General features: G+C 47.9%; 3 protein-coding genes and 1 pseudogene across 5 annotated transcripts in view; 2 read left to right on the top strand and 2 right to left on the bottom strand.

The window, feature by feature from the left end:
* The window catches only part of LOC136518428 (pseudo histidine-containing phosphotransfer protein 2-like), a 2,256-nt gene extending 642 nt beyond the window's left edge, over nucleotides 1-1,614 (top strand). The window contains exons 2-6 of the mRNA XM_066512084.1: nucleotides 557-687; nucleotides 835-903; nucleotides 1,090-1,161; nucleotides 1,247-1,319; nucleotides 1,415-1,614. Of these exons, the coding sequence (XP_066368181.1) occupies nucleotides 557-687; nucleotides 835-903; nucleotides 1,090-1,161; nucleotides 1,247-1,319; nucleotides 1,415-1,465 (396 nt within the window). The 3' untranslated portion in view covers nucleotides 1,466-1,614. The remainder of the gene's footprint in view (nucleotides 1-556; nucleotides 688-834; nucleotides 904-1,089; nucleotides 1,162-1,246; nucleotides 1,320-1,414) is intronic.
* A 17,113-nt stretch (nucleotides 1,615-18,727) lies between these two features.
* LOC136517914 (protein CHUP1, chloroplastic-like) lies at nucleotides 18,728-22,595 on the bottom strand. Its single transcript, XM_066511569.1, has 4 exons — nucleotides 21,651-22,595; nucleotides 21,472-21,536; nucleotides 20,214-20,993; nucleotides 18,728-19,977 (listed from the first exon to the last, which is right to left on the bottom strand). The coding sequence occupies exons 1-4, from the start codon at nucleotides 21,838-21,840 to the stop codon at nucleotides 19,126-19,128; spliced, it is 1,887 nt and encodes a 628-aa protein (XP_066367666.1). The 5' UTR covers nucleotides 21,841-22,595; the 3' UTR covers nucleotides 18,728-19,125.
* An 8,406-nt stretch (nucleotides 22,596-31,001) lies between these two features.
* On the bottom strand, nucleotides 31,002-64,817 carry LOC136515091 (uncharacterized). Of its 3 annotated transcripts, XM_066508783.1 has the most exons (22): nucleotides 63,827-64,817; nucleotides 62,558-62,673; nucleotides 61,716-61,924; nucleotides 60,126-60,242; nucleotides 59,897-60,025; nucleotides 59,686-59,811; nucleotides 59,119-59,174; nucleotides 58,930-59,026; nucleotides 58,265-58,382; nucleotides 55,890-56,096; nucleotides 55,491-55,803; nucleotides 47,653-47,746; nucleotides 47,096-47,204; nucleotides 40,573-40,844; nucleotides 40,358-40,485; nucleotides 40,010-40,244; nucleotides 39,574-39,762; nucleotides 39,216-39,499; nucleotides 38,958-39,135; nucleotides 38,613-38,855; nucleotides 31,731-31,813; nucleotides 31,002-31,635 (listed from the first exon to the last, which is right to left on the bottom strand). In XM_066508783.1, exons 1-22 carry the CDS (start codon nucleotides 64,678-64,680, stop codon nucleotides 31,491-31,493), a joined length of 4,302 nt encoding a protein of 1,433 aa, XP_066364880.1. In that variant the 5' UTR covers nucleotides 64,681-64,817; the 3' UTR covers nucleotides 31,002-31,490. The 3 variants fall into 3 exon arrangements, with proteins under 3 accessions (XP_066364880.1, XP_066364881.1, XP_066364882.1); XM_066508784.1 differs by lacking the exons at nucleotides 31,002-31,635; nucleotides 31,731-31,813; nucleotides 38,613-38,855 and having other exon boundaries at nucleotides 38,981-39,135; nucleotides 39,218-39,499; XM_066508785.1 differs by lacking the exons at nucleotides 31,002-31,635; nucleotides 31,731-31,813; nucleotides 38,613-38,855; nucleotides 38,958-39,135 and having other exon boundaries at nucleotides 39,247-39,499; nucleotides 39,579-39,762.
* On the top strand, nucleotides 48,480-51,243 carry LOC136518211 (uncharacterized; annotated as a pseudogene).
* Nucleotides 64,818-71,005: the final 6,188 nt, after the last annotated feature.

The raw sequence follows: 71,005 nt of genomic DNA, 5'->3' as shown, positions 1-71,005 counted from the left end.
TATATAGGCCAATGCTCAAGTAGCTCCTATCTTCCCATCTAAAAGTTACACAACATATTCTGCTACATCATGTATATATACATGCATCATGATAGTGGGGAAGGATGCCGCCGACCATACAGAATAGCGTGCCACTTTATTTCCTGCTTATATTCCTTTGAGAATATACAGAAAGGTGGGGTTTTCAAACTTTACAGAGTAATCATAGGTTAGGATCATTTTGATCTTGCATTAGTTTCTGGTAGACAAATCCTACAGTGTCCTTTATGCCTAGTTAGGTTGAAACCTAAAACCACTTGCTGGAACTCACTTGGTTCATCTTTATGTGGACAGCCCAAAAAGCAATCTTATGTGGACAGCCGAAAATTTGCCTGTCTTCATGCCCAAATGTATCATATAGATCCGTCATTTATTTGAAGATAATTGGATCCTTCATAATGTCTGATGTCTCAAACAATTGAAAGAGGTCGCTCTAAAGAGAGAAATTGCTTTTTGCCACAGAGTTCATTCTTCTGTATTTTGCTTTTCAATATATCTACCCCTTGCTTTCCTGCAGGGATACCTGGATGAACAGTTTAATCAGCTGGAAGAGCTGCAGGATGATTCAAGCCCCAATTTTGTTGACGAAGTTGTGGCTTTGTTCTTCAAGGATTCATCAAGACTGCTGACGAACATAGAGCAAGCACTGTAAGTAATATATGCCTTAACTCATTCTAAAAGAATACTCTGGTTTTCCAGTACAAATTATACACATGACTTCAGACATGATATCAATTAACAAGTAGTAGAAAGCATACAGAATAGTGTATTCACTTTGAATTTCTTGTGATGCAGTGAGAAGTACCCACAGGATTTCTACCGGTTGGATTCGCTGGTGTACCAGTTCAAAGGCAGTGGATCAAGGTATAGAGGGGATGAATATGCCCAGAAACATATACAGGGCACGCAGTTGCTTTGCATATATAACTCGGCAATGCAGAATCTTCTGGATTGGCTTTTAGAGTTGTCAGCTCACTGATACAAAATTTGATTAGTAAGATAGATAGTACTTAATTACAAGTTCACTAAAGGTAGCCTCATTTTTGGCAGCATTGGTGCACTGAGGATGAAGAATGAGTGCTCCATGTTTAAGGCCCACTGCAACGACAGGAATCTGGAAGGGTACCGTACACTTGACGACTCTTCCTCTATACCTGCATCTCATTCTTTGCTTGAGCAGCTGCATCTGATTCCATGGCTCACTCAGATGCCGCCGGTCACTCCAGAAGATGAAGAGGGAGCATGCCACTCTGAAGCAGAAGCTGGAGACATATTTTCATGTAAACACAAACACCAAATTAAAGGCCCTGTTTCTACATAGATAACGATCGATCATCTGTTCTTACCTACTATTTACTGCCTGCTGATGACACAGTTGCTGAGGCAAGTCGGTCCTCCAGAACGCGCGGTGAATTCATGGAAGTAACAAGAATAGCTAGCATGGGAGGCAGTTCCAAGGGAAATAAGAGGGTGGGCTCTCTCTGCTCCTTTGGAAGAGTATTGTATACTCCTCAAGTTTTGCTCAGTTGCTGGTGTTCCCTTTTGCTGCTCATGGGTGATGTGTCTCGGTGTCTGTCTGTGTGTGGTCTCTTTACCGTCTGGTGTCTTGCGTACACTCTGCTCGCTCCTTGGTAGTATATGGAGCGTCACAGTGCTTCTTCTCTACTCTGAAATGTAATGGTAATATATTTGGTCGGGTTTTGTCGTAAGATATACATACTGTCTCATGATTCTGTTCTGTTTCGTGAATTCTTGCTGCTAATAACAATTTCCTTCAAATCAGCTAAGTAGCATGACGCACTTTAGTTTCAAAATTAATTATTTGGAGAAAGAGCATGGAAAAATTTTACTTGGTCACGGTACTGTCCAACTTTTCCATTCATATCTCGAGTTGTTTTGTTGCATTTATTTTTTGATCCTTAGCTCATGAAATGATTTGGCCACATGGTCAAATCTAACTAGTTCAGTTCATTGCAGAGCTGTTGTTACACGGTGCCGTGCAAACGAAGATTTGCATCTCACTGGATTACAAGTTTGCAGTAATGTCATGAGAAATGTACACTAATAGGTGAACAAGATTGTTACATTCACATGTAGCCCTTTTATATTTTAAGAACTACAAGCATAACCCACGCGTTGCTTCGAGAATTGCAGATTAATAGATTCTGTGGCATGCTGACGTGGACAACAAAATGCTTGTGTCTTATTTATGTGGACATTACAATTGTATGCGCTAGTGGATTTTAATTGTATGTAGTTGTGCTTTGGTGAGGTAGACAGTTTGCATGTTGAGATAAATAGCTACTGAGGTTTAAGATTATAAGAGTTATAGATATACACTAAGGGCCTGTTCGGCTGGCGTTTTTCCATCGCAGCTGCTGCCGCTGGCTTTAGCCTCTCTCATGTGTTATTGTAGAAATATTGTAGAACTACACTATTCATTCCTCGCCCCCGCGTCGCTCCTCCTCGGGGTGGCTCGGGCGAAAGCCAGAACCCTACCACCGCAGCCCACATCCCTCCCCTCCCTTGCCTTACCGCCGCCCAAGCGGCTCGCCGGAGCTCCATGCGACCGCGAGGAAGGCGGTGGTGGGGCTTCGTTAGCCGTGTTAGGGACAACGGGTGGGTGTCGTCTGTCCTCAGAGCACACACAGCACCATCGAAGGCCGGGATGCGGTATTGATAGGATTTAGATGGCTAGAGGGATGGTGAATAGCCTATAAAAATTATCCTACAAACTTACAAACCGCTAGGGCAAAGGTTGATTAGTATAAAAGATGGCGCTAATGCAACTACTTGCTCTAGCTCTATTTCACCACAACCAAGCCTCCTACACAATTCTAGTTTCTTGGTCTCTAGGTTGATTTCACTCAAACAAGCAAGCTACTAACTACTACTACTAGCTACAACAAGCAAGAGCTACTAAACAAGAAGCTACAACTAGTTGTAACTTCTACTAGCTCTAAATATCACTAAGCTACACAAGCAACTACCACACAAGACAAGTATATGAATAAAATTGCAAGGTAATAGTGAGCAAACCACGTGGAGCAAGAGTGATGAACACAAAGATATATCCCCGACAATTCGGTTGCTTGCCGGCGACCTACGTCCTTGTTGTGGCGACTCCAAGCTAGGTGGTTCGCATGCTAATTGGCATCACACGCCAAGCCCACCACTCAGGCGCTGCAAGAACCAGACTAGAAAGGCACTCCAACTAGCCCCAATTTCACTAGAGTTGCTCTTCACGATCTCCCGCGTGACGAGCACAAGAGCCCCTTACAATCACTTGATCAGAGCCAACAACAAGCACCAAAGTCGCTCAACGACCCCGCAATCACCGAGCCGGCTAGGTGATGACAATCACCGAGAGTAACAAGAGCACCACAAGCCCAACTCGCCCTTCCTAGTGCCATAAGATGCAAGAACGTGATGCAAACGAACTAGAGGCTCTCCAATCTCACCCAAAAGAACAATCCATGGATGCAAGTGAGTGGAGTGAGTGTCTTTGCTCTCAAAGGGTGTAGCAAACTATTTGGGGGGATGCAAGAGAGTGGCCATGGCCGGCCACAAGGATATTTATAGCCCCAACAACTCAATCCCAATCCCAATGTTACCCCTTAGAGCAACTTTTTGTGGGGCACCAGACATGTACAGTGCACCACAGGTGCCCACACCGAACGACACGTCTAGTGTGCTTCCAACGGCTATATCTCATCGATAAAAAATGAGCCGTTAGCATGTCATGATCCCAAAAGGAGCCCCTCATAGCGGGCCAAGCAAGTCAGAAGAAGCCCGTGTCCCGGTAGCGGCCGAGGCCGTGGGATGTGCACGCCGCCAGGAGGAGGCACAGCAAGGGGGGCCGCGGCCCCTCCACCTCCACATCATCCCGGTATCTAGATGATTTAGGAAAATAGAGATATTTAAGAAAAACATATGGAGATTTTGTTTAGAAAAAGGAATGTAGATTTTTTTTAGGAAAAGAGAGTTTGTTTTAGGAAAGGAGAATCCAAACCTATAAGGACTCCTTACTAGATTGCTTGGTATGTAAGTCCGTTAGGGACTATAAATATAGGGGCATTATAACTATTCCAGCTCAAGAAGGAAATAGAGTCTTGCTCTTTAAACAAATCTCTCCTCTCTCTCTCTTAGTGTCACTGCCCCTCACCCTATTCCCCTCATCGCACACCGCTACCTCCCCTACCACACACCGCCAGCCACCGCCACACACCCCAAGCCACCCACCGGACGTAGCCACGCTTCCCCCAACTGGCCACCCTAGAGCAGGAGCGTGACACCCGGTATCCAGAGACTAGATCTATCCTATGGCCACCTCCACCGCCATCGTGATCGTCGGGATGAAGAAGATGATGGACATCTTCTCCGTCAACATGAGCAACCGCTTCAATGAGCTCAACATGAAGCTCATCAAGCTCGACCTCCACCTCATCGACATTGAACGCCAACGCTGTCCTAAGGCACGTGAGGCCACAGCCGAGGAGCTTAAGGAGGAGACCAAGCGCATCATGGAGGATGTCGGTCGTGCGTTCCTCAAGAGGAAGCAAGAGGCCCCGACCACCACCATGCCTCTTGATCTTGTGCATGTCATGGCAAGCAAGCTGTTCACCATAGCTTCCCCATCTATGGAGCCACAAAGGAGCACTGCCAACACCACTACTACAACACCATTGTCCTCATCACGGATCATCATCAATAGTGACAACAATGACAATGACTACACCGACATTGAGCCTCGCCTATTGATGCTCATAGGCGCCCCAAACTCAGGGGTGTGAGGAGGACATACCATGCTCTTGGTGGGAGCCATCCTTGACCAAGGAGATTGGATCCTCGTTGACATTGATGCCACCCACAATGACATTGACTCTAGCATCACCCACATCAACGGCCTCACCGAGTGTCGCATCAACACCATCGTGCTAGTTGGGAGCAATACCGAACTCGCCTATTGGGGAGCCTGCTTCATAGTCCCACTATGCATCAATTGCAAGACATTCTAGATCAATGCCTTCCTCCTCCCCATCGGCGATGACATCGACGTCATCTTGGGAGCTCCATGGCTAATAGACGTCATTAATGCCCTCTAGGATTTCACATATTTGTAAATGCAATTCTGGCTGGACAGCATATTGTCACCTTCACTAGCACCCTATACCATCGAGCATCCCTGCATCACCTCATTTTACCAGCACCACCAGCATCGACACTGGCACTTACATCACTAGCGCCAACACTAGCACCATGGGCGTTGGGCCCCATGCTGACTACTCGGGTGACAACAATAGAGCCGGCCACATGGGCGGTAACACCGGTGGCAGCAGCATGGACGGTGAACCTAGCATTAGCCGCATGGGCGACAATTGAGCCAGCCGCATGGGCAGCGACAACCAAGCCGACCGCATGGGCAGCAGCAACGCTACAACTCCCTTCCCTAACTCCAGTGATGACAACACTTGGACCAGCCATGCAATGGCCGTGGTCCTCTCCACCACCATAGGCGCTAGCACACTGCCACCTTAGCTGGGCAACACAACCTTGTGAATCCCTCTGCCTTGACAACTTCAACATGAGCACACTAGTCTTCATGGCACTGCGCTAGGCAACTTTGCAAGAGGCAGAATTTCATGACATTGCCACCAACGTCATCAATAAGACGATGGCCTAAGCCTAGATGATCAACACTGACTACATCTTCTTTGATAGGTGCCTCTACATATCAGCTGCTTTGCCACTACTTCTAGTCCTCATCGACGCACTCATCAGCAGTGAACGCGTCTAGAACCTCAACCACCCGGCGGTAGGGGTTCATACCCTCTAGACATCAGCGACACAAGCCTACAACTTGCCATCAAGTATCTTTCTCACCCGCCCATGGAAGAGGGGCACTCCACTGATGACGGTAGTCACCTTGTTCGACATGGGGTGCCGCTGCATGACCATAAACGATGTCACCATCAACATCAAAACCAGCGATGGCCTCCACTCAATCTCGCCATATGACCTCAACGATGTCGACTTCATGTTTGGTAAGATGCTCTACTTGATGGCACGCTAGCTATACACGTGTCGTCTGCCATCTGCCGCATGATCCCTAGCTTCATCCTCCCCAACGCAAACAACAAGAAAGGCATGGGGTTTTGAGAAACCTCCGTAGGCAAAGAAGCACTTCCTCTTCGATGGCAGCATCTCCAGGGTAGCACACTAGTGTGAGCACAACAGGTGCTCCATCTAGAGGTAGCCATAGGCCCGTACCACTACTGGCTCCATGGCTACATCGATAACCTCCAATACTGCTTCCAATTCAATGACAACAACGACCACCGCAACCTCATGTCTACAAGAGTCCTCCATAGGGACCTACTCGTCCACATTAAGCGAGTTAGAAGATTAGCTCCACCACCTCGAGGCCTCGATGATTGGCTAATGATTTAGCTTGGGGATGAGCCGAGTGCAGATGGGGGGAGATGTCATGATCCCAAAAGGAGCCCCTCATAGCGGGCTGGCGGGAACCCATGACCCGGCAGCGGCCAAGGCCTTAGGACGCACATGCCGCTAGGAGGAGGCATGGCAGGGGGTGGCCCCTCCACCTCCACATCATCCCGAATTCTAGATGATTTAGGAAAATAAAGATATTTAGGAAAAATAGATAGAGAATTTGTTTAGAAAAAAGGAACCTAGATTTTGTTAGAAAAGAGAGTTTGTTTTAGGAAAGGAGAATCTAAACCTATAAGGACTTCTTTCTAGATTGCTTGGTGTGCAAGTCTGCTAGGGACTATAAATATAGGGGCATTGTAACTATTCCAACAAAAGAAGGAAATAGAGCCTTGCTCTTTAAATAAATCTCTCCTCTCTCTCTTTCAGTGTCACTGCCCCTCTCCCTGTGCCCTATGCCACACACTGCCACCTCCCCTGCCACACGCCACCAGCCACCGAAACACCCCCACGCCACCTGCTGGCCCTAGCCATGCCTCCCCCCAACAGGCACCCCTAGGCAGGAGCATGACATAGCACTTGCTAGAGATTCGGTGCAACCACTAGACACGATACTGGACATGTTCATTGCATGTTAGAGCTAATAATGTTGATTTACATGCTCTATGTGTTCCCTATCCTATGCGGCATCCGGTGGCACACTGGACACGTCCGGTGAGTACAACACCTCCCGAGTGCGATTTGCAACCTCTCTTAGTGCCCTATCCGGTGCCACTTGACCGGTGCACACCGGACGTGTATGTGTTCCAGTGAAAAACTAAGTGAAGTAAAACCCCTACTACCATATCTGATGCACCGTGTTTGGTGCACACTAGACTTGTCTGGTGCATGCTGAATAGCAACACCGAGAGCACACAAATGTCTCCTTGCAAGCATGTTGAGTCCCAAATGTTTTCACAAACATGTTAAAGCAAAGTTAGCCTTTTTTAAAGTGTTTTCCATAAACATTTTCACTTGCTCTCTGTGGAGACACTAGGCCTAAATGCACATGCATAGAGTTCCAACACCTAGTGGCACTAGATGTGACCGATTTGTCTAATTAGATCTCCTCTCTTAATAGTATGTCCATCTATCCTAAATCCGATCACGTACTCTATTGCATCTTGACCAAAAAAAGAAAATGCCCTACCTTATACCTTTGCCTTGAGCCCTTGCATTTTGTTTTTGTCTTTCTTATTTTCCAAGATTTGAGTTCTTGATCACCATTGCTTCACCACCATCAACACCATGTGTGCCATCCCTGCTCAACCTTAGACATGGTCCTAACCTATCTCATTCATTACACTAGAGTAAATGTTAGTCCACTTGGTTGTCTCAATTATCCAAAACCAAACATAGGGCTTTCAGGTATTTGGTAGGAGTGGAAGAAGGTTGCCTAGGAGGGCCAGGACATAGAAGAGCACCTCCAGAAGGACACAGGGCTAGGTGACAATGATGGTGGTTGTGGTTTCCTTCTGCAGGAAGCGGTGGCGGCGACTAGATCTGGCCCCCATGGTTGAAGCTAGCGCTCCCTTTGCCGAATACAGTGTCCTCACGCCCAGATCCATTGCCTTTGTTGTGGGCTAGCACAATGCGCAGATCCATGGAGGGTGGGGAGCTGGCGTGTAGTGGAACATTAGGGGGTGCCTACATGTCGCTGTCCACATGAGTAGAATGGTGATGGTGACCGTGTGGATGTTGGTGGTGCCATGGTTGGTGAGTTTGTGTCTGATCTTTTCAGTGCCAGGAAGGGCATATTCAGGGCATCCAGTTGTCGACAAGTATGGAGGCACCCTGGCTCCATGGCGGTGGCACAATGGCAATGAGGTGGTCGTGCGAAGGCATGGTGTCTGGTGCCATGCGGAGGTTTGTCGATAGGCTGGTGGCTACAACGAAGGCTCGGATGCATGGTCTCTCAATGCTGGAGGACCATGGTGCTGCTGTAGCTGTAGGTGAGGTGGATGGAAAGATGCCAACGATGTGTGATGATGCAACTGGTGGTTGCCACTGATGGTCCAACTCGACTAGATGCCATCCTCTTTGGATTCTTTGTCGTCTCTATGTGCTACGATTGTGCTAGTAGGTGCACTACCTTGACCAACGAAGATAAGACAATTGAGGTTAGGGCGACAGCCTAGACGACAACGTCTGTAGATGCCAATTCCTCCCTAGAGGTGTTGAAATCGTCTCTGGAACCTTATTAGAAATGACCGGACTCTAGTGATGGAGCGTCCGGTCACTTTGAGCAGTGCGTCTAGTTGCAACTAAACATGTGGCGTGAAGCTGACTAGCCATTAAGATCGAGCGCTTAGCATTTGAAGTTGATGACACATGGCAAGCATCGGGTGACCGGATGCGGGGATCCTGTGTCTGGTCAACCTAATCGACGTGTCTGGTCAGCCCGGGTTTCAGAGGACTGAGGAGCCAATGGCTCTATTTCATTGGGGGCTCTATTTAAAGGCATGTGGCCGGCTCTAGCTCTCAATCTTGGCCATTTGCATTAACATAAAAACCTTATGAGCTTAGCCAAAGCCCTCCCACTCATCTTCGTCATTGATTCATCATCTTTGTGAGATTGGAAGAGAATCCAAGTGCATTGCTTGAGTGTTTGCATCTAGAGGCACTTGGTGTTCGTGTTTCACTATGGGATTCACTTGTTACTCTTGGTGGTTGCCACCACCTAGATGACTTAGAGCAGTGAGGATCATCGAGCGGAGGTTGGTGATTGTCTCCGGCTCCAATCGTGGTAATTGTGAGAGGTTCTTCACCTTTTCTCGGTGGAGAGCCAAAAGGTACTCTATTGGATTGCTCGTGGTTTGTGTGATTCTCATCTTGTGTTGGTTGTGCGGCACCCTATTTAGGGTTTAGCGTGTGATGCCAAATAGTGCGTGAACCTCCAAGTGAGTGAATCGCCACAACAAGGACTAGCTTGCCGGCAAGCAAGTAATCCTCGGTAAAAAAAAATCATTATGTCATCATTTGATTCTGAGGTGATTGGTCTTCATTGGTATTCATTCTTGTGATTGATTGGTTCATTCCTCGACTCGGTGGTATAACCATCTTGCTCTCTCTCTTTACATTACCACAAACTAGTTGTCAAGCACTTTAGTGTAGCTAGTCGTGGGAGCTTGTTAGTTTGGTTAGGGTGGCTCTTTAGTTAGCCTTTGAGAGGACACTAACTTAGTGTAGTGACATAGCCATTATGTGGATAGATAATATAGAAACTAGAATTGTGATAGGTGGCTTGCATTTTTAGTAGGCTAGCGCAACACTCGCTTCGCCTCATATTTGTCTAACTGGTTTGCTAAGTGTTGTTGTAGAAATTTTTAATAGGCTATTCACCCTTCCTCTAGCCATTAGGACCTTTCAAGTGGTATCAGAGCCGTGGTCATCGTGATTTGAGGCTTAACAACCTTCGATGTCAAAATAGCTCAAATCAACAACACTAAGAAGCCACCTAATTTGATGGCTTAAACTATCCCTATTGGAAGGCTAAGATGACAACATATATCAAGTCAATAAATAGGAAAGTTTGGAAAGTGGTGGAGACCAAGATTGAGATAGAAGATCCAGAGAATCCCACCACCGTCGAAGAATTGCTTCTCCAAAATAATGACATTGCTCTTAGTGCCATTTATGATGCCATTGATGAGAGAACATTTGAGCAAATCAAGAACATTGAGATGGCTCATAAACCATGGAAGAAGTTGGAGGAATCATTTGAGGGTACTCAAGCCATGAAGGGTGTCAAGGCATATATCCTTAAGGAGAAGTTTGCTAGTTTCAAGATGAAGGAGGATGAAAGTGTGCCGAAGATGTTCCATAGGTTATAAGTGCTTGTCAGTGATCTCAAAGCACTTGGTGAGAAGGTGTAGGACAAGGACTTCTTCCATAAGTTCTTGAGATGCTTACCCTCAAGATTTGGCATATTGGTCACTATTCTAGTGAGGAGTGGTTTGGACACCATGACACCAAATCAAGTGTTGAGAGATATAATGACCGATGATACATATAGAGATGATGATAAGAAGGAAGAAAAGAGAGAGAAGAAAGATGACAAGAAGAAGAGTGTGGCGTTCAAGGCCACATCATCCAAGGTCAAGGCAAAGCAAGAATCATCAAGTGAAGATGAAGACTTGAGCTTTGATGAGATGAATGATGAGAAAATGGCTCTCTTTGTTAATAGATTTGGCAAGTTTATGATGAAGAAGGGCTACCGTGCTAGAAGAAAGAAGTCTTCATCCAAGAACAAGGAAGAATCAAGAAGGTGCTTCAATTGTGGAAGCAAAGATCATCTTGTTGCTCAATGCCCATACAATAGCAACAATAGTGATGACAACAATAAGAACAAGAAGGACAAGAAGGAAAAGAAAGAGAAGAAGGACAAGATGACCTTTAAGAAGAAGAAGAATGGTGGTTCATATGTAGTCACTTGGGATAGTGATGCTTCCTCAAGTGATGACGATGATAGTGAAGATGACAAGACCACCAAGAAAAAGGCACTTGCAAGCATTGCTATCAATGAGAAGCCTTCTCTCTTCAACATTCCATCATGCTTTATGGCTAAGGCCACTAAGGTACAAACTTGTGATGGTGGAAGTGATGAGGAACATGATAATGAAAATGAAAATGAAAGTGATAGTGATGATGATGAACCAACTAAGGAGGAATTACTTGACATGCTAGATGATGCTAAAGAACACTTTGACATTAAGAGAAAGGAATGTAAAATCTTGCGTAAGGAGCTAAAAGCCCTTAAGCAAGCCTTTGATGAGCTCAATGCATCTCATGAGAGGCTAGAGAAAACCCATGAGAAGCTTAGCAAGGTTCACAAGAAGCTTGAAAAAGCTCATTCCTCTTTGCTTAATGAACAAAATGAGAAGAAACATGTTGAGACATGTGATGTAGGCTTAACTTGTGATATAATTGATGAATCATTCTATAAGCCTATCATTGTTGCTCCCACTAACCCTTCTTATAGCACTTCTACTTTCACCTCATCTAGTAGTGACGGTTTCACATGTGATGCCTCACTAATAGTTGAGAATGAGACCCTCAAGAAGGAGGTCAATGAGCTCACTCACACCTTGGCTAAGGTCTATGGTGGTGAGGATCGCTTGCTTATGTGCTTGGGTAGCCAAAGAGCTTCTCTCTACAAAAAGGGATTGAGCTATACCCCCAAGAAAGGTAAGGCGGCCTTTGCTCCTCACAAGACTAGTTTTGTGAAGAACAATGGTCGGTTTTGCACTAGTTGCAAGCAAGTTGGTCATAAAGAGCATGAGTGTAAGAACAAGAGCAAAAATATTAATGTATCCTCAATTAAGATTAATTCTTTCTATATGCTTACTAAGGGTACAAATGGTGTGAAAGCTAAGTTCATTGGTACCCCATGGATGGGCTCAAAGAAGAAACCATTTGGGTGCCAAAGAGCTTGGTCACTAACCTTTAAGAACCCAAGCAAGTTTGGATACCTAAAAAGAATTGATCTTCTTTTGTAGGTCAATTACAAAGCCAGAGGAGGGTATTGGGTTCTTGATAGTGGGTGCGCTCAACACATGACCGGTGATGCAAGAATGTTCAACTCAATCAATACCAATAGAAATGATGGTTATGATAGTATCATATTTGGTGACAATGGCAAATGCAAGGTCAAAAGGCTTGGTAAGATTGTAATATCCAATAACATGAGCATTTCCAATGTGTTGCTTGTTGAGAGATTGAACTTTAATTTGCTATCCGTGGCTTAATTGTGTGATCTTGGATTCAAATGCATATTTGGGGTAGATGATGTAGAGATCATAAGTGTAGATGGATCTAACTTGATCTTTAAAGGCTTTAGATATGAGAATATATACTTGGTTGATTTCAATGCTAGTGAAGCTCAACTATCTACATGTTTGTTCACTAAGTCTAGCATGGGTTGGTTATGGCATAGAAGGCTTGGTCATGTTGGAATAAAACAATTGAATAGATTGGTTAAACATGACTTGGTTAGAGGCTTGAAAGATGTTGTGTTTGAGAAGGATAAGCTTTGTAGCTCTTGTCAAGCCGATAAACAAGTTGGAAACACCCATCCTAGGAAAAGCATGATGAGCACTAGTAAAGCATTTGAGTTATTGCGCATGGATTTGTTTGGGCCAACACAATACACTAGCATCGGTGGAAACAAAAATGGCTTTGTGATAGTGGATGATTATACTAGATACACTTGGATATTCTTCCTAGTGGACAAAAATGATGTGTTTGCAACATTCAAATCATTTGTCAAGGGCATTCACAATGAGTTTGAAACAACCATCAAGAGAGTTAGAAGTGACAATGGTAGTGAGTTCAAGAACACTAGAATTGATGAGTTGTGTGATAAATTTGGAATTAGACATCAATTCTCGATCAAGTACACTCCATAATCAAATGGCCTTGTTGAGAGGAAAAATAGAATACTCATTGATATGACAAGGTCTATGCTTAGTGAATACAATGTGAGTCGATCTTTTTAGGCCAAAGCTATCAACATGGCTCGCTATTGTAGCAACCGTCTCTATTGTCACCCATTGAAAGAGAAGACACCATATGAGCTTTTGAATGGTAGAAAGCTTAACATTGCATATTTTTGGGTCTTTAGTTGCAAATGTTATATCTTGAAGAAAGGCACTAGATTGGGCAAATTTGACAAGAAATATGATGAAGGATTCCTACTTGGATACTCAACTACTAGCAAAGCATATAGAGTTTGGAATTTGGATAGTTGTACTCTTTAGGAAGTTTATGATGTTAAATTTGATGAAACCAAGGGTTCATAAGAAGAGAATGAGAACTTGGAAGATGTTAGAGGCATTCAACTTTCAAATGCCATGAAGAACATGGATGTTGATGAATTAAGGCCTAGCCAAGTGAATGATGATGAAGATGATTGAGTGCAAGTGCTCTCTAACTAAAATGTACAAGATGATACAAATCAAGCTAGTACAAGTGGCTCTCATGATAATGAACAAGATCAAGTGGCTAGTGCATCATCTCAACCCAATGATCAAGCAAGTGCAAGCAATCAAGTTCCAATCCTCCAACCAACCAATATTGCAAGGGATCATCCATTAGACACTATCATTAGTGATATTTCAAGAGATGTGTAAACTAGATCAAGATTGGCTTCATTTTGTGAGCATTTCTCATTTGTGTCATCCATTGAATCAAAGAATATAGATGAAGCATTGAAGGATATTGATTGGGTAAATGCTATGCATAAAGAATTGAATAACTTCACAAGAAATTAAGTATGGGAATTAGTAGAGAGATCAAAGGGACACAATGTGATTGACACCAAATGAGTTTTTAGAAACAAGCAAAATCAAGATGGGATAGTAGTAACGAGGACTAGCTCGCTGGCAAGCAAGTGAACCTCGGTAAAAAATCATTGTGTCATCATTTGATTCCAAGTTGATTGGTCTTCATTGGTATTCATTCTTGTGATTGATTGGTTTATTCCTCGACTCGGCGGTATAACCATCTTGCTCTCTCTCTCTTTATATTACCGCAAACTAGTTGTCAAGCTCTTTAGTGTAGCTAGTCGTGAGAGCTTGTCAGTTTGGTTAGTGTGGCTCTTTAGTTAGCCTTTGAGAGGACACTAACTTAGTGTAGTGACATAGCCATTGTGTGAATAGATAATATAGAAACTAGAATTGTGATAGGTGGCTTGCAGTTATAGTAGGCTGGCGCAACACTCGCTTTGCCTCATATTTGTCTAACCAGTTTGCTAAGTGTTGTTATAGAATTTTTTAATAGGCCATTCACCCCCTCTAGCCATTAGGACCTTTCAGGCGTCCACCCTGTCCTATATGATAATTTCCTCTGGGTGAAAACCCTACCTATTCATAGGCCAGCAACGACAACGCCTATTAGTTTCATGACCTTCCTGAAGGCGTTGTCATCGTGGAAACTAAATGTTGTGTCCAGCGCCACTTGACCGGTGATGGCAACCATTTGTGGCATATGGAAGTCAGAGCTGCTACATCGGGGTCGATGAGCTTGGCAACTTCATGCGTGTGTGTGTGCATGTGTGTGTTTGAGAGAATGAATAGCACAAATGTAGATGATCAAACCAAGCCAAGCAAGAGGGAGATAATGAATCTATATCCCCAAGGTTTGGTTGCTAGCCGTCAACCTATAGCCTCTCGTTGTGGCGAGTCTCTAGGTAAGTGATTACTGTGCTAACAAACCACTCAAGCTTGACCCACAACTTGGGCGCTGCAAGCATGAATTACTAAAGAGCACTCCAACTAGCCATGAGCATTCCACTAGAGTTGCTCTTTGTGATCTCCCAAGGGGACAAGCGCAAGAGCCCCTTACAATCAACTTGATTGGAGGTGACCAACAATTACAAACAAGCCCCTTAATGATCCTCCAATCATTGAGCCATCTAGGTGGCACCAACCAACAAGAGTAATAAGAAATCCATGGTTCAAACATTGAACTAGTGCCACTAGATGCAAATCAACTAAGCAAATGCACTAGATCTCTCCCAATCTCACGTTGGATCAAGCAACTAGAAATGAGATGAGTGGACTCAAGAGCTCACAAGAGTGTTGGATCATTTAGAGTTCCATGTGAATGCCCTAAGGGCTAGCCAACACCTATTTATAGAGCCCCCCCCCCCTCAAAAACTAGTAGTTTGAAGAGCTATAGGCTGGCTGTTTCAGGGTCACTGGAAAACTCCGGTGACCACCGAAATGCCACCACCGGAGCATGCATTAATAAGATCAACAATTCAGATTTGATTTGAGATTTTAAATCCCGAGCGCTTTCTCTGGAGTCAACTTAAATGTACCCACTAGATAAATCCAATGCAACCTTGTGCACTCAGTTTGAGGCAAACTAGCCGTTACTCCCCAACAGTCAAAAACCCTTTGCTCTATTGCCTCTCCGGTGCCCCGCACTAGACAAATATGGTGCATTCAGAACCTTACTAATGGCACACCCGAGACGTACAGGCACCCACCAGAAAACTCAAGTGATGCGTCATTGGAATTTCAGTGCTCCTGTTCAAAACTCCCACTCGGTGAACACAACACATGTTCCGGTGCTCTTAGTTGGGCAACCACTGGACTTTTCCTGTGAGTAACCCTAGGCACAACCGCTGCACATCTTCCGGTGACCTCCCCTAAGGGCACCAGACTTTTCCAATGAGGATAGAAAACTTGTCCTAAGTCCCATTTCTCGCAAGTGTCTAAAATCCACTAACTCCAATATGTTCCAACTTGAACATCTTCACCTTAGGCACTGAGTTAGCTTCTCAAAACATTTTTCACTTGCATCTCACCATGTCACTATGTCCAATGCATATGCAAAGTTAGTTCACACCTAGTGGCACTTAGATAACCATTTTGCATTAGAGTTTTCCTCTTAATAGTACGGATATCTATCCTAAATCTGACCACATAGTTTATTGCATCTCAGTCGGCAAAAGCAAAGCCCTAACAAGTATACCTTTGCCTTTGAGCACTTGATCAACTTGTGGCCATCTCCGTCTCTTCCATGGATGCCATCTAGCTCAACCTTGGTGTGGACATCATCTAGTTTAATCATTACTCAAGACAAAAGGTTAGTCCACTAGTTGTCACTCAATTACCAAAACCAAACTAGGGCTTTCACATGGCCACCGAGATCCATTTGCATCGCATTGAGCTCGCAGAGACGATCTCAACCATGGAGATTGTGGAACAGGAGAAGGGATGAAGAAGAGCGCCAAAGCAAGGGAAGAAGCGGTGTTGCGCAGTGGAGAGGCGAGCCGACATTGTCGTTGGGGAGGAGGAAGGTGGCCGAAAGCGTTAGCAGCAGGGAGGTGGGCCAGTGACGGATAGGGACGGGTTGAGGAACTATCGGCAGTGGAGGGCTGTAGAGGGGTCGTAGTGGAGGGGTGGCGTGGTTGTGGAGGGGTCAAAGAAGGGTGTCACAGTGGTGGAGGGGACGGATGACATGGCATCAGTGGAAGGAGGCAGAGAGCAGTGTGGGGAGGGAGAATACCGTCCGGGTGAGAAAGAGATTAAAGAAAAAAAGACAACTAATAGGTGGGGTCCATGCATTGGTGATGTGTATTGGTAATAATTTGTAAAAGTATCTTCCCCAATAAATCTAAAAAGCAGTATTGATGCTCACCAATACTACCTTATTTAGGATGGATTATTGGTGCTACTAGAGTTACTCTAAGAACCTAGATATGGCTTTTTGGTCAATGACTGTAATGTGCTATTAGGTGATGTAGTTACCACCAAGTTGATGGATCCTTAATGCCACAACATAACAGTGATACGGTGACGGTTGAAAAGAAAAAAAAATGTGATGCAGTAGAGGATCCATTTAATCTGGGTACCGTTTAGTTGGCAAAATTTTTGGCGAAATGCCATTGTAGCACTTTTGCTGTTATTTGGTAATTATTGTTCAATCATAGTCTAATTAGGCTTAAAAGATTCGTCTCGTGAATTTTGTCTAACCTGTGTAATTAGTTTTATTTTTTATTTATATTTAATGCTTCATGCATGCGTCCAAAGATTCGATGTGACGGGAAATCTTGAAAAATTTGGCATTTTGGAGTGGAACTAAACAGGACCCTAGTCTATCTAATGTCTGTTCAGGAGTCAGAGGAAATGCATGTGAGTCCCAGGTAAACCAGTTAGTAGTTATTAGAATTAGATGTTAGCATGCACTCATGGATCGAAGCCAGTGGTGGGGCTAGGGGGCTCTAGCCCCCCTACCCATCCTGCGTATGTGGAGCCCCTTAAGTCTTTTCTTAAAATTTTATGTATATATGTATTAGATAGAAGAGGCTAAGTTTAAAAGAAGATAAAAATGTCTCTATTCTTTTATTTCAGTCCCTCCTAAATTTTTTTCTGGCTTCGTCACTGGACTATGTGGTGATCAAAGCCCTGCGGTTCACCTTGCTTGTAGATGACTGAGTGGTGATCGCGCTCCGTGGCACTGTATATGTATCTGTAACTCAGCTAATACAAGTGCGGTTCGAACCATTCTTGTTTTTACATGGTATCCGCCATCTCTCGATCCTAATCTCTCGATTTCACGCTTCTGCTGCCCTTCTTCCTTTCACCACCACCATGGGCTCTTCTTCCTCCTCTGCCGCGTCTTCGAAAACGGAAGAAGAATCTGGCCTCCCCAACACCGCCCAACTCCGCTCTGATCCTGCTCCCTAAATGGTGGTCCAATCCATCAACATCCACAACTCCACTCTGATCCTGCTCCCTAAATGGTGGTCCAATCCATCAACATCCAATCCTGAGTCCCCATCGTCTTGGTCTTGGACCTCAATGACGAGAACTACACGGCCTGGGCACGCGCGCTCTCCGCCATGGTCGGCCAGTATGGCCTAGGTGACCACGTCGATGGCTCCCCGGCCAAGGGCGACTCCAACCGGGTGCAAAACGACTGCGCCATCGTCTCTTGGCTCTACAACCGCGTCGCTCCCTCCTCAGCATGGTCTCCGACGACGCGGACTCCGCCCTCTCTCTGTGGCGCGGGATTCGCGGCCCTGTTCGTGACAACAGGTCGTCTCGGGCCGTCTACCTCAACGCCGACTTCCGCCGCTTCTTCCAGGGCGACATGTCGGTGCTCTCCTACTGCACTTCCATGAAGACCATGGCCGATCGATCGCCTGGCCAATCTGGGCTCCCCCGTCACCGAGCCTGATCTCGTCCTCAACATTCACTCGAGGTCTCAGCCCCAGCCTCACAGCCTGCATCAAGCTGTCCCGCACATCACCATGCGCAAGCGCCTCCCCTCCTTTCTCAAGACCCAACTTGAGGAGCACCGGATCGGCAAATCCACCAAGCTGCAGGCTGCCGCGGAGCTCCTCGCTCAAGCCCGATCCATCAACCTGCCGTCCCCACTGCCGCTCGGCACCGCGGGTTCCTCTTCGTCCAGCACCGTCTACCGCCTGCCCGCACCAGCGTCACCGGCCTACCGCCCACCAGTGATGGCGTCGACACCTTCCTCCAACAAGAAGAAGAAGAAGAAGCCCCCCAGCAATGCTGCTTCTTCCTCGACTGCCCCACCTGCGGCACCGGCCGGCTTCCAGCCTGGCATCAACCCATGGACCGGGCTGAACCATTCTTGTTCTTACATTAGAGAGTTCATGGCTGACACTCATGGACAAATGTTTGATTTACCTATTCAAAACAATTTATGCGAGGAACTTTGATTGACAGAATGTATAATTTCCTGCTATGGAGCCCGAACTGCCAAACCTCTGTTTGTATTCTAGGACACAGAGGCCGGGACATTATCTAACAATGTTGTAAGTGCTGATATAAACTATAGAGAGCAATCCGACATTATGCACCCAAGAGACATAAAAGAAGTGTTGTATGTTTGCCATTGAACTGTGGCATTTTATGATACACATTACCAGCCCAAGTGGTAGGGATTGGTATTAAAGGTAAGTATAAACTACACCCTATACGTGATTGTACAAAGAATAAAGTATTCAGAACTTTATTCCAGTAACATCTCCTATAACTTCCCCATCAAGAACCGGCAGAAATATACATCCAGGCAGATGGGTCAGTAGCAGATGACTTCTAATCTATTCGTATATCAGTGTCGGAAGGATGACGACCTTCTTGACGACATGGAACCTGACCTTGATGTGATCAGCGCATCAGCAAATTTATGGATCTCAACATCCTCAGGTATGGCCTTGCTACTATCAAGGCGAGCGCTGGGACCAAATGCATTTACCTTTTCCTCTCTAGAAGATACACTCTTGACCCCAGAATGATCACTTCTTTCACCTACAATTTCTGTGCCAAGAGGACTAGATTTTGCGCTGTCCAAAGAAGAATGTGTACCAAAGCCATGATCACCATGTCGTCGACTATCAGGTATGTTTGGTTCTGCCATGAATGAAGAATAGCTATCATGTGAATCCCTTCCAGTGAAGTCATCGAATGAACAACTTGAAATAGACACTCTCCTCTCCAGAGTAGAAACTTCACGGTTCTCCTTCCCTTTTCCCAGCACCAGTTTCCGAAGCTTAGAGAAGAACTTTTTCTTTTTGGGGTTTTTATTATTATGCTTTGTCATCGAAGCAATATCAATTGATACATCATCCAGTTCACCTGACGAAGCCCGTGAGGAAGAGCACTCTGAACCAAATTCGACATGGCCCAAGTGACTGTCCTCTGCACCCGCATTGGCATATTCCATTATCAGCTGCTTGGCCTTCAGTTCAGATTTGGGGCTCAGGGTCTTGCTAAGATCTCGCGCAACAGTCTTCCCTGATGGAGCATCCTTGTTTCTCAGCTCATACCGTAGGCAGGCATTTATCCATTTCAGATATACCAATTCTTCAACATCTGCAAACCTGTGACTCTGAAGTTGTTCAACCTCTTTAGCCAACTTATCAGTTTCTTGCTTCAATCGATCAGCCTCCTCCAATGCTTTTACCTGAAACCATTATTAGTTATTCAATTCCTGATGGAACAACAAACTATCAAGAACACAATGAAGTTAAACTAACATATAAAAAATTATTTTTGTGATATAATAATGCGTTTCTTCCCATTCACAAAAGAAATGTCGAGAACACCATGTCCATTTTAGAAACGATCACTCCAAGAGATGATTAAAATTGATTTAGTAAGTGCCAGCTACAACACAGTCCAAGAACAGTAAAGAATCACCTCCATGCTATTTTTGGACTTGGGTACAGGGGGTAGGCGTGTAACCTCCAGTCGCCTAATAAGATGTGCATTCTCCTGCTGCAGCCTTGAATTTGCAGCTCTTAGCTCTGTTGCCTCCTTTTCCAGCTCCTCTAGTCTCTTCAGTTTCTTTTCAACCTCAATATGATTTTTCTCCTCATCAGTCTGTTTGTGCTGCAATGAATCGACCATTTTCTGAAGGGAAGTGATTTGCTCCTTAGCCTGTTCTGCATCTGATATCAACTTCTTCTTCAGCAACTTGCACTTTGTTCTTGTCGCCTCAAGCTCAGAGATTATCTTTGAGTTCTCTGACAACTGTGTTTGCATCCTCTGGTTTTCAGACTGTAAAGATTCAATCTTCAACAAGTACAACTTTGATTCGACATTGTTAATCTTCAGTTGATTCTCAAGCTCCCTCACTGCAGCATCTTGCTCCTGCAAACCGTAACACTCCAGAAGCTGTAGCTCCAGGGTCTTATCTCTTTCTTGCAGTGATCTCACCAAATCTCTAAGCTTGTGGACTTCATGGTCATTTGATACATCTTCCCTTACTCTCGCTGCAGGTGTGGTTGGAATGCTGTCTATATCTCGGCCAAATTCATTGAGAACCATTTCATTGAACTCTGGAAGGAGGTACCCTTCATCATCAGCAAGGCTTCTGCATTTGGGGGCCAATGGTACTAGTGCTGTGGTGGTGGTTGTCGTAGTGGTAGTGGTCGTGTGCACAGAGTTCCCACTGATAATTTTTGCCTTGGTATCCTCCTTCACAAACAAAAACCGAAGTGTATGTAAATGTCAATAGTGGAATTTTTGTATCATATTCTTTTCATTACATGGGGTAGTTCTCGGAGATGCAGTACAAAGAAGAAACTCAATGTGAAGGCAATTTGTATTTTGTCAGGGGAGAACTGGAAGATAAACTACCCATAATCTTTAAAGCAGAGGGAGAAAAACATTGATGCGTGCAGTACTGTAAAATTGAAAACTTAACCTTGCTTTGCAAGATATACTATTTAAAGAAGTGAAGAGGATCATCTACTAGCACATTTTTTATTTTTTATGGGCAATAATATTATATCACCTAGCACTAGCAGTCTAGAGAAAGATTTTAATCCCTCAAGAAGACAAACCGCCACTATTCAGAACCCAAAAAGAAATAGCACTATGAAAATGCAAAGTTTCAATCGTAGGCCACAAATAGTACGCAGGGGTATCACGAATTACTCAGCTAAATCCTTACATTTTTTAGGATCCTCAGCTCCTTGAGCCCTGTTCTGGCCTTCATGCTGCAAGCATCATCCGACTCTACAAAAACACAGGACAAACCATCACCAAATTTCATCTAGCACAGCACATAGCGAGATTGACAATCAATGCGCCATGTTGACAGGAACTTGCACATCTGCTCATTGCTGGTACCTGAGGGAGGAGGAGGAGGTGGCGGCAGCAGGAGCTGCCGGGGCGGCCGCTGGCGCCGCGAGAAGAGCAGCCCGGCGACAGAGAGCGTGACGGCCGCGCCCACCCTGAGGAATAGTTGGGGCAAGTCCTTGGAGTCCCCGGCGCTCGGCCCACCAACGCCGCTGCTGCTGCAATCACGAGGGTTGGGCATCTGACGCTGTCTACCTCCCAAGAAGAACAGAAGCCAATCGAGAGCCACGGAGGTGATGAGAATCCAACCTTGTCGGTCGGTCACAAAAAGAGCATCCTTCTGCGCCACGAGAGGTGGAGCCCGGAGCCAAATTCAAAAAATTTGGGCTCGAACGAGACCACACAAGGGTGTGGTGAAGAATCTGTTCTTGGAGGGATGAAATTTTTGCAGAAAACCAGAAAGCGCGTCAGGAAACGCGAGCTCCGGCACCTGCGAGTGGCCGGCTATACCTCCATGGCGTGGAGCCGAGCAGACTGGGGGAAGAACCCAGCCTAGCAACCAACCGGAGCTGCCCCTCGAGAAATTTGTCCCGGGGTGATCTCCGGGTGAGCTAAAATTAGGCCGGCGTGCTCCGAATTCAGCTCACAGCCAACAAAAGAAGGTCAAGGGAGAGGGAGAGAGAGAGAGAGAGAGAGAGAAAGAAGGAGAAGGAAGACGACGACGAAGAAAGGAAGCAGGACAAAATTGGGGGGCTCGTCCCTCACTTTTTCAGGTTGTTCCATTGGCTCGTTGTTTTCCTCAAACGCAGGACAGGACAACTCCAAACTACGCTGGAATCCGAAAACTAGTTGGCCCGCAGCCAGCTCCTCCTTCGGCGAGAGCAACAGGAGAGACGACGCATCGTCCGCTTGCGTTGCGCCACAGTGCCGGCCACCTCCTTTCGCCCCTTTCTTTATTTATTTGGGGTTCTTAGCATCTGCTTTGCTTGCCCTCTCCCGTCACCTTCTCGCTGATTCCACAAACGGCTCTCAGGCTGTCCGCACCGCAGACCGCTAAAGCGGCCGGTGTGGCGTACCGCGCGCCCACACCGCGCGTTTGTAAGAGCGTGTTTGATTCACTTCTCAGTCCAGCCTAGCTCGCATCAGCCAGCCAGGCCCCTTTGGCCAGGCTGAGCGCATGCAAGGGGTGGTTGTTTGGTTGGCTGGCTCCCAGCAGCCTGGTCACATGCAGCCGGTGTTTGGTTTCCTAAACCTGCATCGGATTCAAATCAAGAGGATGCAGGAACCGTGTTTGGTTGCCTGCATAGAAGTTGGTGGAGTTATCACTTTGATTTAGTGGTAAGGTTACCACCAGCAAGTCCAAAATTTGCTACAACACTTTGTTTGCAATGAATATTACATCATTTTGGAAAGCTAAATTAAAATTACTAAAGCCCGGACTAATATTATTACACCCTCCACTAAAAATTACATCATTTTGCTACAACACTTTGTTTGCAATGAATATTACATCCTTCTTTGCAATGCATACCGCATGCTCCACTACGAACACGCCATCGACTTCATTTTTTCTTCAGCTTTTAGACCATGGAATGACAAACAAAAAATTAAAGTTCATCAATGACATAAGGCATGTGCTCAGTATAATAAACTAAAACATCATTGGCATAAGGCATGTGCTCAGTATATATAAAAAAACCTCATCATTGGCACAATGCATGTGCTTAGTTTTAAAAAACGTTATCATTGGCATTAGACAAAAGCTCATATTGAAATAGTCACATCATTGGCAAACAAGATCAAATTAGTTCTCAGATCATCAAGTTCACATCAATGTCAACACAGGCAAAAAGAGATGCACCAGCTAGGTAAAGAATACAGGCTCAGGTATAAGAAAACAAGCATCACAGACAATGAACATGGGCTCAGATATAAGAAAACAAACGTAACAGACAATGGACATGTGCTCAGATATAAGAAAACAAGCATCATAGGCAATGGACATGTGCTCAAATATAAGAAAACAAACATCACAGGCAATAAGGCAAGTGCTCAGAATGAAATTGTGCAAATCACAGGCACATGCTGGTGCCCATATCAAGTTCAGAACCACAAGGTTCACACCATTGGCAATGGACTCATGGTCAGATTGCCACCACTAGGTTGATCTAGGTTGTAGGTGCAGGGTTATCTAAGACACTAACTATATGTTAGTGTTAGTAAGTAAGCTATGCAGGATCAGATCAACTGCACAAAACAGAAGGTCAACCCACTACACATCCACCAGCTGTAGTTAGGTATGCACAAAAGAGGCACTGCACAAAAGGATCAACCTCAAGCTGTGAAGCCTTCACATGTAGTAGTGCTTGGCCAAGTAGGTCCTTAGCCACAGCTCACGGTGGGAGTCAGACATCTTGACAAAAGCTGAACCCAAGGCCATGTTGTCCAGCAGATGGCCATAAGCACACATCAGTGCTTCTTCAGTGAAGCCTGGCACAAACATAACAGCACCATACAGCTCAGGGTGGGAATCCTCAACCTTGGTCGACCTAATAGCATCAGCAACATCCTTCACTGCCTCTGCCATGCCAGTGAACAAAACAACATCCTCTTCTGCCAGCATGGATCTCTTCCTCTTGTTACCAACTCCTCCCTCACTCTTGGTATCCTCAGGAGTCACAATCTTGCCACTGTTCAGGATCTCAGTCTTCAGTGAGCTCTCAGCACAGTCAGATGGTGTGCCAAGTGGCTCATTGGAGCCCATAGCCCACTTGCCTGTTGCCTGATCATTGGCAAAGATCAAGTGTAGTATCATAGAAAAAAACATCATTGCACATGCCCAAAGCCTCAGATCAAGTGTAGTATCACAGAAAAAACATCATTGCACATTGCCCAAAGTCTCAGATCAAGTGTAGTATCACAGAAAAAAAACATCATTGCTATTGCCCAAAGCCTCAGATCAAGTGTAGTATCACAGAAAAAAAAACATCATTGCTATTGCCCAAAGTCTCAAATCAAGTGTAGTATCACAGAAAAAAATATCATTGCACATGCCCAAAGCCTCAGATCAAGTGTAGTATCACAGAAAAAAACATCATTGCTATTGCCCAAAGTCTCAGATCAAGTGTAGTATCACAGAAAAAAAAACATCATTGCTATTGCCTAAAGTCTTAGATCAAGTGTAGTATCACAGCAAAAAAAACATCATTGCTATTGCCCAAAGTCTCAGATCAAGTATAGTATCACAGAAAAAAAATATCATTGCTATTGCCCAAAGTCTCAGATCAAGTGTAGAATCACAGGAAAAAAACAATATTTGTCCATGAATAAAATAAATTATAGGCAACTTAATGATACATAATAGAACTCTAGGTTCTAGAAAGACCCCTATTAGCCCACATGTGATTAGCCCATTCATCCCTCTGAAGTGCCCAGGCAGCATTGTCATCCATATGAGCAGGATGGGGCTGACTATTTGTGTCATTTGGTACCCAAGAGAACTCTTCTGGAATAACCTCATCAACCCCAAAACTAAGGATCCAGTTATGCATTATACAACATGCAAGCACAAGCTTGATTTGTGTTCTCAAGCGATGGAATGGTTTGTTGGTGTCAATGATGCGAAAACGATTCTTCAGAGCCCCAAATGCCCTTTCTACAGTTACTCTCAAACTAGAGTGCCTCAAATTATACAACTCTTTTGGGTTGGTTGGGTAGTTCCTATTCCCATATTCTTTAAGATGGTACCTACAACCTCGATAAGGAGAAAGAAATCTAGGCCGACAAGCATATCCAGCATCTACTAAGAAGAATTTGCCTAAAACAAATGTGGAGTTCAATTAGATTCATCATTTTGCAGTTATATTTGCTTCTTATTATCACAGTTGATTTAATTACCTGGTGGAACCCTCAACCCATCCTCTCTCTGTAATGCATCAGCAAGAATTGTGGCATCATGAGCTGATCCCTCCCAACCAGCCAGCACATAGGTAAATTTCAAGTCAAAGCTAACTGCTGCTAGCACATTTTGTGTGAGGGCATTCTTTCTACCACTAAATGCAGCTTGCATCTTGGCTGGAACTTTGGCAAATACATGAGTCCCATCAATGGCCCCAATGCAGTCCTACATGGTATCCAAAATTGCATCGTAAATTGACATGAGCTAATACAACAATATCCTAGCAGCTATATGATAGGTTTTTTTTACCTTAAAGTAAGGATACCATCTATGGCTGTTGCTAATCTTTACTGGTGTCTCATTGCTTGGAGGTCTAATCATCTCTTGTCTAAGCTCACCAATAGCATACAACACATCTTTAAAATGGCGATGGACTGTCTCTATAGACCTTCTCCAGTTTTGCTTTACAACTCTAAATCGTTGGTTATGACCAACAATATGGAGAAACATTACAACTTGCTCTTCAACACAAGAATTTATGTTGTCAGCAAGTAGCTTCTTCTCCCTAAGCAAGTTGCACAAACTAAAAAGGGTGCCCTTCTCATTCTAAGCATGTTCACACACTCTATATCATTGTAGTTGTAAATTAAGTTCAAGTTCCTTTGACGCTCCTCATCCCTAATGCTCATTGGACCATAACTGATCTGAGGCCGCTGACTCCGTAGCATTTTAAGTCTAGCAAACAGCAGGGCATACATAGCAGTGATAAGAGAAGCAGCACGAGCAAAAAGAATGCGTCTCTTCTCTTCCAAGTCCATCTAGAAAAAATGAATGGGATTTAAGGACAAATGCTCAGAATGACAATGTCATCATCATGGACTTGGACAAAAGCTTAGAAAAAGGATTCATCATATACTAGAACATGCTAAAAATAAGACTTTCATCATCACAGACTAGGACAATAGCTCAGAAAAAAGGCATCATCATAGACTAAGGCAATAGCTCAGGACAAAAGGAATCATCACAGACTTGGACAATAGCTCAGATAAAATGGCAACTTCATATACTTGCTCATAATCTCACAAAGTAGGACATGCATCTGAATCCAAGAACGCAGGACTCACTATCACATGGTACAGATTAGGGGGGAGGCGAGAGGGGGAGTAGATATACAAAATACCCACGTCAACAAGCAGCACCACTAGCAAAAGCCCAACCTAGCAGGTGAGGGAGCTCAGATCTGCAAGCACACAAGCAAAGAAAAGAGGATTAGCATACACAAAATAGGATTTTTACTTGAAAAAACAAGAAAACAAAATAAGACCTAAGAACAAGGATCCATACCGCAATAACAGCCAAGAAATCAGATCTGGTGTGCCTGCAGCGAGATCAACAAACAATGGTGACCTAGGGTTTCAAATCGCACAGAAAAATGGAGAAAGAGGAGAGAAAAACTCACTTGCTTCGAGAGGACGCAAATCCACGGCATCTGCAACAAATCGAGATATGGGGTAGGCATTAGGAGGCCACGAATCCATCAAGAACACCGAGGGGAGGAGGAGGAGGAGGTGGAGCTTACCGGCGGTGTAGACGGGGAGCGACAAGAAGAAGAAGAGAGGGAGACGGCGGGAGGAAAGATATATAGGCGGTGAATGGCGGGAACGGGGGAGGTAACCCTAGGATCTTTGCGCCATCTCCCCGCGCACCGAATCGCCAGGCACGCAAGCTCGCGGGAGCACGGAGCGAGCCAGGATGAAGAAAAACGGCCGATTTGGGCGTTCCTCGCGAGCCAGGCCAGGAGAGGGCTTTTGCACGAGCGGAGCCTGGGTCGGGAGGGTGACCAGGGAACCAAACATGAGCAGGCTGTATCCGGAGAGCCTAGTTTGCCCTTATGCGGGCAACCAAACACGTCCTAACGCGCGCGGTAGCGTACCGGCCGCACAGAAAAACTCCATAGACAGCGTAGGCGTAGACCCACGCTAAACTCTGTAGCAACACTATAGCGAGGAGAGAGAAAGAGAGTTGGTGAGAGAGAAAAGGAAAGAGAGGGGAATAAAATATGGAATAGTGGGTATAGAGTATGGAATAGAGATGACATGGGTGCGGAAGAAAAGAATATAGAGTAGAGAATCTCGATGACTAGGATAGAATATTCCCTTTTAGAGATGGAAATAGAGGTGGACGAGTGCGGATAGCCTTACTCGGCAACACATAATCGGCCTGTTCGCTGGTTGGTTTCTGGGCTGGTTTAGGCTGGCTGGTGTTGGCTTGTTGTGAGAGAAAAACACTGTTAGCTGATTGGTTTGGGCTGGCTGAAACCAACCAACGAACAGGCTGAATAACATGCAAAGCGAAGTGCCCCTGCTAATCTCCTCCCTCCACGGCACGGCGGCGAGACGTCGCCGTCGCCGTCGACTTCGCGTTTAATTCCGCACGCCAGTGGAACGGTGGGATTCATGGCGAGGAGGAGACGAACGCGTGAAGGCTGGTGGCCACTGGGATGATTCACGGTTGGGGTTCCACGCCACGCGATCCCGTCCGCCCGCCGGACACTGGGTGGGTTGTGAGCGCGAACGCGTGTTTTGCTTTGTTTGAGCGGACCGGCGATTGCCGGTCGATCGCTCCACGTGTTCGCATGGCGAAAAGACCTAATGCGCTTTATTTAGAGGCGTAAGCACGCTCTGCGTGTCAGACAGAATAATAGACACGTCCACGGATATAATTCAGCAGTTGGAACTAACCTGCCTATCATGTGAAGACTGCAAGTTGCGAAGTCATGATTCATGTTGTAGGCAGTTATAGCACAAACTTAAGGGGTAGGCACTTATATCAACTCCAGGACCCATAATTCGCTCTCCAGAACTAAATTTAAGAGCTTAAGAGGAAAAAAAAGTCCAGTAGGAGGACTTCTACTAAAGCTCTCAAATTTCAGGGCCTGTTTGGAACGCAGGAATTTCACAGAAATCACACAAAAATCAGTTCAATTTCACAGAAAAAACGCAGGAATGGAAAAAAATCCCGCATTCCAAACAGGCCCTCAGGGGGCCCTCAAAACCCCTCCAGTCCTCGTCATGGGGCTCTCATATGGGTGAAAATGGTACGGATATTTTCCGACCGTATTCGATACCGAATTCGTTTAGAGGGGTTTAAATCTGTCCGTATCCGAGTCCGGATATTCAACACCCGATATCATATCCGTATCCGAATCCTCAAATCACATATTTATGATGTCGATATCCAATCGTATCATATCCGGTATGGTTGACACTATCCGTATTCGAATCCGAATCCGGACAGAAATATAAAAACAAATGTAATATCAATGATATTTGTTCGTATCCGATCCGTTTTCATCCCTAGGCTCTCATCCAAGACCATAAAATAACCGTTTCAGGTGGTTACTCCTTCCGCGTGTGACTTCTTTCTGGTCTGCTCAAGCGCCGCCTTGCCTTATCCATGTGTGCCACCTTCCTCATCCACTCGAGCGCGCACCGCCCTTTCCTGTCCGTCCGCGCGTCCTTCCTTAGTTCGGTAGCCTCCCAGTAGGGATAAAAACGGATCGGATATGGACGGATATCACCGATATTACATTTGTCTTTATATTTCTGTCCGGATTCGAATATGGATAGTGTCAACTATGTCGGATAGGATACGATTGGATATCGACATCATAAATATGCGATTTGAGTATTCGGATACGGATACGGTATCGGATGTTGGATATCCGGACTCGGATACGGACAGATCTCAACCCCTCTAAACGGATTCGGTTTCGAATACAGTCGGAAAATATCCGTATCGTTTTCATCCCTACCTCCCAGTGTTGAGCCCCTCCCCTGCGCGACAGACATCTCGGAGGCACGGGCGGGCTCCCAGCCTGGCCCACATCCCCGCTGGAGCCTCCCCAGCCCTCCTCACTGGAGGCCCTTCCAGGCCACGGCTCTCCCTGTTGGAGCCCCCGGCCGCACCCCTCCTCACCGGAGCCCCTTCCCCGGTCATGCCCGTCACTGTCAAAGCCCTTCCCGTCTGCCAAGCATAGCATGGTCGTGTTTGTTAATTTGGACAAGATAGGAAAGAGGACGCAAGTGGGTCATATGTGCCATTCTCTTGTTAGAATGAATATGAGGACCTTGTTTGGAGGGCTCTTCATAGAATGCAGTCCACAAAACAGGACTCTTAAAAGTAGGGAAACCCTCAAATAAATCATTCTCTTGTTAGATTGAATTTGAGAACCTTGTTTGAGGGCTCTTCCTAGAGTGTAGTCCAGAAAACAGGACTCTCAAAAGTAGAGAAGCCCTCAAATAAAAACCAATCCTGTATTGAGGGCTATTGATGGAGTTGCTATATAGCACAAAGAACCTCATTCTGAATATAGTGATGCACCCATAATTCTGATAAAAATAACTCTACTTCTCATATTTATAAATTAACTATTAGTTTGTGTGTAATGAGACAGAAGCAACTCATCACATATCATAAACAAATAAAAAAGAGCTGAGGACGGGCAAGACAATGGACTAACACGTTCTTCAAACCAAACGCAAAAATAGCAAGTAAGAGCATCTCCAAGAGACTAGATCCATCCTAAATGCTAGGAATAGAGATCGTGGTAAAAAACTACCCTCCAACAGTTTTTCTAAATTGTCATCTTCTGTTCCGAATTTTTGGCTAGCTAAAAATAGAAGACAAGAATAACTCTCTAAATTGCGCATGAGATACGGAAAAACTGTTTAAGAGTGAAAATGTATAGAAAGCGATTTTTATGCAAATAGCTCTCCAAATGATGATTTAGAGAGTGAAATTTAGAAAGACTCTTGGAGATGCTCTAAGTGTATCGTGATTAAATCTAGATTTGTCCCGCAGTTCAATTGGATAGATCATACCAAACTGCTACCTTCAACAACATACACGCCCATTGCCCAAAAACAAAAATACACAAACTTAGACAAATACTGAAGAAATTAAGCTTTGTGAACGCCTGCATGACAACCAAAAAAAAAAAAAAAAATCAATCCTCAACAAAAACAAGCCAACCAAGTACCTGATCCATATATACAAAAAAAAAATAAAGCAGAAACAACTGCATGCGAAAAACTGGTTTTTATACATAACTAAAAACTAACATGAGACTTAAAATATATTTAAAAACTATTTTTATTATCAGACCTGAATCACTGAAACTGGGATTGGACATCTGGTCTAAAAAACTCCATCTTGTTAACTTGATGATGCCTAAATGAGAAATATTATTTCTTAAAGAATGGCCCAATTTCTTCAAAATGTAATAAAATATTTAATCTTAAACCCCAATTTAACATAATTCAAACATTACCTGCTTATTCAAAACCCCTACTAGGGGGTAACAGTAAAGTTCACAGGCCAAAAATATCCTTGCTGTCCAAATTACTATATCGTGGGCTCTTAGTAGCACAATGAATTTCGACTTGCCATAGAAATTTTTAAGCAAGAACTATAACAAAACAGAAGCAGGATCATCACGGCAACATATGGCAACTAGATCTTGAATAAACATCAGCACGTTAACATTCGTCTTAATCAACCTTAACAGGAAAAAGAGGCCCCTATTTGATGCCTCGCCCCTTTTGCAGCTCAACATCAGTGCAAAAGACAGAACACTTTAAACCAAAAAAAAAGTATAGATGTTTCCCACCAGCTCTTGGAGATTAGCTTAGGTTATCTATAATTCTATGGTGTCTAAATCCTAAACCCTACAATGAATGGATCAACTAAACCCGTTTCCTATGTACAAGGAAAACAAAGTTGGGTGAGTGACTGGACAAAAGGTTAACCATGCACTGTAAGTCATTAAGTCTATATAGGCAGGCAACTATCAGCATTCTACTTTGTACATGCTTCCCCTGACTGGGCGAACAAAGAACCAACTAACTCCCTAGCCTTCCTTTTATCAACTCCCAAAAAACTTGAGTTGCATTAAGCTCTCCTCATGAGCACTCCTGTTATCCGGAATGCTTTCACTGCCAAAATATTGTTGGGTCATTGCTATAAACTGCGCGATCCTGGATCTCCAAGATAGATACATGCCAATCAACAAGCCTTGCTTGAATGCATTTGCATAGCACAAGTCCTGTAGGGAATAGCCACCAGCTGGTTTCCTCCCTGCCAAGAGTTCCGAGGTTAAGGTTCCTAGGTAAAAGATATGGCAGACCAATGGCAATATGGCATTCAGGTACAGGGAGGAAATAAACACTTACCCGCCAAAATTCCATGGCTGCATGCTTGGATGTTTTTTGTTTGATGACTTATAATGCAGAAATCCACATACAGAAGCCACAACCTGCGAGTGATAGCACTTGTAGGTAAAAACCATAAAACATTATTCCTATTTTTCTTTAGAAAAAAGGAATATAACATTCCACCTCCAACATTCACAAGTAAATGTGTGCAGCCAATTACAACAGATTTGTAGTACTTAGATCACACTCCACCAAACATGGTACAAAACACCTATTCCTTCTTCGATACACAACTTGCTGAAGAGCTTCAACCTCATTGCCTCCATCAAGCGACTGTATTCCTCTAGTGAAAACAGCAGCACTCAGAGCATCACATCGATGCTTGATAGGAAAGAACTCCATCAAATACTTCGACATTCTCAACCGAGTTGTCATCTCGCCACTGGCCAAAACCTATAACCTCCCTCAGACCTCCAAACACCGTCTAGCGGATCAAGAAACAAGGAACGATAGATTGCTGAAAGCCGTTGATGAAAGCATCAAGACGAGTACACACCTACAACAGGCCATCCCAAGCTACCAAGAGAGATAGGAAGACTACATCCTGTACAGAAACATAACAAAGGAGCAGTGGCAAAGCCACACGGCAAGCATTGGAAGTGCCTAGCGACGCCTTCACGAAGGTAACGATGTCAAAGACACCGACAATGCTAGCTGACAATGGAAAGGTTTTCACCAGCAATCACCAACCGGATGTGTAGAAGAGGTACAAAGAGGATGCCTCCAAGGAGAATGTGGCATCCTAAGACGTCGCCGTCTGAGCTTTCACCCTGATCTCACAGAACCCACCCACCCAGGTTGCCCATCTGAAGTCCAGACGCTAGTGACATGGGCTTTCCCTGCCACTACGCCCACCACGTGCGTCCTCGCTGCGTTCTCTGCACCAGTCAGGAGACCGCTGCCGACCACAACTAGGAGATGGAGATAGGGAGTGGAGAAGCGACGGGAGCAGACGACTGTGCCAAGTGGCGTCCAGCGCTAGTGCCACCCCAGCAGAATCCATGACCTGGGCCACCGCCCTTCGGTCCACCAACGCAGACGGCACTGCAGGTGCTATGTCAGCCTCCCCTCCAGCCATCGTGCCCGCAGCATTCACGGCCTGGAAACCACAGCAGCAACCCCCAAGCCAATCTACGAGGAACAGCACTGGAACCATGGTTAGACACCAGATCCGGTCAAGGAGGCACCAGATCTGGCCACCACCGAGCCAGATGGGCTGGAAGGCTGCCACCAAACTCCACCGTTGCCATGGTTGCTGTCGAGCTTTATGGGAGGAAACAGATGGGAAGAGGGAAAAGGGCCCCGCAGCTGCCGTCCTTGCGGCCACACGGGCTTCCGGCCGCGTGCTCAAGCGACGGCAAGGCAGGCGGAGTAGGGGAGGGGTGGCCACAGAGGCAAGTACATAACACGTTCCTGTAGCTACAGTGAAGAAAATCAGTAGTCACCCTTCATGTGAAACTGTATAGCATATGCATGCAAAGTACATAAAAACAGTATGCAAATGGGAAATCAGGATTCAGGAGAAGTTCAAAACAAAACCAGCCAGCTCACACTTCTGACAGCTATAAGTCTTGTCCTTATCTACTTAGGATAATTATCTAGAGTAGTTGGTGGCTGTGTCAGCCCTTATCTTTATCCCTAGCATCTACTTTAGCATCTCTAGAATATGTTGTAGTTTTCTTAAAGCTCAAGCAAGCAATCCTATATGTATCCCCAACCTGCCATAGTTGTGGCATAGCTAATGAAATATGAAATTCGGCCCCAAACCTGTTTTTTGGTTCTAACAAATGGTATCTAGAGCCTAAGTTCATCTGGGTTCTACCCTTACCCCATCCCAATCCGTCGCCATGTCTCTCCACTACTCATCCTCTTCCTCCAACCGTTCCACCACCTCCAGCATACGTGCTGCAGCAGCCAGGCACGAGGAGGCGGTGGCCGAGCGTGCAGCAGCAGCGGAGTGGGCGGCTTGCATCGCCCAGGCCGAGCTTGCTGCGGCGCGTGCGGCTGAAGCCGCCCACCAGGCAGCAGCGGCTGCACTCCGTGCAGAGGCGGACGCGGGCGAGCAGGAGGACTACGGCGCCCGGGCGGGCGCGTCGGATGCAGGAGCGGCTGCGGCTCTGCGCCGCAGAGCAGACGCAGGGCCTGGCCCGACGCGGGCGGCCTGGGCGGACGTGGTGGACGTGAGCCTGGCGACCGCGACGGCTTCGACAACCGACGCGGGCAGCTTCGACGGGCGACGCCGCGACTTCGACCGGGACGAGCGGGCGGCACGCGACGCCAATGCCTGGCTGGAGCGGGAGGAGCGGCGCGAGGCGTGGGACCTAGGCGGACGGGACGCTGGCACGTGGAGCCCTCACAAGCAGCGCGCCTCCCCTTCCCCGGACCGGTGTCGTGGCCGGCCTGGCTCCCCTCTAGTCGTGCAAACCGTCGTCAAGGGCGCCGGCGGCGGATGGCCCATGCTCACCAAGACCAACTACGCCAAGTGGTCCATGGTGATGAAGGTGAAGATGCAAGCGCGGCGCATGTGGGATGCGGTACGGTACGGCGACGCCGACTTCGACGAGGATCGACGGGCACGGGAGGCGCTTCTTGCTGCTGTTCCGATGGAGATGCACTCCTCCCTCGCGAACAAGCGGACCGCCAAGGACGCCTAGGACGTCATCGCCGCGGCACGCATTGGCAGCACCTACGCCCGCAGGTCCACGCTTCAGAAGCCGCGTCAGGAGTGGGAGAACCTGGCTTTCAAGCCGGGTGAGGACGTCGACGACTTCGCTCTCCGCCTCAACACCCTGATGCAGCAGTTGGCGCGGTACAGCGACAACGACATCGACGAGGAGAGAGCTGTTGAGAAGTTCCTCCGCGTCGTCCCCAAGAAGTACTCATAGGTCGCCATCGTGATCGAGATGTTGCTGGACTTCTCCGAGCTATCGATCGAGGAGGTGACGGGTCGCCTCAAGGCCGTCGACAACCGTGAGCAGCTACCTCCCTCAGAGCCAGTCACCATCGGTGGCAAGCTTCTTTTCACCAAGGGGCAGTGGCTTGCCAGCCAGCGGGAGCGGAAGAAGGGGGAGGCCTCGGGTTCTTCAACTTCGGGTTCGTCGAGCAGCCGCAAGCGTCGGCCGCGCAAGCGGGATAAGGCGCGTGGTGGCGCTCCTGGCGGCGCCGACGGCGAGCGCAAGGCTACCCGCGACGACACCTGCAACAATTGCGGGAGGACCGGCCACTAGGCCAAGGACTGTAGGCAGGCGAAGCGCGGCGGTCAGGCACACGTCGCGCAAGCGCAGGAGGGTGACAAGCCGGCTCTGTTCTTCGTACACGGGAGCATCGAGCCGCACTCCTCTCCTGCGCCGGCCGCCGCCGCGCTCCTCCACCTCGACGAGCCGCGGGCTCACGTCTTCCTCGGCAACGGGTCCGGCGTCGACAAGATCGACAGGTGGTACCTCGACACCGGCGCCACCCACCACATGACCGGGCGGCGGGAGTTCATCTCCGAGCTCGACTTTGGCGTTCGAGGCTCCGTCAAGTTCGGGGACGCCTCCGCCATGGAGATCAAGGGCATCGGCTTCGTCGTCTTCACCGCCAAGACCGGCAAGCACCGACTGCTGACCGGTGTCTACTACATCCCCGCGCTGAGGAACTCCATCATCAGCCTGGGACAGCTGAATGAGAACGGCTCGCGCGTGGAGATCGAGCACGGGGTCTTGCGTATCTGGGATCGCCATCGTCGCCTTCTCGTCAAGGTGAACAAAGGCCCCAACCGCCTTTACATCCTCCACGTGCAGGTGGCGCAGCCCGTGTGTCTTGCAGCCCACCGCGACGCCGACTCCTGGCGGTGGCACGAGCGCTTTGGGCACCACAACTTCGAGGCCCTGAAGCAGCTCGACAACAAGGAGATGGAGCAGGGCATGCCGCGAGTCGAGCACGTGGAGCAATTCTACGACACCTACGTCCTCACCAAGCAGCGGCGGCTCCCCTTCCCCCGCCAGGCGAGCTTCCGCGCCAAGGAGAAGCTAGAGCTCGTGCACGGTGACCTCCGCGGCCCCATGACACCGGCCACACCTGGAGGCTGGCGCTTCTTCCTGCTCCTCGTCGACGACGTGTCCCGCTACATGTGGGCGGTCCTGCTCGACACCAAGGCGGCGGCTACAGACGCCATCAAGCTGCTGCGGAGGAGTGCGGCCGCAAGCTTCGGGTGCTACGCACCGACAACGGCGGCGAGTTCACGGTGGCTGAGTTCGCGGCGTATTGTGCCAACGAGGGGATCCAGCGCCACTTCTCCACGCTGTACACCCCGCAGCAGAACGGCGTCGTTGAGCGCCGTAACCAAACGGTGGTGGCCACCGCCCGCGCCCTCCTCAAGCAGAGAGGGATGACTGCCGTCCATCTCCTCAACCGCTAGCCCACCAAGGCCCTTGACGGCAAAACACCGTACGAGGCCTGGCACGGGCGTAAGCCGGTGGTGAGCCACCTCCGCGTCTTCGGCTGTCTTGCCTTCGCCAAGGAGCTCAACCACGTCGGCAAGCTCGACGACCGGAGCACGCCAAGGGTCTTCATCGACTACGCGGAGGGCGTCAAGGTCTACCGCATCCTTGACCCTACAACACAGCGCGTCTGCATCTCCCAGGACGTCGTGTTCGTCGTCGATGCCTACCACAACGACGAGCCTCTGCGCTACCGCACCTTGGACAACATCTTCGGTGATCAGCCCATTCCTGGACTGGCGGTGCACGACTTCGAGGCGAAGCTGCACCTGGCGCACGAGGACGGCGAGCCCCGCTCCTTTGCTGAGGCAGAGGGAGACACGGCATGGCGCGCCGCGATGCAGCAGGAGATGGACGCGGTCGAGCGGAACCGGACGTGGGAGCTGGCGGATCTTCCTGCCGACCACCGCGCCATCACCCTTAAGTGGGTCTACAAGTCAAGAAGGATGAGGCCGGGGCGGTGATCAAGCACAAGGCGCGTCTGGTGGCGCGCAGGTTCATCAAGCAAGAGGGAGTCGACTTCGACGACGCCTTCGCGCCCATTGCGTGGATAGAGTCCGTCCGTCTCCTCCTCGCACTAGCGGCCCAAGAGGGTTGGCGTGTGCACCACATGGACGTCAAGTCCGCCTTCCTCAACGGTGACCTGAAGGAGGAGGTCTATGTCCACCAGCCGTCGGGATTCGTCATCCCCGGTAAGGAGGACAAGGTTCTTCGCCTACGCAAGGCCCTCTACAGCTTGCGGCAGGCACCCCGAGCTTGGAACGCCAAGCTGGACTCCACTCTCAAGCAAATGGGGTTCCAACAAAGTCCCCACGAGGCTGCAGTCTACCGGCAGGGCAAGGGAGGCAATGCCCTGTTGGTAGGCGTCTACGTCGACGATTTGGTGATCACCGGCACCAAGGAGGCCGAGGTGGAGTCATTCAAGGAGGAGATGAAGGCGACCTTCCAGATGAGCGACTTGGGCCTTCTCTCCTTCTACCTGGGGATCGAGGTCCACCAGGACAGCTCCGGCATCTCCCTTCGCCAGACCGTCTACGCCAAGCGCATCGTCGAGTTGGGCAGGCTCACTGGCTGCAATCCTGCACACACTCCCATGGAGGAGAGGCTGAAGCTGAGCCGCGACAGCACGGCGAAGGAGGTCGACGCCACGCGGTACCGGCGCATTGTGGGCATCCTTCGCTACCTCATCCACACACGGCCAGATCTGACGTTCGCTGTTGGCTACGTCAGTCGATTCATGTAGCGACCGACGACGAAGCACGAGCAGGCCGTCAAGAGGATCCTCTGCTACGTCGCGAGCACTTTCGACTACGGCTTGCACTACCCGAGGTGTCCTGGTGCGGAGCACTTCATCGGGTACAGCGACAGCGACCTCGCTGGCGACATCGACACAAGCAAGAGCACCAGCGGGACGCTATTCTTCCTCGGCAAGTGTCTAATCAGCTGGCAGTCGGTCAAGCAGCAAGTGGTGGCTCTGTCCAGTTGCGAGGCGAAGTACATCGCTGCCACAACCGCTTTGACTCAAGCTCTCTGGTTGGCTCGGCTGCTAGGCGATCTCCTGGGCACAAACGCAGAAGCAGTAGAGCTCAGGGTGGACAGCAAGTCCGCCTTGGCCTTGGCGAAGAACCTCGTCTTCCATGAGCGCAGCAAGCATATCCGAATCAAGTACCACTTCATTGGGAGCTGCTTGGATGAAAGGAGCATCAAGGCCGGCTACATCAACACCCAGGATCAGCTCGCCGACCTTCTCACCAAGTCCCTTGGGCGGGTCAAGTTCCAGGAGCTTCGCGCCAGGATTGGGATGGTTCAAATTCCCCAGAAGGCGCCACACAAGACTTAGGGGGAGAATGACAGCTATAAATCTTGTCCTTATCTACTTAGGATAATTATCTAGAGTAGTTGGTGGCTGTGTCAGTCCTTATCTTTGTCCCTAGCATTTACTTTAGCATCTCTAGAATATGTTGTAGTTTTCTTAAGGCTCAAGCAAGCTATCCTATATGTATCCCCAACCTGCCATAGTTGTGGCATGGCTAATGAAATCTGAAATTCAGCCCCAAACCTGTGTTTTGGTTCTAACAACTTCAACCTGACAAGCCACTGGGAAAAAAAAGCACTACTGAGTTTTACATGATATAAATTTGTGGGTAGGAATAAAAGGTTCTCAGCGTTCAGGCTCTATATTTTGCTTATGCAAGTATGTGACGATGTTCATGCTAGAACTCCTAATGGCAATATGGATTCCCCAACAAATGCTCAAGAAGACAGCAATGATTAAACTCCCTATGATTCTGAACTTAGCAACCTAATGAGCTTGTTAGAGCGAAAGTCCAGGTATAGGCAAAGATGGATGAGTACTTACAACATTAACCAGTGATGTAATATTCCACAAGGCATAGACACGAGCAAGACCAGCTGACCGCCTCTGTCCATGACTAAAAAGAGCATTTATCCCAGCGGGAAATGGTGCCAGTATCCCAAGAGGAAGAATGAACAAGACTAACAAAACATCAACCATAGAATATGAATATAGTTGGAGGAAAGTAAGCAAGACTAAGCTGAAATCTGCAAGAAGCAGTATTGAGATGACTAAGCCCACGAGGTCCTGCAGTTGAAAGCAAAAGAACCATGGTGAGTTCAAAATGTAGCAAATCCCGCTATGCGCACACTGCGGCTTTGTTACTATAGTTGTGAAAATGATAGTCACCTGATGTCCAACTGGTTTTGTATTGTGCAAGATAAGAGAGAGAGGGTAAAACAAATTTCTCCTGTCATTAAGCATCCTTAGATTGTCAACATTGAGAATGGTGCCAGTTATCCTTTTACGCAGAACATCATTGGTCCTTGAGTGGCCCAGTTGAGAGTCAGCATACGTGTTTTGGTTTCTGTTAGAGGAAGTGATTAGAGAGATATGACGATCAGAGGGGCAGAATACAAATGCCCAGGCAAGCAAGAAATGACTCACACTGAATGTTGATCGGTTTTAATTGTAGAGCCATCTTGAAGTTCAGCAGTCACCGCTTCCCCCACAGCATGAAGAACAAGACCAAACTGACAGTAACCTAATGCTGTAGCTTGGAACCATGCAAGGTCAACACGCACACGGTACGTGTTCAATGCAGGATTTGCATGACTTTCAAGCCATTTGAACACAGGAAGAAATGATGTGTTTAGATTTCCATGACGAACCAAACGCAACTGGGCATTCAATCCAGCTACAAGACGATGCCATATTGATGATGGCACAGCCTATAAAAGAGAGGTGAGAGAATAATTGGTTTAATTCAGCAATTCAGTACAATCTGAAATGTTTCAGAATCAACCTGACTTTTAAGAGTTGTGACCACTCTGTCGCTATGAAGTGAAAATGGAGCCATATAACTTCCATCGCCTCCAAAGATCAGGGACATTGGAAACCTTTGATGCAGCCGAGGGGGAAGATCAGTCCTTTTCTCATCCCCACCAAGGAAGAAATCTAGATAACCCAGCATTAAATCTGGAGTAGCAGCTACCTATCAATTTGAAAACAAGAAATCATCAATCCATAATATAACGAGACAATCACATGTATAACAATTGGCAAGCCTAATGCAACCTATGCTTTCCGATACGACTAAAGTTGCAGGTAATGCGCAGCCACGTACGGTTGTCTTGCATGCTCAAGGATACTACTTACCGATTTTGCCCCAGATAATCCAACCATGAAACTGAAAGATCAGAAAAGAGCTGCAAATAAAGCAGAAAACAAAAGTTACATACCTTCAGCCCCTCATAAAGTGCACGCGAACGGCAGGACCGTAAGCATGAATGATCATATTCAGAACGAACAAATTCACGGAGTTTTTGTAATTTCTTTCTCCTACGCCACTGTTGCCACGACCATGCCAGGGGATATGAAAGTATACATAGGATGCTATAAACTGAACCTTCCCACCACTGATAGGCTGCAAGAGCATTGATCTCATCAACAAATTTGTTAAATGCATCCTCATACCTGAAAAAGGAAAGAGCCAGGAGGACATTCAACGGCTAGGAAAATTTTGGATACAAGAAGAAATTAGTAAATAATGGAAATACAAACAACAAACAAAGTATGGGAGTACATACACAATCTCTGAAATCTGCTCTGGCGGGGTGTGTGGGAGATGCCAAGGTTCACTGAAGGTGTTTGGGCCCATGAAATACATCCTGTGCACATGACAGTGTGATTCTTCTGCCCTGTTAGTTTCCAATACCTGCCACATTAGCAGAAATTTCAGTAACATTAGAAATAATCATACGACAGCTTATTAAGGGAATCAGCACAACAGAATGGATTTCACCTCGTTCAGTGATTCAATGAAGGGAAAAGAGTGATCAATTTGGGAGCTGTGCTGAGTTGGTGCTGGCCCAGGCAACTCATCAGTACCAACAAACTTCATCCGAGCAATACTCAAAACAAGAGCTAATAAAACGAGAAGGCCAGAAAGAAGCAGACCAAACAACCAAGGTCCACCAAACGTGTATATCAGCTCTTCAAGGGCAGTAAAACAGTGAGGCATGCGATATCTATCAGACACACATTTGTATGGGCATGGGGTTTCAGCAACACCACCTGTCAAAAAACATAATATTAAGTTTATAACATCAGGCAAACTGACAAACATTGCATAGTTAGCAAAAACTTTCAGAAACAGAAAAAATCGAATGGAGTTAAATAATAAAAAAGAAAACAGAAGTAACCCACATGAAAGAACAAAAAAATACACATGTGTGACCCAGACTAATGCCACTATATACTACTTCCGATTCCAAATGTAATTGTTTTAGCCTTTTTCAACTTTTCTCCAAATGAAGGTCAGTTTAGATCATATGTGTCTTTTACCTCTTCTTCCTTCCTTGCCCTACTTATAATGCTACCATTCTCACAAATGAAGTCACCTTTCCAAATACATAATAAATGACGGGAACTAAAGTCATTTTATCCGCTTCCTTAATTCTTGTTGACAAGTCTAAAATGACCAACATTTGGATCGGAGGTAGTACATTCTAATATCACTTAAGAAAGGTGGACGACACCATTCAAACGTTTCTTTGTAGACACACCTATTAGACAAAGAAGTGCATAAAAAAATCCTGTTGAGAACATGCTCCAGTGATGGGATAAGTCTCTGTGTTGGCTGGTCTTTGTAGGGCTGCAGCATATGGTCCTTGTGGCATCAAGGACAACATCCTTAACTGGCTAGGACAGCATCTTAGCATCTAGAACAGCATCTGTTTTAGGACAGCATATTAGCATCTAGCATCTTGGCATATGCTTGGCTGGCTAGCAGCCTATAAATATGTATCCCCAACCCCTCAGGTTGGCATGGCATTTGTGTGAGAAATAAACCAGAAAATTGCCCCAACTCCTAGTATCATCCTCTCTCGATGAGAGTAAGAATTCTGCTACAACCAAGAGTAAGAATTCAGCGATTAACAAGTGGTATCGGAGCCGTACTATCCTGTAGCCTGAGCATCTCCTGCTCATCTCCCTTCCCAGCCTCGCAACAGCCCCAGCTGGGAGCAGCAGCAGCAGCTCCGGCCACTCTTGCTCACTCTTCTCCCTCTGCACAGACGAGCAGCAGCTCGTCTGAAGCAGCCCCCTCCCCACGCAGCAGCCCCCCGGTAGCGCGTCATGTCCGCAAGACAGTCTCAGCGCTCGGTCGCCTCGAGCACGCAGCGTTGGCAGGAGGCCGAACTTGCCGCGGCAGAGCAACGCGAGCGAGCGACGGCAGAGACCGCTGCGGCGGCGGCAAGGGCGTCGAAGCTGGCAGCGGCGAAGCTGGCAGCAGCCAGAGCGGAGGCGGAAGCGGCGGCGGCGACGGATGCAGCGCGTGCGGCGGCAGCAGAGGTCGAGGTTCTGCGCGGCAGCATCAACAGCTCCATTTCTGCTGACGACAGCGCCGACGGGACCTCGAGCTGCTGGGGAGGGAGGCAGCGCGAGCGCGGGCGGCGCGGTGGGCAGCCGCGCACGCCCACGAGCGCAGCGACAGCCTAGACAGGCGCGGACGCGCCGGCGGCGCTCCTAGAGGAGGCGCCACGGCAACGGTGGCGGACGGGTCGATGGAGAGCGCGGCCTTCACAGGCAGCGTGGCTCTCTCTCCGGATCGGTACCATGGTTACCAAGGGCTCCAGGCTGTTGTCAGGGACGTCGGCCCCGGCGGTGGGTGGCCTACCCTCACTAAGACCAACTACGTCGAGTGGGCTGCGGTGATGAGGGTAAAGCTCCAGGTGCGGCACATGTGGGAGGCAGTCCGGTACGGCGACGGCGACTACGACCAGGATCGACGGGCGCTGGATGCCCTCACCGCTGTAGTCCTGTCCAAGATGCAGTTCTCGCTTACCAACAAGAAGACTGCCAAGAAGGCTTGGGACGCCATTGCTGCGGCACGCATCGGCAGCGACCGCGCCCGCAAGTCCACACTGCAGGCACTTCGCAAGGAGTGGGAGAACCTGGCCTTCAAGCTAGGTGAGGATGTTGATGACTTTGCTCTCCGTCTCAACACTCTGTTGCAGAAGATGGTGCAGTTCGGCGATGACACCTACGGCGAGGAGAGAGCTGTCGAAAAGCTCTTCCGCTGCGTCCCCGAGAAGTACAAGCAGATGGCTCGCTCGATCGAGTCTCTGTTGGATCTCTCCACGATGTCGTTCGAGGAGGCGATAGGTCGCCTCAAGGTCGTCGACAGCGATGAGCCACAGTCTCTCTCAAGGCCCATCACCACTGGCGGGAAGCTCCTTCTCACTCGGGAGCAGTGGGTTGCCTGCCAAGGTAACCGGACGGAAGAAGGGGGAGCCTTCTTCCGCGACAGGCGGCCGCAGGCGTGGCAAGCCGCGCAAGGCGCACAGAGACGCCCAGGTCGGGGCGCGAGGACGTGCCGAGGGTGATGCCCGCGGAGGCGCCTAGGGCGGCGCCGCCGGCAAGCACAAGCCGGCACGAGACGACACCTGTCGCAACTGCGGCCAGCTTGGCCATTGGGCCAAGGACTGTCGACAGCCACGACGCGGCTAGGCCCATGTTGCACAGGCAGAGGAGGAGCCGACTCTGTTCATGGCACATGCAAGCATCGAGCTACCACCAGCGGCACCGGCCGCAGTGGCTCTCCTCCACCTTGACGAGCCAAAAGCACACGCCCTCCTCGGCGACGGCTGCGGCAACGACAAGACTGACGGGTGGTGCCTCGACACCGGCGCCACCCATCACATGACCGGTCGACGGGAGTTCTTCACCGAGCTTGACTCCAGCATCCGAGGCTCCGTCAAGTTTGGGGATGCCTCCGGCGTGGAGATCAAGGGCGTCGGCTCCGTCACCTTCACCGCCGTGTCTGGTGAGCACAGGCTGCTCACCGGAGTCTACTACATCCCCGCGTTGAGGAACTCTATCATCAGCTTGGGACAGCTGGATGAGAACGGTTCGCGCATGGTGGTTGAGGATGGAGTCATGAGGATTTGGGATCGCCGTCGTCGCCTTCTTGCCAAGGTAACCAGAAGCGCAAATCGACTCTACGTCCTTAACGTGCAGGTGGCACAACCCCTCTGTCTCGCTGCTCGTCGGGATGACGAGGCGTGGCAGTGGCACGAGCGCTTCGGGCACCCTCACTTCGAGGCCCTGAAGCGGCTCAGTGCCATGGAGATGGTGCGAGGCCTGCCGTGCCTCGACCATGTGGAGCAGCTCTGCGACGTCTGCGTGTTGATGAAGCAGAGGCGACTCCCCTTTCCCCAGTGAGCGAGCTTTCGAGCCAAGGAGAGGCTCGAGCTTGTGCACGTGGACTTGTGTGGCCCGGTGACACCGGCCACACCGGGAGGACGACGCTACTTCCTGCTGCTCGTCGACGACCTCTCCCGCTACATGTGGGTGATGGTCCTCAGCAGCAAGGGAGAGGCTGCGGAGGCGGAGTGCGGCCGCAAGCTGCGCGTGCTGCGCACCGACAACGGCGGCGAATTCACGGCGGTTGAATTCGCGTCGTACTGCGCTGATAAGGGCATTCAGCGCGCCCCGTACAGCCCGCAGCAGAAAGGCGTCGTCGAGCGGCGCAACCAGACGGTTGTGGGGATGGCTCGGGCCCTTTTCAAGCAGAGGGGGATGCCGGCTGTCTTCTAGGGAGAGGCGGTGGTGTCGGCCGTCTATATCCTCAACCGCTCGCCTACCAAGGCATTCGACGGCAGGACGTCGTACGAGGCTTGGCATGGGCGCAAGCCGGCGGTCTCTCACTTGCGGGTCTTCGGCTGCCTCGCGGAGCTTGGCCACATCAACAAGCTCGACGACAGAAGCACTCCGGGAGTGTTCATCGGCTACGCGGAGGGCTCGAAGGCCTACCGCATCCTCGACCCAAAGACACAGCGTGTGCGCACAGCGCGCGACGTTGTGTTCAACGAAGGGCGAGGATGGGCGTGGGACAAGGCGGTGGACGATGGCTCGGCTCCGACGTACGACGACTTCACTGTCGAGTACGTTCACTTCGAGGGAGCTGGGGGAGTAGGCAGCTCTTCTTCGACGAGCGCGTCTACCCCACTCCCCGAGCCTCCACCGACCCCGGCGCCTGCTACTCCGACAGCACCACGCTCTCCAGCTAGGAACTCGGCTGCGATGAGTTCTTTGCCGGCACCGCCACGCACTCTAGCACCGACAGGCACCTCTCCAGGCACGTCTACTCCAACACCAGCTCATGTCGAGCACAGCCCGATTGAGCTCGCTACTCCGCTCTCTCACGACGAGGAGCGCATCGACGCGTACCACGACGACGAGCCGTTGCGGTACCGTATGATGGAGAACCTTCTCGGCGACCAGCCGGTGCCAAGACTGGTGCCTCACGACCTAGAGGCGTTGTTGCACCTTGCGTGTGACGACAGCGAGCCTCGGTCGTTTACTGAGGCCGAGAGACACGCGGCATGGCGCGCCGCGATGCAGTTGGAGATGGATGCGATTGAGAAGAACCGCACCTGGGAGCTTGCTGACCTTCCTCGGGGCCACAGCGTGATCACCCTTAAGTGGGTGTACAAGCTGAAGAGGGATGAAGCCGGCGCCATCGTCAAGCATAAGGCTCGCTTGGTGGCACGAGGTTTCGTGCAGCAGGAGGGGGTCGACTTCGACGACGCCTTTGCTCCCGTGGCACGGATCGAGTCCGTGCGACTCCTTGCGCTAGCTGCCCAGAAGGGCTGGCGTGTTCATCACATGGACGTCAAGTCGGCGTTCCTTAACGGCGACTTGAAGGAGGAGGTCTACGTGCACCAGCCGCCGGGATTTGCGATCCTCGGCAAGGAGGGCAAGGTGCTCCGCCTACACAAGGCCCTCTATGGCTTGCGGCAGGCACCGAGGGCGTGGAATGCCAAGTTGGATTCCACGCTAAAGGGGATGGGCTTCGAGCAAAGCCCGCACGAGGCGGCCATCTACCGACGGAGCAGTGGAGGAAATGCTCTGCTGGTGGGTGTCTACGTCGACGACTTGGTGATCACCGGCACCAAGGATGCGGAGGTGGCGACATTCAAGGAAGAGATGAAGGCCACCTTCCAGATGAGTGATCTGGGGCTTCTCTACTTCTACCTGGGAATCGAGGTGCACCAGGATGAGTCCGGGATCACGCTTCGACAGACCGCCTACGACAAGCGCGTCGTTGAGCTAGCCGGGCTCACCGACTGCAACCCAACTCTTACTCCGATGGAGGAGAGGCTGAAGCTGAGCCGCGACAGCACGACGGAGGTGGACGCTACGCAGTACCGGCGTCTTGTGGGGAGCCTTCACTACCTCGCCCACACACGGCTGGACTTGGCATTCTCCGTCGGCTACATTAGTCGGTTCATGCAGCGAGCGACGACGGAGCACCAGCAGGCTGTGAGGAGAATCATCCGCTACGTTGCGGGGACTCTCGACCACGGCCTCTACTACCTTAGGTGCCCTGGGGCGGCACACTTCGTCGGGTACAGCGACAGCGACCACGCCGGCGACATCGACACCAGCAAGAGCACGAGCGGGATCCTCTTCCTCCTCGGCAAGTGCCTCATTAGCTGGCAGTCGGTCAAGCAGCAGGTGGTGGCCCTGTCCAGCTGCGAGGCCGAGTACATAGCGGCCTCCACCGCTTCGACTCAGGCGTTCTGGCTAGCTCGACTGCTTGGTGATCTCCTCGGCGGAGACACTAGAGCGGTGGAGCTCAGGTTGGACAGCAAGTCCGCTCTGGCCCTAGCAAAGAACCTTGTTTTCCATGAACAGAATAAGCACATCCGGATGAGGTACCACTTCATCCGAGGCTGTTTGGAGGAAGGGAGCATCAAGGCAAGCTACATCAACACCAAAGACCAGCTTGCGAACCTGCTTACCAAGCCTCTTGGGAGGATCAAGTTCCTTGAGCTCTGCTCCAGGACCGGGATGGTTCAACTTTCCCACAGGACGACGCACAAGACTTAGGAGGAGAATGATGGGATAAGTCTCTGTGTTGGCTGGTCTTTATAGGGCTGCAGCATATGGTCCTTGTGGCATCAAGGACAACATCCTTGACTGACTAGGACAACATCTTAGCATCTAGGACAGCATCTGGTTTAGGACAGCATATTAGCATCTAATATCTTGGCATATGCTTGACTGGCTAGCAGCCTATAAATATGTATCTTCAACCCCTCAGGCTGGTATGACATTAGTGTGAGAAACAAACCAGAAAATTACCCTAACTCCTAGTGTCATCCTCTCTCGATGAAAGTAAGAATTCTGCTACTACCAAAAGTAAGAATTCAGCGAATAACATCCAAAAGCATATTGTTCTGGTCTGCTAATGCATGGGGTTGATCTGCAGTTTAATTAATATTTGTCACACAAGACGGGAACACAACAAGAACTACCTCGGACGCTTATATATACAGCACGGCGAGGTAACTCATTTGGAGGGCATGGTGAGCACATTGACTTAGATGATCCAGTAACATTCTTGTATGTTCCTGAAGGACATTCCTGCGTTTAGCCACAGAATGCATTGCAACATTGTAAGCACCGTACAAGTAGCAATAGCCAGTCAAACTAAAAACTAGAGGCATGCTTTAAGGTTTTTTCTAGGTTGATAAGTGTATGTTTATGTTTGTGCCATGTGATTGTACAAATAGACAGTAAACTACAATAACAAGGCCTTTTAGTCAACAAGATCATTTGGGGTAGAGATGAAACCCAACAAGAGTCACAAAGGGACAGTAAAAACAAAGAGAGGTACTAATAATAATAATAACACTAACCTATTAAGCTACCAAATAGGTTGCTGCTGGCCATTCCAAAAGTTAGCTACTACATTAAATTGCGTCCTCAATACACAACAAAATTAAAACAGGAACCAATCTTCTGAATGTAACACATTATGTGATGTGGCCCAAAAGAGTTAAGGCAGCACATCTGATGTCTCATAAGTTACCTTGCAAAATGTTCCATAAAGACCTTTTGGGCAATCCTTTCCTGTGATGGTTCCATTCTCACCAGAGAAACCTTGCCCTTCACTGACTCCTCCTCTGTAGCAGAAACAAATGTGGTTAGCTCAGCGATTTTAGCAATCTCCTACGCATTAACACCCCACCCCCACCCCCAAAAGAATAAGGTTTGAAAGCACTCAATGCATATTGCATCATCCAACAACAAATACGATAAAAGTACAGGTTCAGGTTCAAAAAGCTTGACCATTGGGAGAAGACATCTCCCTGGCTGTCTTAACATAGGGGAGAACCAAATCCTTTAGGAAGGTACTCACATGACCTACAAGCACCCCAGTTCAAGCCTGAGCAGGCAGCCTCTCAACTGGAGTTAATGAAAGCAGAGACTCAAAAAGTTCATAGAACCCAGATGTCCAAAACAGAAATGATAAAAAGGCAAATACTAAAATGTGGAAGGGGTGAAAAAGGCAGTAACGAGACCATGACTCCCGACCCCTCCTCTCCCTCCCCCACCGTCTCGCCTCCCTCCACCAGCCCCCCGCCGGAGTTCACCCCGAACCCGCCGGCCACCCCAACGGCGCCTGCGCCTCCTTCCCTCTCGGGGACGGTGGTCTCCTCCCCTGTTTCCTCCCCAGCGGCGCTGTTCCTTTCGTGCGGGCGCTCCAAACTGGAGCGCTGGTGCGCTGATAGCCCGACCTCCTCCAGTTCTAGCAGCTCTCGGCCCTCCTTCCGCGACATAGTGGCTTCTTTTTCTTCGGGCGCGTCTTGTGCGGCAACTTCGGCTCCGGGTGAAGGAGGGCCTGTTCTGGCGGGCATGGATGCTCCATCGGCGGGGCCTGTGGTGGCTGCTGCACCCCCACCAGAGTCTTCCTGGGCTCCTAGGATTACGCTCCACCAGCGGGACGTTCCTGGGCGGAGGGGCGCATCTTTCTAGACTGGCGCGGTGCGTCCTGTTTAGGGGGGTGGCAGAAGGCTGAGTCTCACGGTACTCGGCGTCGGCGTCGGCGCGCGACCCATCCTCCGCGCCGTCTAGTCCCGGCGGACCTCGTTGGCAAATGTTTCAACTGTTTCTCGCCATCCCACACGGCTGCTCTCTGTCGCCTGACTCGCTGTTTCTGCTGCCGGTCTCTAGGGCATCGCTCCTTCGAGTGCCCTGGGGTGTTCAGCGGAGGGAGCGCTAATCCCCGTGTCTCCGTGTGGCAACGGATTTCGCCGGCCCACGGGGCTACTAGTACTGCCACCCCGCAATGGCCTTCTCCGGCGGGTGTTGCTGGTGATGCTGGTGCGACACAGAACATGTATCGTCAACCTGCTACTGGTCGCGTCTCCATGTGGCGATGGATTTCCCTGGCCCACGAAGCTGCCAGTGCTGCCTCTCCACAACAGCCTTCTCCGACGGAATTGGCTGGTGACGCAAGGCCCTTTGGAGGTGCATGCCCAGGATCATGGTGCGCGGGCGCTGCAGTCGCGTCGTCGACGACGTCCGCGATTCCGGAAGCGTCCCGTGCAGGATTAGCCTGACTCCTCTCTGGCTGCTGGCCCGGTACCGGGTGCTGCCTCCTCGGAGACGTCTACTAATGCTTTGAGGCCTCCCCCATGCATAATTGACTGGAGCGATCAAGTGGCTAGAGCTGAAGAAGACCTTGCAAGAGCGGTAACGGTGAATGTGATCAGCGATGATCTGCTGGCCGCAGTGGAGTTGGTGGCAGCGGTGATTGCGGCCAGAATTGATGATGACGCCAACTCACTAGTACTTCGTAAGGCTTCGTCCTCAAGTTACCTGCTGGTCCTCCCCGAATTGGCCTTGGTTGATCGTCTGGTTGGGTTGAGGCAGCCAGTCAGTTCGTCTGGATTCAACTTCAGCCTCCTGTGTAAGCGTTGGAGCCGTCTGACTGGTGCCCAGGGTCGTGTCCTGCCGTTCCTGATCAACGTTGAGCTTCGTGGCATTCCAAACCACGTTTGGGAAACCTCTACTGTGGATCGTCTCTTGAGTCCGCACGCGTGGGTTCAGCAGGTGCATCCTGATACTCTTGGACTCGTGGATCTTTCATGTTTCCGATGCTTAGCCTCCCCTCTTCTAGGGAGCTCTGGGTGGTTGAGCCACCAACGGCCGTCGTTGAAGATCCTCCTGTCAAAAGGGTTCTAGCCTACCCTATTGAGCTGCAGTATTCCGATGTTCACCGCCCTGGGGTTTTGGTGCCAAGCCCTCCTCCCTCTGATGGAGGGGATGATGATGATAATGATCTTGCAAGGCGTCGGCGTCACGTCCGTCCTCCCTCGCCGCCGCCTAGCTCGGGACCGGCGGGTCGTGATGCTTCGTGTCATGGCGGTTCACGGCGGGGATCGATCATGAAGCAGGTGGAATCCTCTGTTCGGGGGAGATCTCATGTGGCCCACTCTCAGGCAGCGTGCTCTCAGTCGTTGGCCGCGGGTTCCAAAGAGGTCCAGGTGCGTGACATTCCAGGCGACGGTCATTCTGCCCTCAATGCTGAGACGCGCAGTCTCGAGGATGTCCCTGTGCTCGATGCGGCTGCTGCAACAAATGCAGTCATTTCGGAAACCGCAGATGTCGCGCGCATTCAGGAGACGTCCCCGTTCCCCTTGGTGGCCTCCCCAACTATTGTGCGGTTTGAAGTGGATGTTGGGCCTTTGCCTTTGGATGGCGTCCTCGTTTCTGGCCCGGCGGATGCGGCTTCTCTTGGGCTGGACTTGGGCCCTCGGCCTGTGATTGATTCCCAATTGGCGTGCACTGGATTGGGTGATGCTACGGTCTGGAGCTCCCCCGGCCGGCCGATGGTGCCGTGCTCTTCCTTGAGCCTCCCCGTTGGATTGGCAACGGTTGAAGCTTCTCCGGCCTCACCACGCTCACCTCAACGATCTCCCGCGTCCGTCTTCCCGGGGTTCTTCCCACCGGCGCCATACCCCCCTCGCCAACATTTGGCGCGGGACCTGCCACTGCGTCGGCTTCTGATGGCCAGATTGGGGAGCCCCTGGGCTTAGAGGCGCCTGCTCCGCCGGCTACGGGTGGGGATTCCGAGGGCTCGGAGGTGCCTGCTCCGCCCGGGCCTGTCCTGCCGCCCACTCAGACTCTCCAAGCACCGCAGGGTGAGGTCTTCGTCTCGCCCCCGCTCCGGGTCTATTCCAGGCAACGACGCCATGCTAGAACTCCCGCCCCGGCCGCCGTGGACAGCTCCTCCCAGTGTCCGGGGGAGGGATCCCCATCACGGAAGCTTGAGAAGGTGCGCAGGCCAATGGATATGCTCGTCCCTCTGCCCGTGATCCAGAAGCGGCGAAAGAAGGCCCCTCCTTCAGGGTCTCTGCCGCGGCGTAGCCGGCGGGTCGCTGGCGCTGCCCCCTGCCCTCCAGGCCCGATGCTCTCGGAGGCTCAGAAGAGGGTGATGCGACAACTTGGCTTTGAAGAAAGGGAGATTATTCAGCCGAATGCTCAAGACAATTATAGTAAGCTATTCAGGCCATTCCTCTCTGACTCCCATGTTTGTGCTTTAGCCGCTATTTTTGGTTGGGATGTTGGAGAAGGTGAGCAGGTGCGGGCTGCGGATGTCCTTGCAGTGATGTAAGGATTTGGTTCTTTGTCGGGGTCGTTTTATTCTTGGGTCAGATGAATAAAGGGCGTACCCAGCGCAGAGAGCTCCCGATCTATGCGGGGTCTGGGGAAGGGCGTCAGTGGCAAGCCTTACGCTCGCCTATGCAATGCGAGACCGCGACTCGAACCCGGGACCTTCCGGTCACAGGCGGTAAGACTTTACCGCTTGCACCAGGCCCGCCCTTCTTGGGTCAGATGAATCCTTCGTCTATTTTAATCTGGAACGTGCGAGGCCTGAATCAAAGGGATCGCCGGAATTCTATCAGAGAGGTTATTCTGTCCAGCAACGCTGACATTGTCTGTTTGCAAGAAACTAAGGCTGCCAACATGTCCCAGTATTTGTTTCTCTCGGTCTTTGGGTCTGTGTATGATAACTTCATCGCGCTCCCAGCCAATGGGACTAGAGGAGGGGTTACGATTGCTTGGAAAGGGTGTTCTTGCTAGGCAGTGGCTTCTAGGGTAGATACTTATTCTGCTTATGTTCTGTTTTCGGAACAAGAAGCTCGCAGTTGGTGGTTCACTGGTGTCTATGGGCCACAAGAAGATGATGAGAAGGTGATGTTTCTGCAAAAGCTAAGAAATATCAGTGCCCTGTGCAATGGAGCTTGGCTTCTAGGGGGAGATTTTAATTTAATTTATCAAGCTGCCGACAAGAACAATACTAATTTGGATAGAGCAATGATGGGAAGATTTCGGCGTTTTCTAGATGACATGGATCTCAAGGAGATCCCGCTCTTGGGCCGAAAATATACTTGGTCCAACGAGAGGAGATCGCCTACTCTGGTCAGGCTGGATTGAGCTTTCTGTTGTGGTGATTGGGACAATATTTTTCCTGATGCTGTCCTGCAAAGCACAGCAGCTGGTGTATCAGATCACTGCCCTCTCATTCTGGGTTTGAAAGTGAGCACTAGCGGCAAGCGGCGATTCCATTTTGAGAGCTTCTGGACCAAAATCCCTGGTTTTCTCGATGATGTTAAACTGAATTGGGAGGCTCTGGTATAATCTAATTGTGCTGTAGAGCGCCTATTCATTAAACTACAGTGCCTCAGTAAGGGACTACAAAAATGGGGGCAGCAAAAAATAGGGAACATTAAAGCTCAGCTTGAGCTGGCCAGGGAGATTCTTCACCGCATGGAAATAGAGAGATTCAAGGGCACTCTCTGAGCGCGAGGAATGGCTGAGAAAGAAACTCAAACTGCATTGTCTCGGTTTGGCTTCTCTACAGCGAACCATTGCACGGCTGCGCTCTAGGATACTGTATCTTCAAGAAGGAGATGCCAATACTGTTTTATTCCATCAACAAGCTAGAACAGAAAGAAGAACTTCATCCAAAAACTGCAAGTTGGTAATCAGGTGGTCGTTTCGCAGGAGGAAAAACAGAAGGCAGTGGGTGATTTTTATGAGAACATTCTTGGCAGTGCTGAAGGGACTATACTCTTAACTTAGATGAGTTAGATATGCAGCACCATGATCTTTCCAATCTTGATGCCCCATTCTCTGAGGAGGAAGTCTGGGCTACCATAAAAGACATGCACCTGGACAAGGCCCCTGGGCCGGATGGTTTCACAGGGAGGTTCTACAAATCATGTTGGAGCATTATTAAGGGGGATGTGCTGACGGCGTTGGACACCATCCATCGCGGCCATGTATTCAAATTTAGGCTATTGAATACGGCCTATGTTACCCTACTGCCTAAGAAAGTAGATGCAGTTGAAGTGAAGGATCTTCGTCCTATAAGCCTGATTCATAGCTTTGCCAAGTTGGTGACTAAGATTTTGGCTAATCGGCTAGCACCGCTGTTACCTTCCTTAATCTCTGCAAACCAAAGCGCTTTTGTGCGGGGAAGGAAGATTCATGACAACTTTATGCTGGTCCAATAGATGGTGAAATCTCTGCATAAGAAGAAGGAGGCACATATCTTTCTTAAACTAGACATCTCCAAGGCGTTTGATTCTGTCTCTTGGTCGTTTCTCCTGGAAGTCATGTGCAAGGTAGGGTTCGGTCAGTGGTGGCGAGACCTTATTTGCTTGATCCTGTCCACCTCCTCGACACAAGTACTGGTTAATGGAGTGCCTGGAGACACTATTTTGCATCACCGTGGTCTTAGACAGGGAGACCCCCTGTCACCAATGTTGTTTATCCTCGTTATGGATGTCCTCAATTCCCTGGTCAATTTTGCTACTCTGGCGGGTTTGATGCAGCTGCTAGCCAGTCAGCAAGCACGGCACAGGGTCTCCTGCTATGCTGATGATGCAGTCATATTCTTGAGACCCCACAACTTGGATCTGGTCACTGTCAGACAGCTCCTGGAATTGTTTGGACACGCCTCCGGTCTTAGAACCAACCTGTCCAAGAGTTCGGTTTCCCCTATTCATTGTACTGATGAGGAATTGGCACTCACTGCAAGCGTCCTCTCTTGTTCAATAAAGGCCTTCCCCTGTACGCACCTTGGCCTCCCACTCTCACTTGGAAAACCAACTAAGGAGGTGTTGCTGCCTTTAGTAGATAAGGTGTCAGAATATCTCCCTGGTTGGAAGGCCTCTCTAATGAACAGGGCTGGGCGGTTAGTCATGGTGAAGGTTGTGCTGACTGCTGTCCCTATATATATCTTAATAGCCCTGGACCTTCCTAAATGGGTGCTTAAGGCTATTGACAAAAAGCGGCGGGGCTTCCTTTGGAAGGGTCACCAACATGCCAATGGAGGCAATTGCCTGGTAGCCTGGGAAAAGGTACAGAGACCAGTTGAATATGGAGGCCTTGGGATCCATAATCTTGAGCTCCTTGGTTGGGCACTTAGGATTCGGTGGTTGTGGGCGCAAAAGACAAATGCTGAAAGGCCTTGGGCCGGTCTTTCTATCACTGTTCCTCACAAAGCCCGGGCCCTCTTTAATGTTGCAGTTGATGCCATAGTTGGAAATGGAGAGGAAATATTGTTTTGGACAGATAGATAGCTGGATGGGCATACCATGGCAGAAATAGCGCCTAACCTGTTCAATGCGGTTCAAAAACGAACAGCTAAAAGGACTGTGACCCAAGCTCTGCATAATAGAAGCTGGGTTCAAGATATTAGGGGAGCTCGTACAGTAGAGGTATTGCTTGATTACCTCCACATTTGGGATAGGGTGGATGGAATTATTTTGCATCCAGAGATCCCGGACAGTTATAATTGGAAGTTAACGCAGGATGGTTCCTATAGTAGCAAGTATGCCTATGCAGCCTTCTTTCTTGGATCCATCAAGTTTGGGTCGTGGAGAAGGATCTGGAAAACCTGGGCTCCCCCGCGCTGTAAGTTTTTCATTTGGTTGGTGTTTCACAACCGGGTTTGGACAGCTGATCGACTAGCAAAGAGGAATCTGCCCCATCCTGAGTCTTGCCCCTTATGTGATCAAGAGGATGAAACAATAAATCATTTGCTAGTGGGCTGTGTCTTCGCTCGACAGGTCTGGTCCCTGGTTTTGCATCAGTTTGGGCTGCTACATTTGGCACCACAGTCTCCTGTAACTCGTTTCTCAGGGTGGTGGAAGAGGTCTACTGCTGCTGTCCCCAAAGAAGCGCGTAAAGGCCTCAATTCCTTGATAATCCTGGTGGCCTAGGAGATTTGGAAGCACCGCAACACTTGTGTCTTTGATAATAAGAGGCCAAGTGTTCAGGAGGTCCTTAGGTCCATTAGCGCGGAGGGGGGGCTTTGGTGCTCGGCTGGGGCATCCAAACTCCAGGAGCTTGTTATCAGGTCGCTGTCCGCTGTAGCTTAATGCTCGGAGGCTTTTGGTCGTTCTTGATCTTTGGGTGGCGAGTCTGTATCATAGTGTCTAGGGTGTGGGGTGTGTGAGTTGGGGTGTGTGTCGGGTCTCTAACCCTTGTAACATTTCTTCTACCTTAATGAAATGACGCGCAGTTCTCCTGCGTTGTTCGAGAAAAAAAGAAAAAGGCAGTAACAGGAGAAAGCAATTGGTACTGACAAACCGAAGGTGACCGAAAGTTATGTTAAAAGTGAATAATACTAGCTCATGACCATATAAATATTGAAACCATACTAAAAGTGCCATACATATGAAAGGCGCTAGTACTGTTCCAACCTGAATATTGCCATGTAGGATTAAAACTAAACAATCATGCAGACACGAAGCACGCCAAAAACAGGCCTTTAACATAATTCAAAACTTGTAAAACAAAAGGAGAAGGGCTAACAGCCTGACAAGAAGCATTAGAATTAAAACAAACCTTGCAAGTATTGTTCCTTTAACGGTTGCAAAAGGAATATAATCATCTCCAGTGGGAATATCGGACCAGTGGAAGTGAATCCGACCCCCTCCACCTCCACCACTGCCATTGCTTCCAACTCCCCCAACACTAGAAAGTACAGAGTCCTTCTTTAGGAGTAAAGTCCGCACAAAAAGAAGAATTGTACCACCAGAACCACCACCAGGTCCTCCAATTGTGGCATGAGATATCAAACCAGTAAAATTACCACCATTTGCCTCAATTGAGCCAGAAAGGGAGAGGTTTGGCAGAGATTGTTCGTAAGAACCCATCACTAAAAATTTGCACAAGGACAATGCTGTTAAAGAGGAACAATGACTGAACAGAGGGCAACATCAATACATATGCAATATTTGATACCTATTATACCACCACCAGCAGTTGAAGATCCACTGAAATTACCACTGCCACTGCCAAGTTCACATGGTAAATCAGCATGACCATATGCAGATCCACCCTCTGCATGACCACCATTATAAATGCCATCGCCACCTTTACCACCATGCCCACCCCCACCACTAAGCCCACTGCTTAACATTTTTCCTTGCCCAATTCCACCTCGGCAACCTGCAAACAGAAGAAACTTAAAATTGTATAATAGCTAGCAAAAGTTGTGTCAATAATAAAGAAAAAGAATATCCAAAAAACAGGACATGTATGCATTAAATTCCAATAAACCAACCAGTATGATTTCAAATACATGTGATTGTTTAATCTGGATTATTTATTCATTATACCGTTTCAAATAAAATATATATTTTTCAATATACCCCTCATGGCCAACTGATAGAGAAATACCCCTCACGGCCAACTGATAGAGAATTAAGCCAGCTTGTCTCAAATCAGACAACTGCAAATCAAGGTTAGTTATTTGGAGTCAATATCAGACTGCCCTAGCCCTAATGAGTAGTGTTTGGGAGTTCACTCCTGTTGTGGTAATTTTTCTGTTTCTTGTCAAGGGTGCGCATGTAACTGTTTCTTGTCAAGGGTCATCTGCGTGTTCGAGAAAAAGAAAAAGTAAATTCACAAACCTAACAAATTCATGCCTACATGACAAATTTGGCAAATACGCCAGACTGGCCATGAATGAGGAATACTAGTCATGAAGTAGTAGTTTTGTGAGAAGCCAACCCAAAATAGAGGTGGCCTGGTGTATTTGGATTTGGAAAATGGACACAAACTGTCTTAGGTCTGTGACTATTAGCCCAAAATATTGGTAGTTTTGTTGACATTTACTATAGTTCGCAAATATATAGGTATAAAAAGCTTGGATGTGTCTTTGTCCAGCGGAAGAAAACTGAGAATTAAATGCTTTGAATGCGTGGAATGAGAGAGAAAAGCATGAACAAAGCTATTTGTATGCACCACCACCACCAAGGGCCACAAAAAATATTATTTAAATTATGTATAACAGTATAAGAAGGTACATTAGTAATAGTAGCAAAATAAGAACAATATTTATAATATTGGTGCCAAATATCCTTAATTTTTTACACTAAACATTTGGAACATTCTATAAGATATATTTTTGAAAGGCAGCCTATAAGATATATTTGTTGCTACAACATTATCGTCCCAGAGCAAAAAACAGGTCATGATTATCAGTTACAAGCGAATTTTTTTAACAGAGCAATGGTGTAAGGTAGCTATCATGGAAGATCTACTACATATTTTTTTTTACTTTGGGAATACATACATTAAGGAGTCACTTCCCCCTTCCCATTAGAGCCCTTCCCTATTCCAAGTGTCGCTATGTATTTTCCCCAGGGAGTTACCTTTCAATGCAGTCACTACTCACAACAATATAATAAGCAATAGTCTCACCAAACTCTTTAAAGCTACAAGATTAGCGAAAACGACACATTAACAAAAAGAAAAGGGAAATTTGTCTAGGTGGCACTATATTTCCGAGATTTTGTATGTACGACACAAAGAAATTTTTTCAAATGCGACTGTAGACTCTTCGTCTAAATTATCGTTTATCCCATTTTAATACCATTTAATTGGCCATTTATCCCGTTTAAATGGCCGCTCCCCCCCCCCCCCCCCCCCCCCCGGTACAATTCAATATAAGTGTTATTCATAGAAATAAATTTGTATGAATGAAAATCTTTAAAATCTTACAAGACTACAAAAAACGAACACATTAACAATGAGATCAGTGGAAATATTACAGTGCATTGCTGTAAAATTTGGATCATGCATACTTTGATACAAATTTATGAAGTATTAACCAAATAATCAATATTCCATTCAGTAAACTGAAAGCAATACAAGCAAAAAAAAGGACAGTTTCGTACAACCTTAAGAATTCTAAGATAAGTCTGAAGTTTAAAAGGCCAGCCAATGTAGTTACTCAAAGTGCCTAATATAATTAGATATAGCATAACAAAGTTCAAAGAGAATAGATATGCATCCTCCAGTTCAAGGCCCGTAGTTCAGCAGTACAGACTCAAAAGTCAAAACTAAAATAAGTAAGCAGACTGTGATACCCTGACCAAGTAACTGAAATCTGATAATGGGACTATTCCAAAACTTGTCTATAACAGAACTGCCATGTGGCTTGTGGCATTCTGCATAGTCAGTGGCCACAAAACATGATAGTAAACTTTCTTCTTTCCTCGTTTTATTTTCCTTTTTGTATGTGCTCTCCTCCCTCTTTTGGGTTATTTAAATTTATCTTATTGCTGTGAGGACCTCCCTCACAGTTCTTCCGTAAAAAGAAATGATCATACCTAGTCCAGTAGCACTTATGGTCCCAGAAGTCTGCACAGTGACACTTCTCGCTCTGTTAAAATTAATGACAGTTCCTTGCACAAGGCCAGAAATATCAATATCTTCAACGCGGCATATCTGCATTACAAAAGCCACCATGGGTTACAAGTAAAACTAAAAGGTAATCAAGCTAATAATATACAGAGCAAAATGTACCAGAAAATTAAACTTATTGCATGGTGGTGCCATCTAAGTCCCTAAACCCCCTGTTTGGCAGAGCTTCAGCTCCAACAATTATTGAAGCTGGACTAGCTTCAAGAATCCATGGAGCTTTAGCTGGGGAGCATCGAGGGTGTTTGGGCAAACCATGTTTGTTTTCATTTTAGATGAAAAAACAGAGATTTGAATCACTTTATTTTTTAGCAAATAAACTCATGATGTTATGTGAAGCTGAGATAGCTGCCAAATTAGGCTTTAAAATGCATATTTGAGTCCCTAAACTTGTTAATGAACCACTCAAGGTCAAAGTCTTCCTAATCAACATGAACTTGCCTATGTCAAGTTTAGCGACCTAGATGACATCATGAGACAAGTTTAAGCACTGCAAATGCATCTTATTTTAAAAGAAATAGATAGAACAGCACAACATGAGGAAATTTACAACTTGGGAGAATTAATAGTACACCTGTAAAGTAAAAGACAATGAAGAGTTCAAGTTGCAATCCTCAGGTGGATGAAAGATTTCCATGGGGCAACTCTCATTACAGTTCAGTTTTGGGGCCCTGGTGTTGCCACAAAATCACATTAATCATTCACCAATGAGAAAAACAATGAAAAAGAGTATTTAACACAAAATCCGAAGGTGATAAGTTACATCTCGTCACGACTTCCATTTATAAATGGGCCCCTTAGAACAGCTCCAGGTCCAACCTGAACAAAAAGAATTACTTATTAATTACTATAATGTTCTTCGAATGGCTAAAAAATATCACAGTCTAACTGCGACAATGAAATATTGAACTGGACCAGTCAAAGACCTATGACAACATATTTCCCATATTATGGCTATACTAGCACACAGCCTCCAAGGAAAGCAAGAAATAGAATTTTGATTGCTTCAGTTATGGAAAGCAACATGATCATCTCAAGAGGCTTTTAAACTTTGAACCATCTAAATTCAGCATCTTAACTTAGATAAGTAAATAGCAGAGCAAAGAATAAAAACAAAACAGCCAAATCCTGTAAAAAATGCCAACAAGTGATCGAGTTCCAAATAACAGGACTAATTTTATTTGAGAATTTAAGATATAAAAAATTGTCCAACCTGTCCACAACCAATAGGAATGTGCTAAGAAAGGCACAACAGGCATGCAATACGATACAGATAGAATAATTTCAGATAGATTGTGGACAAACAAAACAGAAAAGCATTTTGATGTACCAATATGTTGTAAAACAGTGATAAAATAAGGCGCTGTGCCTCTATTGTATCTCCTTGACCGGATAAATTTAGAACTCCTTGACCATGAATCCCTAGATTAGCATTAGAATGTATCACAGATGCTTCCTGAAAAAGCATGTGAAAAAAAATATCATGTAGAGTAAAGGCGGACAGAAAAAGGATGTAGCATGCGTTACAGTTGTCTACGTACCTTCAGAACTATCAAATTGCTACCTTCTAATAATGAAGTTCCCACGCCTATTTCTCGGCCACCATCAATAGTCATTCTTGAGTTCCACATAAGGAGCATCTTTACCGACATTCGTAAAGCACCAAAGACCTGAATTTGATTGAAAAATGGAGTGGTATCCATACAACATACAAAATGTTATATAGCCAAAAGTGCAGAAAATGACAGGAAATCAAAAGCAAAAAAGAACCTTGATTGTGGAATCACTCATAAGAAGTTCCTCAGCCAGCAGCTCAAATTCTGAATATGGATAATGTGTCAGGCCAAAAGTTAGAGTAGAACCAGCTAAAAGAATCTGTCCTTGAGCCTGAAAATAGGAAGCATTTAAGAAAATGACAGTAGAAGGGAGGAAACTTTTAGTGAAATAAACTAAAAATCTACAGATTCAGAATTAATTTCAGACTACTTATACCACACTAACAACTGGTAGTACTCTATCGATCTCAAAAGAAAGCAAGCACACCAGCTGGCAATGACATGTGCATTATCTACCTGTTATATATGCAGCACTAACTCATGCAGATGTACTCCCTAGTCCCTCCAGCCACAAAAAGTGACCCTTTGGAGAGCATGCAGTCAAAAGTTCGACCTACAATATCTTAACACCCCATTTGGATGTTGGCATTCAGCAAGGAATTGAGTAATTGGAATCGTATATCTTCAATACCACGGTTTTGGATGTTTTGGAATTGGATCTTGGAATTTGACTCCCAATTCCAAACGGTATTCTCGGTACACAAAACAAGCAGCCACCAATACGGACCTGTGAGGCTTGGTTTTGGGTAGAATCGTTGAGCAGCGGCTTCTTGCGCGCGAAGCGGCAGGCGCGGGACCGGCAGCTTCTCCCGCTCTCGCTCCAGCACCGGCTCCTTCTCCCGCCCCGGCAGCTCGTGCCCCGTCTCCGCACACCGCCACCACCCACCACCGGTGTCCTCCCAGGTTGGTTCCCCCAGAAGGAAGGCGAGCGCCTCCCCTCCGCCCTCGCTGCCGAGCAGGGCGGGGTCGCCGTTGCGCGCCGCGGGTGGAGGACCGACGCGTGGAGGGGTCGGGGTCGCCTGCGCATGCAGCGGGTGGGGATCACCAGCGCGCAGAACAGGGACGGGGTCGCCAGAGCGGAACAGGGCAGGGTTGCTGGTGCATGGAGCGGGCGGGGTCGCCGGGGCGTGGAAGAGCAGGGGCGTGGAGGGCCTCGCCGGCCAAGGGGAAGAAGAGGGACGGATGTGGATTCTGATTTCCAAGGAACAATTTACAGACACCCAAACGCGTGGAAACGGAATCAAAGTCCAATACCATTTCAGCGTTTCATTGATTTGGAAACTCAATTCCATTGACCCAATTCCATTGCCAACATCAAATGGAGCCTAATGTGTATTTAGATCTGTCAAATGAAATGGTATATAACTATATATTATATATTTTGTAAGTCTCACAAAAGCCTTTCAAAATACCGTTCTTTTCTTTTGTAGAAAACAATGATCAGAGTTATGGGTTTTGGGGGGATAATGTGCATGCCCAGCATGCCATTTTTTTGTGATTTATGACTGGAGGGTTTATGTATGTCTATGGCCTAAAATGTTAACAGAAAGTACAGACAAGCCCCAGAATAACAGCACTCCCCCTATCTATGTAAGAAAGACACAAAGAGAAACAAAGCTAAGACATTCCTGAAAAAACATTTTGTGACTTTTCTGTGAGTTCATCTCCCCAGAAAACAAAACAAGTGCAATGCTTGAAACAAAATTGTATGGCTACACTATCAATAAAGAATTCAGCCTCAAACCTGAATACGGTTCCAGCGTAAGGGAAGAGAAACTTTGGCACGATTTCTGATAAAAACATTTGTCCAGAGTGGCTCATATGGGGGATCTAGAAAAACCGTATCAGTTTGTGTGCTCAAGTTATTGTTGCTAACAGTAATACTCTTAGGTACTGCTTCATAAAGTGTTCCAGCTGCTCCAGCATTGTCCAAGCATCCTGAACTCTCCCCCCCTGTACACAAACAACAACAAAGCCTATTAGTCCCAAAAAAAAAACTTGGGATTGGCTACTGATGAAATCCAACAAGAGCCACCAAAAAGGAGGATAAGAAAAGTAAAAGAGTATTATTGGTAACCATAATAACAATAATAGTAAAAAAAAAAAGGGGGCGTACCCAGTGCAGAGAGCTCCCGCTCTGTGCGGGGTCTGGGGAAGGGTGTTAGTGGCAAGCCTTACCCTCGCCTGTGTAATGCGAGGAGACCACGACTCGAACCTGGGACCTTCCGGTCACAGGCGGTAAGACTCTACCGCTTGCACCAGGCCCGCCCTTCAATAACAATAATAGTAGATCAAGAAAAAAATAAAAAATTAAACACTCAAATTATTAGGTCAAGAAGCTTGAACAGACCCTGTACTGTCCATCAACCAGCTACTATAGGTATACCGGACTACAGATACTTAGAGCACAATCTCATGAATTAAAAGACCTTGTATATAGAATAATAGATCGGAAGTAAGAATGTATGAGGTAAGGAGAGCAGTAGCAGATAAATGGGTCAATAACTTCACTACAATGAACTAAACACAGGTAACCCATTTGAAAAATATGCAGTCACTGACGCAAAAGAAAACCAAGTAAATTACCATGAACAAAAATTTGTGCAACATCATGCCTACTGAAAACATCGATGGAAACACGTCCTCCACCTCCACCAGCTAAACCATTGCCTCCACAAGCACTTATTTTGCCACCTCCTCGCCTGGTTCAAATAAGGCATCAGAAAGGGAGTGACTGAATTATGTACAATCTTTAGGAAATGAATTTAACCAAAAATAGATTCCTTGTCAAGATACACAGGTGAACCGCATATCATTTTAATAATAAGAACCAGAAAAGAAGTCTACATCAGAACGTAGAAACATTCAGGCTATGGAAGGACATGAGTTTAAAAGTCAAACTGCAAGGGAAGAAATGTCAAAAAAAAGGATTGCAACAACACATTAAATTCTCCATCCATCATAAACTGACTCAAATTATCATTCTACCCCTTCTATTTCAACCAGAAAGGAATTTTGTTGCTATACCAGACCAGATACAGAGATAAAAATGTATTGGGCCTCTACTTACTATCAACAATGTACTAGAAGATTAGGTTGTCAGCAGACTAGCTCACTGTTCTCTAGTGTGTCAATTGTTTCATTCATGTCAAGCTACCTCTGATTTCCTAAAAAGTACTTAGGGTTAACATCAACTTAATCACGACCATGTTACATTGCCAAATAATTACTCAATACAAAGGTGCGACTACCTTCAGCACACCAAACAGTTCAACTGATGGGAGTACAGTGGCTATTATTATTTATCTGATGATGACAAACAAATGGTGGTCCTCTCTTGATTCAGCACTACTTGTATAGCACCCATTGCCATCCATTGTTTTGAGTGCATGTTGAGTTTAAATCTGGCTCAAGTTTATGAATTATCAGCATTACGAAATCGTCTAACTGTGCCACTAGAAAAAACACAATGTGAGATTGTTTATTTTCACTATGAAAACATGATATCCATATGCTACTTATGTTTATCAATGAAGTACTGTAAGCAGAACATAAACTTCAAATCTTAACCATCCAAAAACTCAAGCAAGTTCCTGTATGTATTTGTACTAAATGACCACACTGCAAGCAATATGTTATACAGCTTTACACAAACTGTCTCTGCTTGAAATCCCGGTTGAGCCCAGAAAGGACAGAACCTAGTATAGCTTTCTTCATTTTTCATTGCAATGACATTTCATTCTTCCCTCAAATCAACTTGCTCAAATGTCTAGTTAACAGCTCAAAACGGAATAGGAACTAGTAGGAAGTAATAAGAAGTGAGAAATGTGCCTGAAACCAATGCAATATACTCACATTGTGGAAGCCTTCAGATAGATGCTCCCCCCAGAGCCACCCCCACCCTTGGTGCCACCGTCACCACCATCAGCAAGAATTGTTCCATTCATCACAATCTCTTCAGCAAACAACCACACGACACCACCACCACCACCACCATAGTCCTTCTCGACGGTAGTGGATCCCCCTTTGCTCCCATAGTTATTTGGAGTCTTCAGTGCAGACCAAGCGTAGGAATCACCGCCCCATGAGTCCTCCTGCGCCTGCCCCTTCTTAACGAAGCAGCTGGCGCCACGGCCGCCATGTCCACCGCCATCCCCATACGTCCCGGTGGGTACACCACTGGTCTGGGCGGGCGGGTCACCGCCGAGCCCGGTGGTGTCGATAGCTGCGTCGTCGCCGAGCGTGATGTTGGCCGCTGCGAGGGAGACCCACCCGGCCACGACGCGGGCCCTGTTCCCGAGTAGGAGATCACCGGAGAGGTTGGCAGAGACGACGCACCCGGGCCGCTCGCAGGTGACCGCGACGCCGTCGAGGATTACGAGGCTGCCGCTGCCGCTGATGAACACCCCGCCGCCCAGCCTCACCGACTCATGGACCACGCACTGGGTGTCAAGGTCTCCCACGCCGCGGAGGTCCCCGGCGCAGGTCGCCGCCGGGGCCGCCGGCGGCGGCGGCAGAGCGGGGGGCGGGGGCGGCGTGTAGTCGTGGAACGTAAGGATCGAGTATTCGTCCGCGCCGGGGGGCTCCCCCCGATCGAAACCTCCTAGGCTAGGGCCTGGGGCCCCCGATGCGACGGCGAGGAGGGCAAGGAGGAGAAGGAAGGCAGTGGCGGGGGAAGGGAATGTGGAAGGCCATGGGGTGGGAAGCATCAGAGCTCCAGCGCCGCGGGTTTGTGATAAGGACAAGGCAGGGATTAGTGCGGCGGCGGCGGCTGATCGCCGGCGACGGCGAGGTGGGAGGTCGGGGCTCGGGTTTGGTGATGGTTCGGACTCCGCTCCGCTGGGGCTTGTTTGCTTTCCACTCTTCTCTTCCATTAGCCAATTGGGGATGGCAGCGGGGGCCGTCAGTTTTGCTTTAAGATTCGAGATAATAGGTGGGCCTTTGTTCGGTGGGGGGTGGGGCCACCGGGGCAGAGAGACATGCGCACGACGAGGGCGGCGTTTCGATTTATGGAAATGGAAGCTGGAGACTGTCTGCTTATGCGCGTAATTTAGCTTCAAAAAATGGTAAATGGAAATGTCTGGGCTGGACAGCATGTATTCTGGGAAAAGAAGGATTTAATTTTTAGTGTCGATATCAAAAGGCCAAAAATATTGGCGCCGTTCGCTGGTCTGATTTTTTCAGACCAGCCGGCTGCTTCCTCTCATAAATCACTGTGCATCTTTCAGCTGCTACAGTATTTCTCTCTCATACAACCAGCCAGTTTCAGCCAAGTTTCAGACCAGCGAACGGGATCATTGTTGCACTTTCCTATCATGGTAGGATAGAGTGTAAATCTTCCGCCACGAGTTTCGTCCACGTCAAGCTCTCGTTGTCGTAGGCTTAAGGGGCAGAGTAATCCTAAATAGATTCCAAGTCTATTAGCACCCAACGGACAATTCCCGTGGCACGATCTGTTCATCATTATCCAAACGGCAGTGCTAGCTACCCGCGCCGCACCTACACTCCGTCTCCCCCGCACATCTGCATCCATGCGCCACCTACGTGGGGGCCGCACCGCCCGACTACACATGGGGAGTCCCCGCTCACGTCTCCTCCACTTCTCACACGCATGCACGCGGCTAACAGCTACAACATGTGACTACAGCAAGTGGCTACGCCAGCATCTAGAAGAGGGGGAGGGGCGGCGGATGCCCAGCCACACCGAGGCGAAGGTGAGGCATCAGAAAAGTGAGGACAGAGATGCAACACCCGATCTACTTTTAAAACATACGGATGCAATACTTGGAACATACGACTGAAGGTAGATTAAACACATAAAACATGCATCTGAACACATTAGTTGCACCACCAGATCTACTTTTAAAACATCTAGATGAAACTCTTGCAACATACATATGAAACAACTGAAACACTCGAAACATGCTTATGAAACACTTAAAAAAACCTGAAAACACTTTATATATGCGTGAAAACATATGCAACATCCAGATGAAACACTTGCAAACATACGTCTAGAAAACAAGATGAAATATTTGGAACATACATTTGGAACGTACGTGTATAGGCACTGCAACATGTGTAACATTTCGATTTACTTTTGCAACATCAAGATAAAATACTTGCAACATCCAGATGAAAGCATCTGAAATATACTCTTGCAACATGGGCTATGCTTGGACGAATGGAGGCACGCCGGCGCGGAGGTCGACGGCGGCACATGGGCCTTGCTGTGTGGTAGTGGCATGGGCAACTCACCGGCGGGCGCGACATCACACGAATCTTGTCCCCCTCGCCTGCTAGCTAGAGCATCCGTCGTGCGGGCTTACCGGCTTGGTGGAGGCTGGCGAGACAGACTAGGCTCGGTGGGGAATGCGGCGCGGATGAGGCAGCGTAGATGAGGCCGCAGGGGATGGTCGCCGCGCTGCGGGGGACCGGCAGCGGTGAGGCGGAGTGGGGTGGGCAGATGGGCACGGCGACTCAGGGAGGGAATGGCGCAATCAGCATCTAGGCGTGCGAATGGGACAAGCGGATAGGGTCGCTGGGTGAGCGGCACGTGCGGGAGTGAGCGGAGGGAGACATCTATTTGTCCGAACGTCTTAATTGTATCATTATCGTTATTGAAAATATACGCTTTGGTTTTCTATTTCTCTTATATACAAGAATAAAATCTAAATAAAAAAAAGTGAAAATTTAGGGTAATATTATAGTTGTGAAGAATTATTAAATGCCATGATGTCTATAATGATCTGTTTGGATACCATAATCTAGAGTTTAGTTGACTAAAGTGAAGGACTAAATTTTAGCCACTAAATCAAGATCACTGTGAAGTTGTTTTGGATTATGGACTAAAGTTTAGGTCGAACTTAATAAAAAGACTTTTGTGGCCCTACATTTCTCTTGCGCACTCGTACTTGATAGCCGTTGAGCCTGAGTATCGAGCTAGTCGTTCTCAACCAAGCCCGAGCTACCGAGCTGCCGTCTCCATCCCTGTCGAGAAGACGCCGACGTAGTAGCCATCAGGTCCTAGTGTCACCGCCGTTGCCAGGAGCTCTCCAATGCTCCTAGCCTCGTTGTCACCCTCGCCGCTTAAAGGATCAAGGGTGAATAGTCGCTTTTTTTAAAAAATAACTAGAAGATGCTCCACGCGTTGCTATGGGGATTGCAAAGAATTTAGAATAAAATTGAGTTGAGTGCAGATCATATATTTGAATAGCTTACAATTAAGAGGTTGGAAGTTAGTGGGATGACATGGCTATTAGTAAGAGATGACGTGGATAGTTAGTGGGGGATGATATAGATGGCTTACATGTTGAGATAGACTTATGGTGGGGATTAGTTTTATAGAATTGAGTGTAGATGATATATGTGAATAACTTACAATTAAGAGGTTGGAAGTTAGTGGGATGACATGAATAGTTAGTAGGGGATGATATGGATGGCTTGCATAATGTTGAGATAGACTTATAGTGGGGATTAGCTTTATAAAAGATATAGATAGATAGATTGCAGTTCCTAGCCAATAAAGATGCAGAAATTAAACTAATGGCCAACTAAGACTTCACCCCCTTTAGACCTTAGCTCACAAACAAACTAATCCTATGTCATGGTTTGCATCCTAGGGTGACATGCAAGCATATGATATCTCTATTCTCTACGAATGTAAATGCTTGAAAGTAAAGAGCTCAAAGAATCAACCCACAATGGAGGGAGACACACGGTATTTTTTTGTGGTTCGGTGACTTGCCAATCAACTACTCCATGTTGAGGTGTGTCCTAAGATAACCACTCCTCAACAAGCTAAACTACCTCCAAGGTAAGAGCATCTTCAAGAGTTCCCTAAATCCTTTCCTAATCCTTGGTTTTTAGTAAAATGAGAAAAAATCCCTCTCCAACAACTCATAATCCATCCTCCTAATCTTTTAGAACTTGGGAAAAATCACCATGTTCCGCGTAAAGTTACGCGCTTCCGAGTCACGCGCATCTTCTCTTTCCCGCGCATGTATGCCTTTATAGGAGTGAGTGCACGCTCGTGTATATGAATGTCTACATCCGTATTGGGTGGGTCTCGTCTAAAAAAACCAAACCAATGTTGACAAGTATTATTTGATTCGTAATGAGATATATTTTTATAATACATATCTATTTTGTATCATAAAGAATATACTTTTATTTATAAATTTAGTTAAATTTTAAATACTTTGACTAAGAGTTAACGTAGAATCGTATTATTTTTCGGCCGGAGGTAGTATATATTACTTGCGTGGCAGCGTGGGCAAACCTTGATCAACATAAGGGCTAGCATGCCCTAGGTTACAATAAACATATCACACGCAACAAGCAACTCTAGAATCGACAAAACCGATCTAGGAATCTACTAGGCCGATCTAGAGCCCGTCATTCGCCGCAAAAGCTCAGAAACACCTCCCGGAAGATCCGTTAGGGAGATGCACGCCAGAGGTTATTCTAGGGTCAGCAAGGCCACTGTCGACAAAAGATGCTCGGTAGTCCTCCGAGGGGTATCCCACGAAGGTAGATTGATCGGTGAAGGTGCGCGTAATTAGGAACCGGATGGTGACACAAGGCGTAGAGACAGCGATTTAGACAGGTTCGAGCTGTCTGATCGACGTAATACCCTACGTCTTGTGTCTTTAGTGTTTTGTATTGATCTGGATGACCATATAGATGTCGACTAGGGGACCCCTGCCTCTCCTTATATGCTCTGGAGGGGTAGGGTTATAAGTAAAGTATCCTATTTGGTACTATATAATATCTTGCGGTGCACATCGACCAGTGCCATGCACGCCTTGATCTTGTGGGCCAGGCCACCTCTGATGGTGCGGCCCATGTCTTGTCTTATGGATACTGGGGTCATATCTCCCATAGCTAGTCCCCGAGCGCCTTGTATCCTTTGAGCAATGCTGTCTTAAACAAGTCCGGACACTTTGACGTGAAGCCAATCAGTTTAACTGGTGATCCGAGCAGTGGAACTTGAAATCGATCAGTTTAACCGATGATCTGAGCAGTGGAAGTCGAAGCCGACCAGTTTAACTGGTGAACTGAGCGGTGAAAATAGGAGCCGACCAGTTTAACTGGTTAGGAGACCTCGGACTTAACCAAGTAAGGCTTGCTAGAAGGATGTAAGGAGCTCAAAATAAATTTGAAAATTCTTTCACTTAAGAGAAGTGTAGCCACTTAGACTCCGTCAATAAGGAGGGTAAATCAAGAAATAAGCACTACACTCACCGCCAGGTGAAGTGTAGCCACTTAGTCCCCAAGCATGCTGAAAGATAAAGAATGAATCTTGTAGCGGGGTCAAAGAAAAGAAGTCTGAAAGCTTGTCGATGTCATCTGACATATGCGTATCAAGACCCCAGACATGCTGTCCAAGATCAGCACCCTGATCCGAATAGCATGGAGCAGCTTGATAGCACACCGATGAGACATAGCAAGATCCGACCACCAAGGGAGTTCTTAGCTTAGCTGGCGATGCTTGCACGAAGAATCCTAACACTGAGGAGTCTCCCGCGTAGCTGGCGATGTCCAAACACCGAGGAGTCCCGTAGCTGGTAAGCTCCCAGCGTAGCTGATGATGAAGCATGAGCGACGAATAGTCCAGTCAACTGGTCGGCGACGAAGTGAGCATTGGGCAGAAACCGACCAGCGAACAGTCTGATCAACTGGTCGGCGATGAAGTCTATGAATCTAGCGGTCCAACCAGTTGATCGGTGGAGAAGTCCGAGCACCAGGTGGTCCGACCACCTAGACGATGATCCTGCAATATAAATATGTAGAACGGATATTACATGATGTAAAAATATATGAACTCCGGAGAAGAATCAGCAATGGAGATGAAATAGCATATGCAGCTCGGCGATCAGTTGGTGTGAAGATGTATTTATATTTAATACAAATGTGTAGTTGAGTCTCCAGTCCTAGCTAGCCTGTTAACCATAACGCGGAGCGCGGAGCCCATGTGCGTGTAGGAAGAACAAAGCGTCGCTAAGGAGCCGCTGTCGACCACCCATAATGCAGAGGGCAGACGCTCGTGCACGTGTAGGGAGGAGCCGGAAACAGGGCCGTCTCTGGGGACATCCGAGCGTCCACATGACTGTTCGGGGGTTCGGAAAATCGTTTGGAGAGCAAACATGGAGAAAACAGCTCGGAGAAATATTATGACGATATACATAGATTGGAAAATATTTAGAAAAATATTAAAGAGTGACTTAGCTTTAGACAGAAAGTCTGGTCGACGGCGTATGCCGTTATCTGGTCGGTCTTGACGAAGTTGCCCAGCGCTCGAGCTTTCTGAACTGTCATCATGGAGGCGGTCGCGGTCGTCATGGCACAGTTCTATGCGGCGATCATCATTGCGACACGGCACGGCTCGCTTCGTGGCTCGGATGGCTCGCTTGGCGGCTCGATGCAGTCGGACGGGCGCGTGGAGTTATAGTTGTAGTCGTTGCATTCATGCATGTGCACATGCATACAAGCATCAATACTTAATTAGCTTGCATGCCATGTTGATCTCACGGCCGTCTCTTCCTGATTGTTCACTATTGATCGGCTCCTTATATGCTCCATGTGAGAGGGTATCTTGTCAGCCGGTGCACGCATGATGCCACCAAGTACTCCGAGCTCCGCAGCCTGAGGCCGCGGTTGATGACGCATCGAGCTGGACGTAGATCGAGGAGGAAAACAGGAGCGCGATGCCTTGCAGCCGACGGCAAGCCTGATTAATCGGGTTGCTGCATGACACAGAGCCATGTGCGATGAACAGGATCTGCCGCTTGACTCCACGTACCGAAGCGTGCTGCCGGGAATTCGCGACGAGTTGCGTAGCGACGTCGAGCCGCTGCGAATAGCCTCAAGCCGGTGGCTCCATCATAGGTGAAGGGCGCCGCCGCCAGAAGCCAAATTGCCACGGATGGCGGTGACTTTGAGGTCTATCTGGTTCGTCGGAGGATCAGCATGCACATGCCCCACGGTGGGCGTCAACTGTCGACAAAAGATGCTCGGCAGTCCTCCGAGGGG

The sequence above is a fragment of the Miscanthus floridulus genome, chromosome 17, assembly GCF_019320115.1.
Source record: "Miscanthus floridulus cultivar M001 chromosome 17, ASM1932011v1, whole genome shotgun sequence".
Lineage (NCBI taxonomy): Eukaryota > Viridiplantae > Streptophyta > Magnoliopsida > Poales > Poaceae > Miscanthus > Miscanthus floridulus.
This window is presented reverse-complemented; position numbering and strand designations above follow the sequence as displayed.

Bases quoted from the DNA above. Each gene is read 5' to 3' on its own strand.
- LOC136517914 (XM_066511569.1), bottom strand. From the start codon at position 21,840: ATGCCCAACCCTCGTGATTGCAGCAGCAGCGGCGTTGGTGGGCCGAGC. The intron at 21,537-21,650 runs GTACCAGCAATG...GTGTTTTTGTAG, and splicing joins ACCTCCTCCTCCTCCCTCAG to AGTCGGATGATGCTTGCAGC. The intron at 20,994-21,471 runs GTAAGGATTTAG...TTGTTTGTGAAG, and splicing joins AGCTGAGGATCCTAAAAAAT to GAGGATACCAAGGCAAAAAT.
- LOC136515091 (XM_066508783.1), bottom strand. From the start codon at position 64,680: ATGCTTCCCACCCCATGGCCTTCCACATTCCCTTCCCCCGCCACTGCC. The intron at 61,925-62,557 runs GTAATTTACTTG...GTTTGTGTACAG, and splicing joins TGCACAAATTTTTGTTCATG to GGGGGGAGAGTTCAGGATGC. The intron at 47,205-47,652 runs GTAACTTATGAG...GGCTAAACGCAG, and splicing joins TTTATGGAACATTTTGCAAG to GAATGTCCTTCAGGAACATA.